This window comes from Pteropus medius, unplaced genomic scaffold (assembly GCF_902729225.1).
Source record: "Pteropus medius unplaced genomic scaffold, Ma_sr-lr_union100, whole genome shotgun sequence".
NCBI classification, from domain to species: domain Eukaryota; kingdom Metazoa; phylum Chordata; class Mammalia; order Chiroptera; family Pteropodidae; genus Pteropus; species Pteropus medius.
The window spans coordinates 4,391,586-4,463,674 of NW_024356248.1; the positions used below are offsets into that span (position 1 = coordinate 4,391,586).

The following is a 72,089-nucleotide window of genomic DNA, read 5'->3' on the forward strand; positions in this document are numbered from 1 at the left end:
ACATTTGTTGACGAAGTGAATTTCTGAAAATTGATTAAGGATTGTTAAGAAAGACTGAAAGTTGAGTTGTGGTGGTCAATTAAGATTTATGTGATCATAGACAGTAGAATTTAAAGGGAATATTGAGAATCGGAGATGCAATGGATTGTAATGGAAAGAAAACAGAAGAATCTGAAAAACCTAAATGCTACTCTTGGCCTGTGATTCTGTAGCTGAGGGATTTGGAAAGCCTTGTGACCACACTGAGTGGCATTTAAAAAAAAAATTATTTTTAATTAATTTTTTTTGGTGACATTAGTTAACAAAATTCAGTAAGTTCTGGGTGTACAATTTAACAGTAAGGCATATATATATTGCATTGCATGTTCCCCTCCCTTAGTTAGATTTCTTTCTGTCACCACATATTTGATCCCTTTTACTCCATCTACCTCCCTTCTCTCTGTTCCCCCCTACCATCTGGTAACCACTAGTCTATTGTCCATGTCCATGAATGAGTCTCTGTTTCTTTGTCCTGTTTGTTTGTCATTTTCTTTATGTGTCAAAGGAGCCAGTGACATAGAGGGACTCATAGAGTTGCTGTGAGGGTCAGATAAGATGGCATATGTAAAAATATTTTGCACATTTTTAGACACTTTACATATCTCTGGTGTAGAAATTGAGGGGAAAATTGTTAATTCTAATATGAGTTAAAGGATTTTGATATGAAATCTAGCCCAGTAGAGGACCCTTCCTCAATCAGCCAGCTCTTATTTATTGGGGGATTTTGAAGTCTTATCTGGTATATTCACCAGCTGATGTCAAGTTGAAGAGAATGCATCTTTGAAACCTTTCTCATGTTTTCCTGGGCTGGGCCATGGTGTCTCTGATGAGAGTAGTAGGTGGCAGTGGGTAAGGCTACACTATACTGATGTTCCTGATTGAAGAAGCCCTGCTGAGATAGCTCTCTTAACCTGAAGGAACCCTTTAACAAGCTAACTTTGGGGACCCCAGTACCATGCTATCTCTAGGTTCATGAGCTTAGGTAAATGAGCATGTGAATCAACCACAGAGCTGGGGTCTGTAGCCCCCAGAACTGGTAGATGCTGGAAATGTGGAATAATGCAGTTGAAATAGCTACTTGAGTTGTCTGAGCCAGCAGATGATCTCCTTTCACTAGCCACTTAGCTCTTGGGAAGCAGGAAGCCATAGTCCACCTGAATTCATGAAAGACAGTCAGGATCATTCCCAGTACTTATAAAGAGTTTCTGGAACTATCTGTGCGTGTGTTGGCAGGCGGAGCAGAGAGAGGTCCTTGAAAAAGAAGAAACTCACAAATTCCATTTTTGAAGCCTTAGTTTAATCTTTAAAGAGTAATTCTCAGGCTCTGGAGACTACATAGAGGCTGCCATAAAAGGCTTCATGAATAGAGGAGGTGATGGATGGTTCTGGGGTATATGATCTCGGACTTCTGTGACATAGGGATTGGGATGAGCTGCAGCTTAGTTCAGTAGATACTCAAGCTTTGGGGTTTAACATACCTAAATCCAAATATAGGCTAAATCTCTCACTACTAGTACAATCCTAGGTGTTTCTGAAGCTCAGTTTTCTCATTTGTAAAATGAGCATGTATATTAACTTTGGTTATTAAACACAAAGTATGTGCCAAGGTCTGTGGTAAGCTCTTTACTTACATATCAAACTTAATTGAAAGTATCAACCTCATGCAATGGTAGTAAGGAGTAAATAAAATCATGCACGTAAATTACCTATTCCAGGTACACAGTAACTATTCAATAAATGGTTTCTGTAAGTATCCCTATTTTTGTCTATTATTATGGAATTTTAAATTTCAGATTTGGTGTCATTGGAGGTTGTGGTTGAGTTTTTTATAACAACAATCTCTCGCCCTCTTATAATCTTCTTTATACCAAAGTCATTCCCCTGAGAATTTATTGGAACTCAGTTCTCTCTGAGTCTCTGGTCCTAATTCATTAACCAGCGCACACTTCTTTCTGAAGGGTGTGAGAGGCATCCTGGTCAGGGAAGAATGCAATTCTGATAATGCTGGAATGTCATGACAGGTCCAAATTGCCACCCAGAGACTCATCTACTAAGAAAAGAAGAGGGAATAAAGGACTGATCTGAGTGTCTTGAACAGTTAGGCAGCCTTCACCATAGATGATGTTATGGGTTGCATTGTGACTCCCTCAAAATTCAAGTGATGAGGTCTTAATCCCCAGTACCTTAGGAGGTGACCTTATTTGGAGATAAAATCTTTATAATGTGATTTAAATCAAATTGATGTCACTAAGATGGGCCATAATCCAATATAATTGATGTCCTTATAAAAGGAAGTTTGGAGATGGACACTTACATAGAGAGAATACCATGTGAACATGAAGATGGCCATCTGTAAGACAAGAAGTTCTGGAACAGCTCCTTATCTCATAACCCTCAGAAGAAACCAATCCTGCCAACACCTCAGTTTCAGATCTAGCCTCCAGAACTGTGAGACGATACATTTCTGTTGTTTAAACCACCGGATTTATGGCAGTTTGTCATAGCAGCCCTAGCAAATGAATACAGAGAGTAACATTTTGGCTCTTTGAAGGCCATGAGTAGTATCCTGCTAGGGGAGGTGTGGTTAGGGAGAGGTGATGGGTAGGAATGACCAACCATTGTTGGGACTGAAATAGACAACATCTGTGTGAAATTCACTTCCACTCTTTGGGTAAGTATGAGCTGGGATTCCAGAAAGTGAACTGACTCACATTAAAGTTAGTAAATAATGACAATAATAAGTGTTTTCAAGGACTAAGAACCAAAAATAGGTAGATTGTGTGAAATGGTCAGCCTGAATCATTGGATACTTTTTAAAGAAACAAAGACATTTAACATCCACAATAACTAGAATAGATTAAATAACATGCTTCCTACTAGAAATTCCTAAGGCTCTTGTTTTTATGATTGAATGTAATATTGATTATTTACATACAAATGTGGTATTCTGTTGAGAGCTGAAGATATTCTTTAAATAATGTTTTCTAGTAAGTACTTCAATAGTCTCTCTAGTTACTTTCATAAAAGCATTCAGACAATTCTTTTTAAAAAACAGATCTTTTTAAAAATTGTACTATAGGGAAGCTGTTAAAAATGTATTTATTATATTAGATATATAGATAGATTGAAAGATTCACCATCAATTTTGTAACTTAATTGCTCTGATAAATGTACATGTGTATTTTAAGATAATCCCAACATCAGAGATATTAAAACATGAAAGAAATGTCCATTTTAGAATTGACACAGTACAATAAACAGTCCATGGATTAAATAGTGTCCTGTCATCCAATATATTTGGGAAATCCTCAAACTCTTTCTTAGAGATTCATAGTGCACGCTGTTAGGTGATATACCTGTGGAAAGGCTATTGGTAAAGAAATCTGATGTTGATTAATTTAGGATTTTTTTGGCTTTGGAATCCTTTTCATGTTGAAAAGTCTGTGAGAATAAGTTCTCTGAACTCTATTTTGGAAATGCTAAGCTAAGGCAAATTTTGTTGACACTTCTCTGCATTGACACAACTGTCAGATGTTGCAATGTCGAAGTGAGAGAAACTTTTCCTATTTTGCCAGCCCACGACTGGCCAAAATACCACTAGACTTGATGTTAGAGGGTAGACCAGCTGGAAGCCTTCAGCATGGCAGCTTGCTGCTGGCCATGGCTTCCAGCATTTCAACTAGCCTGCAGTCTCCTCTGTCTCTAGTCCCTACAGCTTCAGACCTTGGCAGAGGGCATCTGGGTACTGTTGGGTGATGGGATAATATGAGTGCTTTATACATACAGAATTTGGGGAGAGTTTCCTGTTACTGACTACCGCTGGAGGTTCTGCTCAGTGATGAACCTTCATGGGAACTTGCTTAATATTTTCTTTTCTCTCTTTTTTTGCTCCCCAGTCTACCTCAAATGCCTTTATAGACTCTTGCCTACTTTACCAGTGCATAAGGAGTTCTCTTTTCTATCCTAACTTTTCTTGCAAGTTGATGTCGATTCTCTCAGATTAATATTGCACTTAGTTGGTTTTCAAATACTCTTGGAATGATGTTGCTGTAGCATATTGATTGCTGATTATTCATATTTTTCATAAAGAGCAATCATTAGCAAGAGAAGCTTGTTCATCAGGCAGAAAGGCTCTATTGCCTCTCCAGATAAATTCATTCCTGTGAAACTTTGATGACCTTTCATGTAATTTAGGGATTTAGGAAGCTCGACATGTTTTTGAGGCTATTGGAAAAATTGCTCTAGGCAAATAGCATCCTGTAAAAAAAACTTTGTTCGAATGCTTCTTTGTGCCTAATATTAGGAAATGAGATCCAGTTCATAAACACTTCTTTGCTTTTACGATTAGTGTATTTATCATTTCCTTGCTTCTTGAGCTGTAGATCAAAGGTTCAACATGGGAATCACAATTCTGTAAAACATGGAGGTCACTTTCGGATTCTCCTGGGCTTGTTAGAATCAGGCTGAAAGTACACATAGAGAGGGCCCAACAGCAGAAATGGTGACCGTTGTTATGTGGGAAACATGGCAGAGAAGCATTTTCTCCAACTTGAGGACATTCTCAGGATAGCAGCCAGAATATAAGCGTAAAAGAATATGACGACCAAACCTGATAACCTATGCAATATGTAAACTTATGAAGGCAATAATTGTCATGCCGATAGAAATATGGGAGCATGAAATTTCAAACACTGGGGATTCATCACAGAAAAAGTGATTGATGGCATTGAACTACTTGAAGAAGGATAATAAAAATGTAGGGCACATATTTAAAGTAGCTTTGTTAAAAATCCCATGAACCCTGAGCCAGCTATTCACAGGATACGGACTCTTGCGGATATGACTAAAGAATGTATCTAAGAATGACTCATTTTTCTCTATGTAAATTATATCTCAATAAGAAGTATGGAGGAAAAAGTAGAAAATTAGAAAAAAATATTTCAGTGGTTCTACCACTTAGTTATGTGGTTTGAACAGTTAAGTGACTTGTTTAACTGCTCCGAGTTAAATAATGTGAAAAGAGAAATTATAGCTTTTTCATGATCTGAAAATGGGGATTATTTTGTCAAAGTTCAATGAGATAATGTGTTTTCTATATACTGGACATAGAAAAGCCTGTATTAATGTTTACTAATAATAATTCTGATTCTCTCTCTAGGCTTACAATAAGCTTTCTTACACGAAAGAAGAGTATCCTTGAAATTTGTCCATGGGATATGGTGCTGTTATGCTTCAAGGATTCTTCCATCAAAAGATTTTGCAGGGGGCTTATTCCCAATGTTTAATTTTCTCCAGCTTCCCCTTTACAATTCTTAGGGCAAAGGCCCTGTTTTTCTAACAATTTCTCTGCTTCCTTGTATGCTCACTTTCTACCAGAAGATGTGAAAATTCATTAGGATCAAGGAGATACATCTCTTACCTTTTATGCTTTTATAAATCACTGAATTTGGTGCTAGTATGGACTTAAGCCACCTCAATTTCTGATAACCTATGATGAAGTTTTGTAGAATAATAGAAAGCTTACATTTACTTATCAAATGGGTCTTTCAAATTAAAATCACTTTTACAGATTGACATCTGAAAAAAACAACAGCTTTGTGTTATAATGAGCTGAAATTTCTTGAATGAAATATTAAAAAATTGTATTTAGAGACCCCATAATATGCTTTAAATTTTCCTGGGAATGAGGTAGGAAATAGACAAATGAAGAAATGCAGTTCACAATGTGTTTTTAAAATTGTTTTGACCTCTAGTCGCCTACCAGAAAAAAGAAAATTAAAAAAATGCTGTCATTGTAGATTCCTACAGTTTTAGGTACAAATATTACTTATTTTTACTGAAGGAAAAAAAAAGTTTGCACAGAGAAAGAAAATTCACCTTGTGACAGGTAAAAAAAAAATCAAAAGGAGTAATGAGAAAATTCTAAGGGAAAACAGTTGCAATCACATTAGCAGCAGTTTTGATAGTTCTAGGAGCTAGTGAAGTCCAAAGCTGGGGTTATTCGGAAATCTTTATTATTTTTATGATGATTTAAATCCTCACGTGCTGTTATAGAAAATGCTAAGCTTCTGAATGTGATCACGCTTCATAGCCTCTTACCTGTCTAGCTCTGACCAGCAGCTTTTGGGTGATTGTGGGCAGCTTAAGAATTTTCTTGTAGATTAGAAAACAGTATGTTCATTTGGTAAATCACTAGAGGTCTTATCTTCATTAACATAAATTGTCTTAGAACTGATCCTTTATCATTAAGATAAAGTCAGAATATGATTTCGGTAATATAGGGCAGAATGCAAACTAAGTTATTATTGGCATCCCTGATTCTTTCAAATTCCTTAATATGTAGGTACCCACAGCCAAGGGACCTTACAAGACAACTTCGCTTCAAGTCAAACTTTATGCAAGACGCTTCCTTGAGGAGAGTTTGTAATATACGTGTATAAGATTTGGTCTCTTCCTTCAAGCAATGTTGAATCTCGTGGAGAGCAGTGCAAAATGATATGTAAGAAACACTGGATTTGCTTTAGGCATGATGGGATAATGACACATTGTAAATCATCTTAATTTATCTTTAACAATTCTAAAATTAAATCACCTGGACAACTTAAATAAAAGGCGAAAAGTGATTTAATATTATATGGGTACTTTCAGCACTTTGCAAAGTCAAAAGATTTCATCGTGTGTGTGTGTGTATGTGTGTGGAGGGGGAAGGATGGATAGAATATCATTTGATCTATTATGAAAGTATTATTTCTTAAAACACTGTAAGATGGTGGTCCACTGTTTTTTTAATTTCATTATTTCTGACAAGAATTTATCTTTACTTTTGTTCTGCTATTCATAGTGTACCTTTTTTTCCTTCGGATGCATTTAAGATTTTCCCTTTATTTCTGGTTTTGAGCAATTTGATGTGTCTTGGTGTAGTTTTTGCGTGTTTCTTTTACTTGGGCTTTCTTGGGATTCTTGAATCTGTGGCTTTATAGTTTCATCAAATTGACAAAACTTTCAGTGTTATTTTTCAAAGAAAATTTTATATAACCTTGTTTCTCGTGGTTTCCCTCTCCCCATAGGAACTTCAATTCACTTTTTGAAGCTGTTTCACAGCTCACTGTTACGGTTTTCACTTAGATTTTTGATTCGCCTTTTTTCTTGGGGTGGACAGTTTTTATTGTTATGGCTCCGAGATCACTAATCACTTCTTTTGGAATGTTTAATCTGTAGTTAATCCCATCCAGTGCAATTTTTCTTTTCTTTTCTTTTTTTTACCCTTATACACTGTAGTCTTCACTGTGTCTTTCATGTCTCTACTTATCTTTTTTGAACATATAAAGCATAATCATAATAATTGTTTTAATGTTCTTGATTGCTAATTCTGACATCTTTGGCCGTTCTTGGTCGTTTTGACCACTGATTTTTTTCTCTCTTGATCATGTCTCCCTGCTTTTTGCATGTGTGATAATTTTTGATTGGATGCAGACATTGTGAATGTTTCCAGGTTTGGTACCAGATACTTTTGTATTCTTATAAATATCCTTGAGCTTTGTTCTGGAGCACAGTTAAATATCTTGGAAACCGATCCTTTGGAGTCTTGCTTTGTAGATTTGTTAGTTGTGACTGGAGCAGAACTCAGTCTAGGGCTAATTATTTTCCACTATAAAGGTAAGTCTTTCCTGTGTACTCTTGTCCAATGCATCATGAATCTTGAGGTTTTCTAGTCTGGCTGGTGAGAACAGGCACTATAGATAACAATGCTCAATGCTCCTCGTGTGAGCATTGAGCATTGTTATCTATAATCCTTTCAGTATTTCCTTCCCTAGTTTCCTCATGTATGTGTGCAAATCGGTACTCAGCTAAATAATTGAGGGGGATCTTCTGCGAACCTTGGGGTTCTCTCTCTGTAGAACTCCCTTTCTTCAGGATTCTGTCCTGCAAACTCTAGTTGCTTTGATCTCTTCAAATTTTCCGCTTCATTTCCTTTATGAATTCCTCTAAACTCTTCCTGAGTAGTCTCCCTCTCTCTGCATTGTGGTCTGAAAACTTTCTTAAGACAGAAAGTTGGGGAAATTTTAGAGCTCATTTGTTTCTTGCCTCTCAGGAATCATTGTTCTTTATTGCCTGATATACAATGTCTTGCAAACTAGTATTTTAGATATTTTGTCCAATTCTTCTTGTTTAAGGCAGAAAGGTGAATGCAATCTTGGTTACTCCATCTTAACCAGAAGTGGAAGCTCTAGAAGAGATTTTTAATTGGATAAATAATGCAAGTGTTTTGAAGTTGTCTGAATTATGTTGTATCCAAGTCACTGTGAAGCTTTATTTTATACTATTGGCAATGAAAAATAGATAGGCTTTGAAGTTAGGAAGATCTAGATTTGAATCAAAACTACCATTTAATAGGTATGTGATCTTGGGCAAGAAATATAACTCCCCTCCTCAATTTAATCTTTGATAAAAGGAGATAGACTATTAAATGTCAAACTATAATTAAAAAATAAAAAGAAATTAAAAAATAAGATGAAATATTAACTGTAAACACAGAGATTCTATGTAATATTTTCTTGCAGCAAAATATTGGCTATGGACTGGGGAATATTAAAATAAATCAGAATTAATCTATAGTTTGTACTTCCACAAACACCTAAAAATAATGAGATAAAACTATATTATTCTTAGGGAAAATGTTAATAACATACTATTAAGTGGGTAAAACATTTTGCAGAAGAACATGAAGTGAGAATGGATTATTAATTAAAAAACTGTGTGTGTATGTGAAGAAATCGCCATTGAGAATGATATATGACAAATTTAAGTAAATTGAGGAGTAGGACCAAGGGACATAGAAACTCTCCATTTTTAACTTTAAAAACAGCTGCATTTAAAAAATAATGGACACATATTAATTTCTTTTGCAATAAAAAAGTGAATAACAAAGCAAGCAAGTTTCCTGAGAGATAATAGATGCACTTGGCACATTTCACATCGTCCATGCCCAATAGCCAAGAAACACCAAGAGTACATATGTAGTCAGACAAAATTAGGTTTCTTTCATGTGTTACATGAGCGAAAGCACCCCACAGGGACAGGGTATTGGATAAGAGGGACTGGGGAAGGCATCTTCTAGGATTTAGGCTTGTTCTGGGTGATTTTAAGAAGGATTTAGGAAGTGGAGGTGAGTTCTGTTTTAAGTGTTATCAGGAATGCAGTGATTGGATATTTTGGTAATTTATACTTAAGAAGGGAGAAAAATAAAGTAGGTAAAGAAGGAGTATTTACTAATTTTAGTTGGAAGATAGAAGTGTTTAGCTATTTTTCTGGTTGCCAGGAGTCCTTACTTCTGTCTTTTTTCAGACATAATCACAGAGTGGCCTTGTCTCTGTTTTGCTACATCTAATTTTGGAGAGGCCTTGTCTAATTATTGCTAATATTCTGTAAAGGTTATGTTCAATTGGGAACATTATGGCTAATACATCAGCTATCATCTCCACGGCCATTTTATAACTTCTTCATACCATCAATAATTTCCTCTTTCCATTTATATTTTTATTTTGCTGAAGATAAAATGACTCTACTGAACCTTGGAGTTAATTATGCTAGTATATTGATTCTGACCTTGCAGATTTTACTGTGGTCCTCATATGCCAGAAACATGCTCAGCCGAATAGAAAAAAAATGCAATTCGATTTATATATGGAGATTTGTCTTTAGATTTTTTTCCTGGGCTAGTGGAGGCTGATCGCCCACCCAATGATTTTTCTATAGAGAGATTTTGTAGCTGAAGCTATGGGATTAGTGCCTGTTCCTTTAAGAATCTGTGGCCCTCGTTACTGTTGTTAGCAGCAAAGAAAACAACCTTTATTAGCCAGTTTTCTGCCGAAATACAGAGGAGCTTCTCAGAGGGGAAAATTTTCATGTTGCAAATCTTGAGAGATTTCTTACTCACTGTGTGTGTGTGTGTGTGTGTGTGTGTGTGTGTGTGTGTGTGTGTGTGTGTTGAGGAGATTCTTGTAATGTCTATCACACCAATGTTGAAATAATCTATGTGAATACTCATTACTATTAACATTTATTGAGGGCTTATTAGTGCTAGGTACTATGATTTCTATTCATTATCTTATTTATTGCTAACAAATAAATTAAAAAACCTCATGACATGTGTATTATGACAAACAAGGTTTAAAAGCTTAGTTAACTTATGAAGAGACATTGCTGGTGAGTGGCAGAGTTGGGACATAAACCATATTCTAAAAGATTCTAAATCCTGTGCTCTTAAATACTGCTTTCTAGAGGCACATGCAATTAAAGCAACATTCTGCATATATAGATACTTATAAATATTAGACTCCTTCTAATATTACTGAATCAACATCTCCAGAGCTGGGCTATAGTTATTTGCACTTCATAAAAATTTTCCCTGGTTATTTGATGCTGCTGTCCACATTTTGTATTTAAAGACCAATAGTGTGAGCTATATACATAACTCCCAGCTGGGAAGCTGTCCACATTATAGTTTTTTGTCATCATTCATTTATTCAATATTTATAGAATACCTGCTGTGTCTAAAGCTTTACACCAGACAGGAAAAAAGCTCATAGGAAAAAAATGTATCCCAACTGCCTTATAGGTTATAGTGAGGGTCATTTATGTAAATAAATAATTTAGACAAGAGGTGATAAATAATAAATAATATTATTGATGCAAATGAAGCACTACGGGTCTTCAGTGGAAGAAGAACTTATTTCCAGGGGTAAAAAGTTGATAGGAAGCAAATATTGAGCTAGGAAAGCTTCAGGGAAACACTGACACTTGAAGTAGCAGTAAGATTTGGGCATATGAAGGATGTTGTTCACATGGTGTATGTACTCATTAACTGTGTATAGCTTTCTGGCTTTGGGGAAGTAATCAGCCATGTTATGAGAGGGATTATGGGGAGGGCCATGTGGCAAAAAACTCTGGGTAGCCTCTAATTGCTGGGATCGTCCTCTGGCTGACAGCCAGCAGGAGGGCAGGAACCCCAGCCCTACAATTGCAAAGAGACAAATTCTGCCAATAACATGAAAGATCTGGGAAGCAGGTCCATCCCCACCAGGCCTCCAAGGAGTTCTCATTCCTGGATGACAGCTTGATTGGAGCAGGGTACAGTAAACTGGTGTGCCGATTCCTGACCCATAAAACTACAAGATAATAATTAGATCTTTTCTTAAAACCGCTAAATTTGTGAAAATTTGTTATGCAGCAATAGATTTTAGAATAATGACAATATGGATTTATTTCCCTATTGAAGAATATTCTTTTTTTTTTTTTTTGGTTTTGTCTTCCTAAGTGAGGCTACAATGAACATCTTTAAATATATGTCTTCACATGGACTGGAATTTTTATTTTCATAGATCAATTTGCGAGGCTGAAATTCTGGATTGAAGATTATTGTTTTAAAAAGACATGGTGAGATTTCTTCTAAAGTGAAGTAACACTTCAATTTTCCATTAATAACATGTGAGAGCATCGCTCTCCTTACCTTGCAACAATTAATAAGCGTTATCATTTTTTCCCCAATTTTTGCCAGTCATATTGGTATAAAGTTGTTATCTCATTGTTACTTTAATGTGTAGCTTGGTGTTGATAAAAAATGAGCAACTCTCTTTGATTATGTTGTTTGACTTTTTGGTTTTGATTTCTTAAAAATTAGCAGTGTCATTGTGGTTGCTTACAAGCATAGAGAATTGAGGGTCAAACTAGAAACACTTCTTTCCAATCCCTTTTAGGGCTTTTATCACATCCTGGTTTCTCAGGCTATAGATGAAGGGGTTTAACATGGGGATCACGATGCCATAAAACATCGAAGCCATTTTTTCTTGCTCTTGAGTCTTGTTGGTCCTATGGTAAAGATACATGTAAGCGAGAGTCCCATAGAAAATTATGACCGCTGTCAGGTGGGAGGCACATGTGGAGAAGGCTTTTCTCCTCCCTGAAGCAGAAGATATCTTCAGGATGGCAGCCAGAATATATGTGTAGGAAAAGATGACAACCAACACAGTGAATGTCAAGTTAAACCCCACAAAGACTATTAAGGTCATGATGTTTAAATCAATGTTGGAACATGAGAGGGCAAGAATTGGGGGTACGTCACAGAAAAAGTGGTTGATTTTATTGGAGTTGCAGAAGTTCAGTGAGAAAGTCAGACTTGTATGTGTAGAACCATTTAGAAAACCCATGATGTATGAACCAACTAAGAGTTGAATGCAAACTCTCTGGGACATCAGTGTTGGATAGCGGAGTGGTTTACAGATAGCCACATATCGGTCCACTGCCATCATAGCAAGGATATAGCAGTCAGTTGTTGCAAAAGTAGCATAAACTAGTAATTGCACCATACATCCTATGAATGAGATGGATTTTTCTGTCCCTACAAAGTCTTGCAGCATCTTGGGTGTGATAGCAGAGGTAAAGCAGAAATCAACAAATGCCAAGTGTTGGAGGAGAAAATACATAGGGGTGTGAAGGCTGGAATCAATCTTGATAAGCAGGATCATCCCAATATTACCCACTAGCGTGACGATATAGATAACTAGAAATACTACGAAGAGGGTGTGCCAATACTTGTTTTGACCACCAAATCCCAGGAGAATGAATTCAGTCACTTGAGTGCCATTGTTTTGTTTCATGGCTAGCAAAGACTAAACATCAGCTGAAAAGGTACAAAGAAAGAAGATCAGAGAAAGCTAAGATTGTTGCGATCTTTTAATTAATTCTAGAAGTGGAAGTGGTATAATATTTGATTTTATGGGGTCGGAGAATATTTTCTATGACATGATTGACTTATATTTTAATGGCTGAATCTCGACACCTAACTTAGATAATTTCATCTACAGTTGGGAGACATTGCCATGGACCAGTAGCTTTATTCTCAAGGAGCAAGTCGACTGGCATTTAATAAATATACCTATTAGGGAATAAAAACATACTTTTATTTGATTATGCTTTCTTTTATGCTCTCAATATTTTAATTAGAAACCCCAATGTGGTTAAATACTAATCATTACATCTAAAATCTTGACATACTTATAGAGCTCTGTATGATCTTATTCCAACTTATCTCTGTATTCTCATTTGATCCATTACCCCTTCTTAGTAACTCTTCTCTACAATCAAGCATTCATGGACATGTGGAGTTCTTTATGGAAGTGTTTATCCAAGTATTTGTAGTTAAGGATCACTTTCTTTTTAAAATTTCTTATCTATTGTGGGCTAGTATTTTGTAAAAAGCAATAAAAATGTCTCAGCATTGTCAAAATTCTGTAATAGTTTTAAATGCTCAACTCAACTGCATTTTCTATAGTTATCTTATCATAGAGTAGAAACAGGGCCCAGGGACTGGCCCATGGACCACACACTGAGTAGCATGCTCTATGTACTTTCCTAGTGAGGGATAGCAGGTTACACTTGTCTCCACTGCAAATAACTCAGTTTGAAAATTTTTTTAGGGTACTTTGCTAAAGTACAGATTTTTGAGTCTGAGGGTATGCACACATTTCACTTGATCAAATTTTTCCAGATCACTTTCCAGTGTAAACATTTACTAATTGTACATGTGGGAGTGGGGGTGGGAAAATCCCATATCCTTAATTCCTTATGAACATTGGTATTTTCTTATATATACATTTTTTTTGGAAAGTAAAACAGTTGTAAAGTGATATCTTATTTTTACATGTTTTCCCCACTTAATTACTAGTGAACTTCATCATTGTCCAATATTTTTCTTAGACTCTTGGGATTCTGTTTTTCTATAATTTACTTGTTCATATGCTTTTGTCAGTGTTTCTATTAAGTCGCTTTTCAGATGTTCTTTGTCCTAGATTTGAATCTCTATCCCAGATTTGAATCTCTTGTTAGCTGTTGACTTTAGAAAGATTTTGTCACATTCTATCACCTGTTAACTTTGTTTATGATATGCTTCTAGAACTGAAATCCTTAAATCTGAAAATGTTTTTGCCTTATTATTTATTCTTTTAAAAAAATATTTTGAATAAAGTTCATTTCTTTCCCTCGTTTGCTACCCCAGGAGAACAAAAAGCAATAATAAAACATTTTTTCCTTTTTATACTGGACTGCTGGCTCATGGTATTTGCCGCCCTATGATACTTTATATCATACATTTAACTTAAAAACTGCTACTTGTATTTCTAAATATTTATTTTTTTAAATAAAACAGATTAATAGCATAGTCAGTGTGTGTGTCTCTGGGTGTGTGCAAAATACTTAAATGTTTTTAAACCACTAAGTGATTTGACTTGTTATTTTAAAATTTACTCACACAAATACTTTGCCCAATTATGTCATAAGAAAGTTATACCAAACCAAACATTTATGGAACAACTAATTCTAATATTATACGATCTTTTTTAATGACTGGCAAAACAGATCATTCCCTAACTCATTTTCATGAGGCTAATGTAATCTTGCCAACCAAGTAAGTAAAATTGGAGAAAAGAAAATTGGAACCAATCTCACTTGTGACTATAGAGGCAAACAGCTAAAAAAACACACATTCACAATCAAATCCATCTATGTATGAAACAAATGGTGGCTGGGATCTCAAAGGAGTTTCTAGAGAATAGCTATTCTCTTTCTTTCCCAGGATCTGAACTCGCTGAGGAATAAAAGTTGGTGTCTCCTTTATGGAGACCATGATATCACCATTAGACGCTTGGGGGAAAAACTTTATTAGTTAAGTTACTCGCTGTCTATAACTAGACAAGCTTATTCACCCAGTCTTGGTGGCAGTGACCGGGAGAGGCCTCTTGCACATTCTGGGGGAGCTGCCTCTGGGATGCAGGGGAACGTGGGCTTCAGCAGGCTGGCTGCTGCCGAGAGGGTAAGGACAGAGTAAAGCATGTGGTTGTTCCTAGATTTAGCAATCAGCTATGTTACTCCACTTCCCAGCAAGTGAGTGGATAAAGTGGGGAGAGGGAGACCACGATTACACAAACTGAGGTCCCTTTGCGAGGAAAGAACTTCAGGAGAAAGAGAAAAATGTGCTTTTCATTTGCAACCAAGACCAAGTTGTATAAACATTATATTTTCCCCCAATATTGATTTATAATTCAATGTCATTCCAATCAAATGTTTGAGAGAATTTTATGTGCACCTTCACAAACTTATAAGATGTATATGGAAGAAAAAAGAGCTAAAAATAGCTAATGGATTTTAAAGGAAAACAAAGCAATAACCTGATTTACCAGATACACACAGAGATAATACTAAAGACAGTATTATGAGTGGTACTAGTGTGAGAGCAGACAAATAGATCAATGGAACTGAGAAAAAAAATTATAAACAGGCCACAAGTCTATGGAGGCTTAATGCATGAAAACAGAAAATATACATCAATGAATAAAGTCCATTAAATTGTGGTGTTATGAATGTTTAAACATATGAAAAAATAATATCGTATTCCTACTTTATAGTTTATAAAAATCAATTCCAAAGGGATTAAATATTTAAATGGTAAAAGTTGAGATGAAAACAGGAGATTATTTATCACATAGATATGCAGAAAAATTTAAATAGGACATGAATGTACCAAACGCAAAACACTGAAAATTAAACTATATCTAAATTAAAAATACCAATGTTATAAAAAAGAAAAGACTGGATATTGACTGGAAATTTACTCAGGTAAATTTGTTTGCAACATATAAATGTCAAAGAGTTAGTATTCAGTATATATAAATAATTTCTGTAAATTACCCCAAGGGAAATTCACAAAAGATATGATCAAGATTATTATAGAAGAGAAAACCTAAATAATCAATACAGATATGGAAATATACACAACTCACTAGTAATCAGGCAATTGCATATTAATACTGTATTGAAATACAATTTCATACAGTCTAAAATGCAATTTTGGTGAGACTATAGCATCATACATTTCTGGTGGGAAGGGAAATTAATACAGACATGTTGGAGGCAAATTAGTAAAATTAAATACATTTCTCTCTATCATCCAGAATTTCCATTATAGGTATATATTCTAGAAAAATTTTGACCACATAAACAAAGACACACACACGTTTAAGTATATGTATGAATATGTATACGTATAAATATACACACACAAGGATGTTCACAGAAGCATTGTGCGTCATAGAAAAGAATATAAACAAATCACTGAAAATTCAGTCAACTGGTGCTACAACATCTATGGATAAATCTCTCAAACAGGATGCTGAGTAATAAAAAGCAAGTTGCAAAAGTTAAATGGTGGCTACACAAATGGTTGTTCCATGATCTTAAATGTATTTTTATACACCTTAAATATCGTGCAAGAACAAATTCCTTATAAAGAAAAAACCACATCTCCAACACGTCAGTAGAGGGCTCTTTTACTGTGATATCAGTAATGCCATGCAGAGCTGTAGCTCCACAGATGAGATGCTCAGCTTTAGATAAGCATGTGCCTTTAGTGGTGGGGGATACAGCAGATTAAACCTTTGGTTGACGTGGACAATCTGCTTCTCTCAAATATCTTGAGAAATAAACAGAAATATCTTGAGATAATTCTGTAGTGATGGAACAAGAAACCATTCTCTTCGATTTCAACATTTAGCGAGGGCTAAGGGCCAACACGTTTGTTGTAAGTTGCCTCTTCAGATAAACTTGCAAATTAAAATAGATTGAATTCAGCCCTTGTAAGGAGACTTCTATCCAGTGGGTAAAAGCACTTGCCAGAGGAAGCTCCAACGGATCATGGGTCCACTTAAATTAGAATCTTGATAGCGTAATGACATTTTCCATATCAATTTATAATTTTGAATTAAAATGTCTGCCATTTTTCGAGCCTTGGAACACAACACACACATACACATACACACACACACGTCAAGTACCTGAGTACTTTGAACATGCTTAACCTATACTGAACCCTGGTGTTTCTGAAGCTTCATTTATATTAAGCACTGTGCAGTAGAAAGGAAATAGGCTGACCTGGGTTTAAATGCTGTTCCCATCAGTTCATAGGAACAAAGGCCTCAGTTTCATCCACTATAAAATGGGATCACAGAATTACGTAGAAGGTAATGATGGCCATTGTCACGCTGTTTGTAAAAGCAAAAGATTTTAAATAGAGTTAAATAAATCAGAGTAGATTCTCATTATGGATCAATACACAGTCCAAAAAGAATGAGACAAATGTGTCTTATGGAAAGATACTCATGTCATATTGTCAAATGAGCAAGATAAGTTGCAGATAGATACGTAAAGTATGGAAACTTTTAAAAAGAACTTTTTTTTATTCCCATATTTTCTTTATTTATGAAAAAGCTCAGGAAGGATTTGCTTCAAAGATTTAATGGTTATCCTTGGGCACGGGAGTGGAGAAAGAAAGTCTTTAAACTTATAAACTTTTTCACCTTTCTTTTTTTTTTTTTTAAATTTTATAAATAGCTTAATTGTTTTCAAAAGGAAGAGGAAGAGAAAGAAAGAAAATCTGCTTTGTGATGATATGACAAATGTGGTGATTTATGCAAACTTCCCAGTACAGGGCTTGGCATCGAAGGGGCACTCAAGTAACATGTATAATAACAATGTGTTTTATTTGCATAATAACCCATGCAAGTAATAAACTAAAGGCATGTGATACCCATTCATTCATATCTTTCTCAGGCAACACTTAGCCCAATTCAGTTACCTCACTATTTCCATGACAGCACCAGGGATGAAGTGATTATTCTGGTCTTGGGGTAAACTTGCTAGAACTTTGGCTCTGACCTTATCGCTCCCCCATTTCCAGCACACCCTGGGATGATACATGGCTGAGTTTGAAAAATGAGAATTACTCTGTTTTACTTACACCAGAGTTGCCTCCAGGTTCTCTTTCTGTACCTCGTGCAGGCTGATTCCTACCACAGTCTCTTTGTGTGGTTCCTTCTAATTGGGGAGTTTATAACTAGAGCCTAAGGGATTACTACTTGCTCCCTTGAGAATCTGATGTTCCAAGGGCCGAGTTGGAATTGGAATAAACAATTTTCGGTAGTTATTTTCTGCTGAAGAACTTAAGCTTTCTAGAGAGGATACATTTAATTTATGTTACTGTGATTAGGGACTCTGTGTGTGTGTGTGTGTGTGTGTGTGTGTGTGTGTGTGTGTGTGTGTGTGTGTGTGTGTGTGTTGCCTTCTTAAAAAACAATTAAAAAAAACATTTTTCTTTTCCTTGTTTTTTTCTTTTTTTTCTTTTCTTTTTTCTTTTTTTTTAGGCAAGGTACTCCTTGGTTGACCTCACAGATTGCAAGGACCTTGTCAATTTAAAATCCCTTGTTTTTTATTTATTTATTTTTATTTTTTATGCCTACAGCACCTGGTCTTCCTAGGTGGTCTCCCATCCAAGTACTAACCAGGCCTGAATCTGCTTAGCTTCTGAGCTCAGATAGGATCGGGCTTGTTCAGGGTGGCATGGCTGTAGACAAAATTTTCCTGGTTTTGAATCAGGCTGAGCATCTTTTTGTAGGTCTAATAATCTGTGTTCATGTCTAGAAAACTGACCTTGTTAACGTAATCAGCAAAAAATATGGCTCTCTGGAAAAAGAAATCCAAAGCTCATCTGAGTTTAAGGGCATATGGTCCCCAGTGTAATAAAAAAGAGGTACTCATATTTGAATATATTTTATATCATCCCTTTAACCACTATTTATTTAAAGAAAAAATTCTGTGAGACATTCTACGTAGTTCATCAAAGTCTCCTGTGAGGTTGAGTTCCAGTTCCCAGGGTATAAGTGAGCTAAGTTTTAATCCTTCCTTTGCTTTTGTCTCTACATTTCACTCTTCATGTGCCTGCTCTCTGCTGTTGGGGATAATCTCCTTTAAAACGTTTAGCAAACTGAACAGTTCCACAGGACTGATGTCACTTCTGACACCAGTCAAAAGTTCAAGGATCCCCAGAGCCACTCTCCTTTGTCTCCAGCTACGCCCTGGACATCTATTTCCACAATCATCCTCAGGTTTCATATCTCATTAGAATGACTCAATGTTGTAGACTGAATGTTTGTGTCCCCCCAAAATTCATTAGTTGAAATCCTAAGCCCCAATGTGATAGTATTAGGAGGAGGGGCCCTTAGGAGTAATTAGGTCATGAGGGTGCATCCCTCGTGAATGGGGTTAGTGCCCTCATAGAGGAGACCCCACAGGGCTCTCTAGCACTTTTTCTACCATGTGAGTACACAATGAGAGGTCAGCAGTCTGCATCTTTGAAGAGAACTCTCACCAGACTCAGCCATGTTGTCATCCTAATCTTAGACTCTTAATCTCCAGAACAATGAGCAATAAATTTCTGTTGTATAGAAACCACTCAATCTATGGTAATTTTTAACAGAGCAGGAACTAACGCATCAGGAAAGCACTATAGGTACTATTACAATTCTATCGCAGCAAAAATATACAAATTAGAACCAGCTGAAGAAAGAGATACATAGGGCAAATTTTGTGAGGGTTTCCAACTGGAAGCTTCCATCATCTTCAAGGATGCATTCTCCTCCCTGGGTCGATGTGCGATAACATGCATGGAGTATTGTCAACCTGAGAAGGTCACCTGAGCCTCCGGTATCCACAGTTTCTCTTGGAGCGTTATGACATATTGCTCATGTGGCTGATTTTTAGTTCCCAGGCCCTCCTGAAGGTTTAGGTCATACCGTTAGTCTCTAGTTCCTCTGGAGTTTAAAACTGATATGGCATTATCTCAAAGCCCCCTTCACAAATCACATTGTTAGACCATTCAGTTGCAGAAGCTTCCTGGCAAACAGAGACACTCTCACTAGGAAGGCCTTCCAGGGGCTTAAAGATCACCTCCCAATAGCTAAAGGCAAAGGTCTGGCCTTTGCCTTCAGCTATTGGGAAGTGATCTTTAGGTAAGGAATTCTTCACTACGCATACCCACATACATTTTATTTACCCAAATACACATCTCAGGAATGCAAATGAAGATACATGCCACCCTAGCTACAATGGAAGCTAAGTAAATACCTATTTATCTGGCTGCATCACCTTCCACATAACTTTGGGGTCTTTTTAGTGGATAGAAAAACAAGTATATTTTATGTAAGGGATGGTGAATAGATTCTTTGTCTTACAGCTTCTATAAATATTCCCTTCTCCATGTTAGTCTTGTCTGAATCTTTTATGCATGATGCCATATTTTTGTCCATCTTGGTCTAGACTCATATTTTCTATAAAGTTAGCCATTTTTGCTAATCCTTAACTTCAAAATTTGGTTGATTAATCTTCTGTCACAATGTCTTAGAGACAGCCGATGGGCCTGAAAAGCCCTTATAAAACATGAACTGCTGTACTGAACAGTCAGCTGTACTGGGCTATAGCTGGTAGTCTTATTTATTGTAGTGATCATAGTCAAGTTTTCTGTGTGCATTCTCTGTTCATTCATTCAGAAAGCATTTAATGGGCACGTAATATATTCCTGACAATTAATAGACTTGGGATACAATAATGAGCAAATACAAATTATCATTGTATTTACAAAGATTAAATTTGAACATTTCTCAGATATATATCTATGGCAGTTTGAATCATATCTTGATTAGGCTATTAGCTTAAAACAATTTACTCTGGGTAAGAACATAATGTGATCAATGATAAAAATGGCCACAAATTCCATTACAGTCACACCATTACAATGTGATGTTCCAGATCCTTCCATCAAGTGGTAGAGTCAATTATTCCATCTCTTTGAATCCGGGTTGGCCACCTGCCTTTTTATATGGAGGACCATGATCAGCAAATGTGATGGAGCACTCACCACCTTGGTACTTCAGGCACTCAGAAATTATGCCCAAGCAAGAAAGACTTATTCCTTATTGATTGTAGAGCTTCTTTTACTTCCTCATTTCCTAGGTAGTAGATAAAGAGATTTATCCCAAGGCTTATAATGCCACAAAATATAGATGCTGCTTTTTTCTGCTTTTAAGACTTGGTAGATCCAGGCTGTAAGTACATGTAAGAGAAGGCCCCAAAGGAAATGTGAGAGCTGTCAGGTGGAAGACATCTGTGAGAGTAGGCCTTTTTCTTATCTGATGGCAGAGGACAAGCTCAGGATGATGGGACATATGTGTGTACGAGAAAATGATAATAACGCAGTTGAAAATCAAGTTAACTAGGGCATAGATTAATGAATATTTTCACTAAACATATTTTTAATTTGAATTTTTATTGAGCTGATTATAGATTCATGAGAAGTTATAAGAAAAAATACACAGAGATCCCAGATTCCTCCTGTGATAGGCGGAGTAGTAGTTTCCCCAAAATGTCCATATCCTAGCCCCTGGAATCTGTGACTATGTTAGGTTACATAGCAAAGAGGAATTAAGGTTCCTAATCAGCTGACCTTGAGATGGAGAGACCACCTGTATTTTCCAAGAGTCCTGAACATAGGAAGAGGGAGGCAGAAAAGTGAGAGTCAGGGGAAGATTTGAAGATGCTGTGATACTGGCTTTGAAGATAGAGAAAACAGGCTATAATACAAGGAAGACAGGTGGCTTCCACACACTGAAGAAATCAAGGAAATGGATTCTCCACTAGAATCCTCAGATAATCAAGGAAATAGATTCTCTCCACACTCCAGAATCCTCCAAAGGGAACACAGCCCTGCTGACACCTTGACCTAGAGACCATGTTGGACCGCACTTCCAGAACTATAAGGTAACAAATTTGTGTTGTTTCAAGCCACTAAATTTGTGGTAATTTGTTACAGTAACCATAGAAAAGTAATACATCCCCAATGGTAATATTTTGCAAAACTACAATAATATCACAACCAGGATATTGACGTTGATGCAATCCATTGACTTTATTCAGATTTCCCCAGTTTTACTTATACTCATTTGTGTGTGTTTGTATTGTTATATAAAATTTTATCACCCATATGGGTTCACCAGCACAGTCAAGATACTGAACAGTTCCCAGACACCTTATATTGTCCCTTGTATTGTTCTTTTACAAACCCCCCTCACCCCCAAAGCATACTTTCCCTCCTCCTCCTCTCACCTCTATCTCATTCCATCCCTAACCCCAGGTAACCGTTAATCTGTCTTCCATTTCTAAAATATTGTCATTGCAAACATCACATAAATGGAACCATATAATATACAACTTTTGGGATTGATGTTTTTCACTCAACATAATTCCTTGGAAATTTATTCAAGTCGTTTGTTGTCTGTATCAATAGTTCACTCATTGTTACTCTCTGTGAAGTTTTGCAGCATCTTGGGAGTGATAGCAAAGGTATAACAGACATTGACAAAAGCCAAATATTGTAGAAAGAAGTATGTGTGTGTTTGAAGTCTGAGATCTGTCTTGATGAGTAGAATCATTCCAATATCACCCACCATAGATGTCACATAGGTGACTAAAATTACAATGAAGAGGACACACTGAAACTCATGTTGGGCACCAAATCCCAGGAGAAAGAATTCAGTTTCTTCCATGGTAATTTCTTGGGTCATGACTACCAAAAATTTAGAAAGGACCAAGAGCAGGACCATGAACGGAAACCTTTGTGACTTCTTGAAAGAAAAGAAACTCTTGCATTTTATGTCAACTTTTTAAATTGGATTTTCATGGCAAATACTCACAACTGGGTTTATTGCTTTCCAAATAGTTGATTGCTTTCCAAATAGTTATTAATTTGTTTGTTTGTTTGTTTGTTTATTATGCCTACAGCACCTGGTCTTCCTAGGTGGTCTCCTGTCCAAGTACTAACCAGGCCCGACCCTGCTTAGCTTCCGAGATCAGATGGGATCGGGCTTGTTCAAAGTAGCATTGCTGTAGACAGTTCATCTATTTTCTGGATAAGAAACCAACCACATCAAAAATGATATGTATGCCATGGATTCATTTTCAAAATGAAGAAGATGTCATAAAAAAAGATTGATCCTGACCTCTAATATGTGTGATTCTAAGAAACAGATTAAAACACATGTTCACTATATTAAACAGGTATCCATATTTGCTCAAAGCAATGTTCAAATATAATTTTGAACCCTTTTAACAACTTATAGTTTTTCTCAGTCATTTATCAGTTTAATCCTGATTTAAACTCCTGAAAATTTGTCTATGTAGAGATAAAGCAAAATGTTTAATCTATGTTAAGTGTACACCAGTGTTTCTTGTACCATTTTAATTTTTATAAAAGTTTTATATTTAAAAATAAGAAGTTAATGAAAAACATGGATATGAAACCATTTTCATGCAAAGACAAAGGGAGAGAATTTACCATCAAGAGTTGTGCTCTAAAGATGCTTCTAAAGTCTGATGTTCAGAAACAAAGAATGTGATCTCTGAAGAAAGTCTCAGAAACTAGAAGAAACGGTGAGCTTAGAAACTGGTAAACATGTGGGGAAACTGGAATCAATAGAGACAGTATACAATATTAACAATATTGTCCATAGAGAAGCAACAAACTGAAAATATCAGCTAATGTTAATATTGTTATGGCGCGAACGATTCTGAGACCCACGGAGCCAATTGAGATTAATTATGAGCCTTTATTAGCCGGCCGGCGACTGACTCTCTACCACTGCAGGGCTAGAGGAGATCAGCCCCGAGCTTTCAGAGCAGGCAGCTGATAAAGCTCAAGACCATATCCTGGTGGTCTCCTGAACAAGCCAGCAGATTACAGAAGTGGAAGTTGGCTTTTAGCATATCTTTGCCCGGAACAACACCCTTAATTAACAAGTAAATGGATTACAGAAGCAGACATTGGCCATCTACACATTTTATACAATACACTTCCTAAACCACACACAAGCAAGTAGGACAACTTCTGATATCTAAAGATATTTCTTCCCTGTAGCTGACTTAGCTAGTTTGCTCACTTGAAAATTTTCCACCCTTAACAAATATATCAGATTGGAGAATTTTATAGATTTAAGGTGCTCTAAAATTCTTGTACTTTAGGCTTTTACTTAGATATATGTATTTACTAATTACAAAGATAAAAATAAAAAGTTTTTTTAAGCTGAGGGGAATAAATGGAATTTTAACATCAATCATTCACAATAAATATAATAAATGAGATGAAAAGAATAATAGAAAATGTCAAGATAAATAGAAATCACTTGAGACAGCATAAATAAATCCAATTAAATTAGTAAGGAAAGTAAATATAAAAAGACTAAACTCATCATAAAAATTTAAAGATTGTTAAGTCGGATTTTAAAATTGTAAAGAAGCCATGTACTATAATAGACAAAAAATTGAAAAAGAACTAAAGAACTAATGATTAAATAAATAATGATATAGAAAAGAAGAGAATATTATGCATTAATGAAAATAAATCACAAGAGCTAGATTTTTAAATCTAAATCTTAAACTCATAATGTAGAGGAGAAAGCTCACAGTGCGTATAATATTGGGTCTTCAGTGGTATTGGTGACATTTTATATCCATAGCTATTTGTTGGTTACACATGTTCATTGTATATTTTGTATGCCTTCTTGTAATTATTAAATATTTTTTGTATGTATTTTACCCCCCTTAAATTTCTGTTAAGTGTAGATTACAGACATACCATCTCTCAACAAGTCAAATGCTCCCAGTTTTTTAAAAATCAAAGCCACACTTCCTTTATAAGACATTAGAGAAACAAGGATATTACCATTTTAAGTGTTAAAAGAGGTCAATTTGGTTTAAAGAAAAATCAAGCAACTCAGTTGCTAAAAACAATGTTCAGAGGTTTAGGGCCTGAAATGGTGTATTAGTTACACCTACAGTCCTCAAGTTCAATTGTTATGGTGATTCTCTGTGACAAAAGTCAGAGTTAATAGCGTCCAAAAAGAAAATAGGAGTCAAACACTGTTTGACTTTAGGGGATGATCTCATCCTGTTAGAGGATCTAGAAACCTTCCCTGAAATAAGTGGATTTAGTATTGGTTCTAGAAATATGTTTGGGCTCCTGTAAGGTGGAGATCTGGATCTGTATAGCCAGGCAAGGCAACTCTGAGCAGAGGAAGTACTTAGAATAAAAGCGTGGTGATGCCCCACAAGCTAAGGACAAGAGGCAATAAGGACTCACATTATATACAATTAAGAGGTGTTGCTCTAATTAGCAGCACTTTTATAGTAAATCACAACAGACTTTTCCTGTATCTCATTCAGAGATATTTTGTTACCCTAACTTTATTGAGTTGTAATTGAGATACGACATGGTGTAAGTTTAAGGTGTGCAATGTGATGATTTGATACACGTATATATATTGTGAAATGTTTACCATAATAAGGTTAGTTATCACATCCTTCACCTAACACAGTTACCATGTTGTTGTTATGGTGAGAACATTTAAACTCTACTCAATAGCGATTTTTCAAGTACACAATACAGTACTATTAACTATAGTCGCCCTGCTGCACATCAGAGTCCCAGAACTTATTCATCTTATAACTGGAAGTTTAAATCCTTTGACCAAGACCTCATTTCCCCTACTCTCTAGCCCCTGGCCGCTACTATTCCACTCAAAGATATTCTTAAGTTATCTAAATTTTGAGTCTAGACCTGACGTCTCCTTTCCCCAGTGTTGGCTGGTAACTAAGAGGGATTATTTCACTTGCAAAACTGACAATAACAGAGGCATTGTTTTAGGTACTGACTGTCCCAAGTGCTCCCAACTCAACCGTCAGCAGATCCTCCTTTTTCCACTTTTGGTTTTCTGGAGGAGGATTTTCTGGAGTCTGCAAAGAACCAAAGATGAAAAGTCCTGTGTATTTCTCTGACTTTCACGCTTGGATTGTCCTTCCAGACACTACAATGGGTGTCTGCTTAGAAAAATACACCAAGGGTTACTTTTTAAAAAGTTTTATTTATGTTAGAATACCCCTTTCTACACTTGTAGCAAGGTGACATTTTCGCTTTTACTACAAATGGGGAATTGATTTTTGAGGGCTGTAAAATTAGTGCCTATTCCCATGAGAATCTCAGATGCTGGAGGCTGGGTTGAGTGTATATAGTATTGAGTGTCCCAATTGAGACTATTAAAAAAAATTTTTTTTCAGGTTTCTATCCTCTAGGGACTTTTTGTCTTATTTACTTCCATGAGCTTGGGGACCATCTTTTTCCACTTGGGGCCGATCTTGAATTTTTTAAACCTAGTTTTGCATCCTGGATCTTCTAATTACTTCAGTTCCTCATCTGTAAAATAGGGCTAATGCCCATGCTGCCTCAGTGGTATTTATGTATAGAAGAGCAAACACACATGTATGAACTCATCCTCCGACTCTTGGTTTAGGGAAATAGGCATCTGCTCCTTTCTCACCTTTGTGACTTAGATCTTTCTTTCTTCCCATAACCAATGGGCATATATCTATCCTTTGTCCTTAGGTGCTAAATACTAATGTGAATCACTTGTTTGCTTTGGATGGTGAGCCCCTTGACAGCCAGGTAGATGTCATATCCAGCACAGTGTCTGTAATTAGTATGTATCCAAATCTTCATGGAATAAATAAATGAATGTACATGAATGAAAGAGGCATGATCTCCGATAGAGAAATCTACCTCTTCTATTTTATAGTGATGACTACTCAGAGCACAAAACCAACACCCAATAATAGTAATGTTTATTGAGGGCTTACCATTTCAAGGCATTGTGTCGAAAGGTTTTACATGTATTGTCTTGTTTACTGGGCACACAACCCTATGGCCTGTTATTACCTGCATTTATAGATAAAGGAGCTAAGGCTCAGAGATGCGCAATGTGAGCCAGGATCACACGGATAGTATGGGATGCACATGGAATTAAAATAAGTCAGTTGGAATCCAGAATTTAAGATCTCAGTTGCCAGGCTGAGCCAGATTCAGAGTATAAAAAGAACCAAAATGAAGAACTCTTCTGTTTTCTTGAGGAAACATATAAATTCAGCGATTCTATGTTAAATGTTCTATGTTAATGCAATAGATATTATTAGCACCTACTATGTGCTAGGCACTGGTCTAGGCACTGGGGACACATAGAAAAGAAGAACATATGGATATGACTGATGGAATTTGCATCCTTGTGTGTGTGGTGAACAGACTATGAACTAAGAAACCGACTAATAAACAAGACAATTTCTGATGAGGATAAGAATTGTAAGGAAAATAACATACTGTGGAGGGATGTACCTGAAAGGAGACACTACCTTAGTCAGGAGAAGCCTCCTCATAGAGATGGTTCAGTGGGAAAAGCAAACCCAACTGAAGGAAATGATGGTTCAAAAACTTAGAAGTGGGAACAGGAATGAGCTGGGCTTGAGTTTTCCCGAGGACAAGAAAACAGCCTGGAGGGACTGATGTGGAACACGTCACACACTGGGTTAGAGACCCAGGCGGGGCTTTATCATATAGCACCTTTGGGGTCTTGGTGGGGAGTTTGGATTTTATTGTAAGAGTGATAGGAGTCATTGTAAGGTTAGTGAGGGAGGTGACATTAGATCATTGCATTGGAGAGATCATTCTTGCTGCTGATTGGGATGTAGATTATAAGAGAAAGAATGAATATCTGGATGCCATAGATGAAGCTCTGTGGTTTTTTGATTGAAAGATAATAGTAGTTTGAACTAGAGCAGTTAGTATCAGGGAAATGGAGACAATGATACTTAACTGCACTATTTCGAGAAGGTAGCATTTACAGTGTTGCAAGAAGCGACACCCAACAGAGAAATTTGGACACTCAGACAACTTTGTTAGAGGAAGGAGAATTTATTAGTGGGCAGAGTGTGTGGGCTTAACAGCACCAAAGCATGAGCTCCCCTTGGTTAGATTTCTTACAGTTTTTATACCTCTGCAGTGTCCATGCAAGGGGCACGGGATTCCTTTGTCTGAGGTTCTAGGTGCACCTTATGACTCAGGATGGGGAGGGGGAGTTTCTGGTGGCGCTGCAAGGGGGAAGGAATTCCCAGACCACTAGTCCTTTTTATTTACAGATTATTTGTCTTGTAGGTGTGATAAGAGTTTCCAGAAGGCCATTCAGAGATCTATAGGATGTAGTTAATCTATAACCGGCTGAGTCGGTTGCCGCGTCCTCTTTCTACCCTACTGCGTGACAAGGTCCGGAGATGGGGACAGAGGCTTCAAGGAATGCATCGTCAAGAACGAGGACGTGGCATGTGTTTAGGGATAATTGGTTTCTTAGAAATGATCCTATTAAGAGGGGGAATTTGGGTAGCACAAATTCTAGTAAGTGTAAACGCTATACAAATGGATTTCCTCAAAATTGGCTCTGAGGAAAACATAGTAAATTCCCCGCGTATGGAATCAGCTCTAGTCACCCTGACGTGTCCAGAATGCGTAAACCCTTTATTTGAACAATTATTAAGGGAAATTCCTTTTGACGCGCCTCTTAAAGATATTATGAATAAATTATAACAAGCTGAATTACTAGAACCAGTTTATACTCCTGTTCCCACGCAGTTAGTAGAAAAATTAGTAAAGGATAAGAAATTTACTCATAAGCCTGTGCCTACTATAGAAGGGCCTCCTTTTGTGGCCTAGTGGATAAATAGAAAACTCTGGTATCCACCTAGGGGGGCTAATAGTATGAAAAGATTACCTGATCTTCCTTTGCCTTATTCAGAAGCTTATAATAAAGATAGTATACATGTAGTGAATAAAGATAGAATTCATGTGCCTTATAGTAGTTTAAGTTTCATAGAAAGGCTGGCTAGGTCGGGATCTCCTTGGTGCTTAAAAACAAAGGAACAGAAACTTAGCTTATGAAAGCAGCTTTGTAAAACTGATTTTTATAAATATTTTCCTCATTACTGCACCAAGGAAACTTTTGAACAGCTATGAGAAAGGTTCAGCTTGAACTTTAGATATAGCATAAATCAAATAGCATTTAAAAGATTTCTTCAGGCAGAAAGAAGAACAATGTCTGCCCACAAGCCAATGCTTGCTGTTATGAATACATCTATCTATCACCTTTACTTAAATCAATCTGTATCTTACGTAATAGATATAATAATTAAAAGTTTAGATTGTTCCATCAGGTAGTTCTGTTCTAATGATTGAGAGAAAAATGTACTAGTTAATCATGAACATTAATAATAATATACTCTATAAGATTTTCTGCTCCGCCTAACCACAGAAATTTAACTCCCTGCTACCTTAACAACAAAGTATAATCAAATGCCAAATAAAAAGTATAAAAGTTGTACTCAAATCACAATAAAACGGAACAGTGTCACACCGCCTCTGAGCTGTGTAGTCGACTGTCTCCCGCGCCGACGCCTTGCCCACCTTCGGGGCCCCCTGGATCCTGTCGTGGCTGGACCGCGGCAGTCGGTCATTTCTGTAAGCCCTTCCCTTTGCATTTTTTAGATACCTTCTCTCTTAACAGGAATTGCTATTGGTTTGAATCCAGGAAGTAAAAGAAAGAGAGAAATGAAGTTTGATTCTTAGATTCTTGTTCTGATCATTTGTGCAAATGGTGGCGTCATTTAACTGTGATGGAGAAGACAGAAGTAGGTAAAATAAAGTTCAGATAAATGAGATAAGACATTACCAATCCTGCCCCCTCCCCCCCAAAACAACCCTCAGTGTAATTGAAACATAAAAGGGATTTTAAAAGGCTTTGTTAGGGACTTGGTAAAAATGAAGATGGTGAAAAGCTGCTAAGAGGAATGCAAGGAGACAAGGACCGGATTCCTTCAGTCCCTTCATAGAACTTCTCCTTAGTTGAGTTGCAGAGTAGATATCCCTCAGAGCTCCCTCAGCAGTGTGGGGCAGGTGGTGATCCAGGTGGCTTGCTGCAAAGGCAAACAGAAACCAAACAACTAGAGCCCCCACCTCACAGCTGCTTAAATTACCTGAGAGGAGGCCAGCTGGAGTCCATGAGCTTGAGGTCACCTGAGTTTTTGGTAGCCTCCAACAGACATGAGCAGATACCCGGTGATGAATCCAACAGCTCTAAGAGAATAAGAGTAGCTGGCATTCAAATCTCTTCCTTTCTAATGGTTTATAGTCTGTTATGGAGGTAGCATAAGCAAGGTACATTGATTCTTTTCACCTGAAACACCTACCTGTTTATTACCACTCCATCATGCTAAACAAAGAAAGCTCTGATTCATTTTTGTCATCCTCTTCCTGTCTGCTGATTCTATGCTTTGACCCTCAATTCTTAAAATATCTTTTGACAGGTGCCTTTCCCAAGCTAATGTCCCCATGATCATTTGAGTAGTTCTATGAACAGTGAAAGGTGAGATTTATAGCGATACCATCTTATTGGATTTTTCTGTTGTCCAAATGACTGATGCCTCATGATTTCCACTTGGCCAAGGGATTTCGTTACAAAGGGTGTTAGAGGCTCAATCATTCAATCTGTGGCAAAGTGCTTGTGGGGTAAAAAGTGAGCAGAGGAAATGCAGAATGGGGTTCCTAAGCTGCAAAGCCTCAGCCTGGACGGGCTCACTCCACCTTCATGACTGTAGGCGCACGCTGACCACAGAAAGGCTGCGGCTGCTCTGGACCTGATGGCTGTTGTTGTTGTTGTTGTTGTTTTTTATCTCTATCTCGAGGGACTGTGCCGATGGGCGGAGAGCAGAGGGCTTCTCAAAATTGCAGGCCCACCAGGCCCTCCCTTGAGAGAGGGGCTCACTGGGTGTGTGGACACACGCAGCCCTCAGTGGAAAGGGGCCTTGGAATGGGACAGCCGGGACAGCCGGCCCTGCCCAGAGGCCCGTCACCAACCTGTGCTGAATGTGGATTCCGAGGGCGGAAAGGCGGCGGCAGCAAAGGGCGGTGGAGACGCGGGGGAGTGTGGCAGACTCCCTCCCCTCCTTTTTGCTCGGCTCCAGTAGCCGGTGCTGGGCCACATGGGTGGGCTGGCTGGGTGCAGTTCTCCAGCAGGAGCTCTTCCAGGTCCATGGACTCCAGGTGGAAAGATGCCATGCTATGGGAAGGTCTTGTCCCAGCTTCTTCAGGACCAGTGGGAAAGAGTCTGGCAGGCCCCTGTCCCCAGGGGAACAAACGATGCTTGAGCATCTCTAGGAGTTGGACCACATGAGATCAAGAAAATCAACAACTGCTTTCCACTCCTGCTTGCAACTCTGATATCAGGCAGAAGAAATCATCTATAGATCAACCAGTTGGAGGAATCTGGGCTCTTGTTAGATCTATCTAAGAAGTCAATGAAGCTTTTCTATCTGACAAGTCAATGAAGCTTTCCTTTCTTTTAATTTCCTATCTAACTTCCGTATTGATATTATTACCATTTCAATACTCAGTCCTCCCAGACAACTCATTCTTGTTTTCTTAGCTTTGATATGCACGGCTAACCCTTAGGACCAGTGAGTAATGTAATGTATTGTTCTTCATTGCCCCATTTTGTACCACTTGGTCCGAGCTCCCTCTGCTTCAGCCCTAGTAACTTCTTTCAAGTCATCACACTCCCTTCTGACCCAGGGTTTTTGCCCTAGAACCCAGGTCTGAAATTAAGAAACCAAACCAAACCAACCAACCCAAACAAAAAACCCAAAAGAGTTTAGAAGAAATGCTTCCCGGTAGAATTTCAGACAACAGATAAACCCATACTGCTGACCTGCTTGGAGCTGGGAATGGAGTTTGTGCTGTCGTGCTTTTCTTCTCTGCAGCTAAGATCAGCTGAAACCTGCCCCCTATGAATCAATAAGCAAAAGCACAGACACTAAGCATCAGTATGCCACTGAGAGCATCCACTCATCCTTCCATCACTGGAACGCTCTTGTCTTAAGACATGCTTAATTCCGTACAAAGCTTGAAAAATGCCTTGACACAGCCCAGGGTATACCTTATAGAATACAAATCCTTTCTTTCAGTAGGGTCATCCAATAATGAGGTTTGGTAGTTCTGCTTTGGTGAGTAGGAATTAGGCAAACAAATGTTATAGTCAAGGACAGGCTATTCTTTAACAGAGCACGAGTCACCTAAAATATAGAAACTTTACTTGCTTGATCAGTTGCTATTGGAACTGAATGTAGGAAACGCTTTTAAGAAATTTTATAACTTGGAAACAAATATATAAGTACACACCAATTACACATATGCAGCACAATAATGAAAATATGAAATGAATATTGAAATATTTAAAGCGATTTTAATGTTAATTATACTCAATTTTTAAAGGAAGAGAAGTTCGAACATTCAAAAAAGGAATAAGCAAAAAAATCTGTGCTTCAACAGGAACTTCTAAATACATGATTCTCTTCTAAGAGCAATTGCACTGTTTTTCAAAAAGTTCTCCATCCATGGTCTCTACATGGTCCACTTTTTTCTATGTCCACTTCATCAGTAAAACTGTTACGTGGCTCCTGTTAATACCCCAGTGACTGAGAAGAATTGACTAAGGACTATCAGTGAGGCTAAGTCCAAGATCCTATTGAAAAAAGAAAAACATTGGGCTCCCATTTCCTTTCTGTCATCCTGGCCAAAGCCATCTTATGTTTTTTTTGTTTCTTATCTGCACAGGAAATCTTCAGAAAAGGGGTTATTATGGCACTGACAGGCAAGCAAGGAAAGCTTTTGCAGCTTCACCAGATCTTTTCGGAGATTCAATTACATGCAAGTCAAGGCTGATATTCTGCATCGTTTTGTAGTAAGCTTCCTTCCAGAGGGCTGAGGATTTTCTTCAAAGACCTTTGGGAAAAGTCAACAAAATCATCAGGAGGTGAGACTCTAACGTAAAAGGAGCTACTCCATGGAATATTTGGTCTTGGTTCAGGGCATGTTGTCCTTTTAAGCTATACTTGAAAAATGTCTTTGCTGTCCAGTGGAGGGAGTCAAATGTACTGAATTGTTTTATAGCAGGTGAGTTCACGTTTTTTTTTTTTTTTTTTTTTTTTTTTAATGGAGGGGATTGAGTTTTATGGAGGGGGATTTACTCTCTTCTGTAACCCCAATGGTCACCTTGCCTTTTCTCTAGTGATAAAAAAAAAGCTTCTCTGAGTTTTTATAAGATAAAGCATACGATTGTATCCAACCCTTCCAATATCTACCTACCCATCTTATTTTATAATGTGAAAGATATTTTTCTAGGCCCTGGGGATACAGCAATGAAAGGACAGAGGTGAGACCTGTCCACGTGGAGTTCCTGGTATATCTTGGAGGACGCGTATTAAAGAATGTATTACCCAATATGTTATTTAGTCATGATTGTGGTAAAGGTCATGAACAAAGAGAACCAGGTGCTGCAATAGCATGTGATGGATTTAGTCATGGAGATCAGGGAAGACGAAGAAGAAGAAAAGGCATTGGAGATGGTCCTTGGAGTGTGAATGAAAATTGACAAGGCGATATGAGGGGAAGTGATGGTTTGGAAAAATATTCTAGGCAGAAGAAAAAGTGGCATAGGAAATGAAATGGTCAAATAGCAAATGAAGGAAGGCCAAGTATCTGGAGGGCAGAAAAGGAGGAAGGGAGTGGTAGAGAATCTGAAGCTGGAGTAGTATTTAGGGATGAGACTAGAATGGGCTCGGCCTTGTTGGTTCATTCAACACAATTGTGTGTGTGTGTGTGTGTGTGTGTGTCTGTGTGTGTGTGTGTGTGTGTGTGTGTGTGTGTTCCCAATCCTAAAAGGGAAAGAAAGTTATTAAGCCCAGGTCACTGGCTGTTGGTTTGACCAGCGCAATGTGTTCTAGGGAACTGTGAATGCTTCCAGATGAGTATGAATTTTCAGTTCCCTCAGGCCTCACCACTGTTGGTCAGTCACCTCTGAGGTCAGTAGACAGGGAATCAGTCATCCCTGACTGAGTCAGATAATTATGTCCTGCTGGACCCTGAAGGCATCTACGTTTGCAACGCTGGTCCAGATGATTCTAGAGTCTCTCCTACCATTTAAGTCCTATCACATGTAAAAGGTCAAAAAAGGCAAATGATACGCAGCCCTGTTTTTAAGAAGCTTGCAATTTAGTAGGGCAGCAAAGCATTTTCACTAAGAAGTGCCTAGAAAGCAGTAGGTAAATGGTAAGAATTGCTATCATTGATATTGTTGATGTTGTCTCCTGCAGAGTGTCATGTCCATGCTGGGCATACAGGTGCCTCTTAGTAAACAGTTGTTGGGTGAATGATTCACAAGCCAGTGGATAGTCTGGGAACTGGCAGTGAAAGAAAATGAGAGCTGTGAGTCGAGGGACTCTGTTATTACCTGAAAGTATCTCCAAACACCTGCAACAGGGCTTTTTCACATACTGCAATCCATGCTTGGCACACAGTGACCTCACCAGAGTTGCTACTTTGTGATAATCATGGCTTGGCATAATGGGGAACAGACTAAAAAACAGAAGATATAAAACTTAGACCTATAGAGAAATGCAAAGGAGTTTTCTTTCTCCATTACTAAATAAAATTATATCAGCAATGCAGACCCAACTATGACCTTGTACTTCTATTCCGGGAAGTTAGAAACTCTTGCCAAGTACTCTTATCTCTTAACTCTGTGAGCCCTGTGGGTGGCAAATGTTTGAGAAATGCTAAGAGAATAAGTATTTGCTCCATCAAAAGTGTTTATATGTGGCCAGCTCAAATGAATGTATGAAGTTTTCTACCATTCTGAATTACCTAGAGAGCTGAAGACATCCACCCTCACTCTCTGTCTCTCTCTCTCTTTCTCTATTGATCTGCCTCCTGCATCATGAATAGATGAGTATTCAATAAGTTCTAGGCTTGGTATATGAGGCAAAATCCTAGAACAAAAATAAGAAGTGAGGACAGATGGGTTTTTATCCAAAATTTTCACTAATCAGTCAGATGACTTTCTGGGTTTTTACCTTCTTTTTGAGAAAATATAAATAATACTTCTGTCTTGTTTTGCTGATTTTAAAGGACTAACATGAGACAAAGCATAAGAAAATCCCATGAATATGTATTAGATCTCTTTCCTTCTCTATCTCAAATTGGCTTAACCTAAGAGAATGTGGAAAGTGTTTCCAGCGGACATTCTGGAGAGACTGACACCCAAAGTGTTGGCATTTCCTCTTTTTTGAAGGCATGCTTGCCTGTGACCCATTGGTAAAGTATATCCAGATACCATTTGGAAATGGAAGCAGGGTCGGGATTTCGTTGTCGATTGTTTTGTAACTTCAGCTCTAAATATGTAGACACAGATAGGTATTTAAATTAAATTACAATTAAATTTCAACATAAGTTGGTTACCTAAGTGATACTTTTTTTTTTTTTTTTGCCAATAAACCAAAAGCAAAGAAAACCATCGACAAGCCCTAAATCCACTGAAATCTGGAAACTGAATCACTGGCATTTTTCGAAGATTTCATTTCATTTACTCACAATTGTTACATCCTCATTTTTCTTTCTTCCCTTCCTACCATTGATGTTAATAGAAAGATAGCAGCCTTTTGAGAATTCCGGTTCATATTTTTCCTCTGAGATCCCAAACCTAGGGCTCTGCTCTGGACTCTACAGGAGGCTATTATAAGCGAGAGCCTTTGCTCCTATCATGGATTGTTTCTATCACTCACTGGTGTTTGATTTGGAAGTTCAGATGCCCAGTGAACCAGTCTTCGAAAAGGGACTGTTCAGTGTTGCAGGTGGTCAAGACCTGCAAAGAAAAAGCTTACATCAGATATAAATAAGCTCAAGCATCAAACAGGGAAAATATTTATTTATTCTTCTATGAAGGCAATCATTCAAGAAGTGCTTGAGTATCTGTTTTGTGTAAGAAACTACGAGGAATAAAAAAGATACACAATCCCAGGTCTCAAGGAGCTTACAATTTAAGAAGGCAGTAAGACCTTTTGCTAAGAAGTATGTATATGAGCAAATAGATATGAAAAAGTGTGTAGGATTGGAGCGGAGGCTCAGTCACCATTAGCCCTTGGGTACAGGAGACTATGGTGTCACGAATGAGGATTTTGGCAAATGGAAAGTTTGGCAGATTTAGTAGAGATTGTAGGGGTCAGAATACCATTTCCACCAAGTGGACCTGGAAAACTCGTGAATGGGGAAAAAGGCGTTTGAGAGTTCTAACAAAGAGTTCTGTGCACAGAAGTGCGTTCAATGTTAAGTACTTTACTTAACTGGATGTATGTACTTTATGCATTTAAAAAGCGTTATCCTGAGAAGGAGTTTGGAGGCTTCTCCAGACAGACTACCAAGATTAAGAACTCTTATGAATGCTATTTTACTCAATACCTTTTGAAGGTTTAATTCTAGTTGGGGTTGTTGCCATTTTGAATGTTATTTTTGTGGTTATTCTATGTCATTGTTTCTAAAAGTGGATTTCAGAGAAACTTAGGGTCCTCTAGGACTTTTCTTTTTCAGGGGATCTGCAAAGTCAAAACTAAGACATTTATTTGCCTTTTTTATTCTTATTCTCTCACACCTGTACCAAGGATTTTTTCTGGAGGCTACAAACATGGAATGACATCATCACTCTGATGTTAAAATGTATTGACTTTATTTTTATTTAGTTAATAATAAGTTAATGATTAATTAGGAAATATTTTTGAATGTCTGAAATATAATTTCAAATAACATAGATATGAATGAATATAACCTATATAAACACAAGTTCTTTGAGGTTCTCAGTAACTTTTAAGAGTGTAAAATGGTTCTGTGGCCAAAAAGTTGGGAACCACTACTCTGTGCCCTATAAGAAGTCCACTGAATTTGGAAATGAGTTTGGAGAAGAAAGTGGTATTATGACTGAGTTCTCCAGTTAGTCATGGCATGGCTAGTGGAAGGCTTAAGAGGCAGGGGTGTTCTGCATTAGCCACAAATGTGGATCATTAACAGCATGCTTGAAGAGCATGCCATGTTTCCTCACTGGGCCTCTCTACACAATGACATGAGGTGAGTTCCAGGGTCCTTCTAGATGTGAAATTCATCCTGTAATTCGAGGAGTCTCAGATTCACTTGAAAGGCTGTGTCATGTGGGAGAACGGGTCAGTGATTGTTTTCTATAAAGTGCCAGATAGTAAATATTTTGATTTTCGGTCACGAGTACTCAATTCTGCTGTCGTAGCTTAAACGCATTCATAGGTGGTATGAAAATGTATAAACATGGCAGTGTTCTAATAAAACTTTACTTACAAAAAGAGGCAGTAGGCAGGATTTGGCCCTTGAACTGTAGTTTACCGACCTTTGATTTAGAACAAATGTTCTGAAATCAAACTACCCAGGTTAAAACTACTGGTACCACTTATTAGCAGTGTAATTTTATGCAGGTTATTCTTCTTCATGCCTCAATTTTATCCTTTGTCAAGAGGGAATAATTATAGCACTTATCTTATGTAGTTACATGCAAAGCAGTTGACAGTGCCCAATCTCTGGCAAGCTTTGGGTAAATATGAATTCTTATTATTGGTGGTAACCAGACTCTAAATCAGTATGCTTTAAAAGATCGTCTCCCAGGTGCTTCGTTATTACCTGAGTAGAGAACCAGTCTCGGTTCTCCTCTTCGCTCATTTTCATTGGTATGTGGCTCATCTGTGTAATATAGATAATCCAAGGACTTTCAAGACACCTTTTGGAGAATCAAAGGAAGAAGTGAAGACTCCTTGGGGTTTTATGGTTCCCATCACTGGGCTTGCATAAATGTTGGCAGAGCTGGCTGAGTATGGAAGGAAGTGCAGGTGACTCAAAGGTTCCAATGAAATAGTGGTCATTATTTTTCTCTTTGAATGCCCTTTATATCTAGAAATGACACCTTAGGCATTTGGTTACATTACCTGACTTGAGGCCTCATATGTGGGAGCAGTGCCCCAAAGTTTGCTGCAGTATTGGTGCAAGGAACAAAAAATGCCTAGTTAATTAGGGCACATGCAAAGTGATTGACAGCCTGGGCTTTGTCATCAGATAGAGCTACATTCAAGTTCTGATTTGACACTTCCAGTGGCCCTTACTTGCTCTGTAGCCTTGGGCAGGTGATTTAATCTCTCTGAGCTTCAACTTCCTTAGCAGGAATAGAAAATGATACCGTCTGCATTACAGGATTGTGGGAGGGTTACATCAAATAAGATAACACATGTAAAGCCTTTAGCAAAGTGCCTGATGCATATTAGATATCATCTATTATCTTTATTATTACGTGGGATTTAGAATAATAATGTGAAATACTAAGGGTAGAATAAATTGAGAAGTTGAAGGGGGTTATTCAGTGGAAAGTTATTTTGGTTTTGGGAAAATTTTTAGTCATAAAATAACTTAAAAATAATTCCTTTCCTTCCATTATCTTTGGCAAGGATTATGATGGCAACTGGATTACAGTTTTAAAAGTTTCGGGGATCAGAGAGAATAGTGCAATTGAGAATTAAGAAAATAGAAGGTTGAACAATCTTTTTTCCCTAAAGAGCTCTTCTTATTCAACTATTTCAACTCCCCTCGCCCATTTTCCCAGGTACAGGGAATGGGGCATGGTGTCATAATCTCATGCTAATCACACAAAGATTAAATAAGGAATTTACTTGACAAAATACATGAGCAGCAAGGTTCCAAAGACTCCATAGAAAGGACCAAATGTGACAATGTAGCAGATGTAAAAACTGCTGACCCAGGCAATGTCTTGCAGAAAGAAATGCTTGAAAATTAGAAATGGCTTCACGTCCCCTTCATGGGCTTGGGCCATTTCATGTACTGGCCAAATCTCATGTTCCATTAATTATACGCTCTATCTGGAAGGGACCGAGCATTTTCATTTTTCATTTTCTACCTGTTTTAGCTTCAGAGAATGAGTCAAGTTACTCGCCACCCAATACTTTCGGAAGCACATTGCTACTATGTAGTCTAGGTTGAAATGTACAGGCATGAAGAAGAAAACCTCGCTGAAAAAGAACAAGAATAAAAAGATGGTGAATAAATGAGCAGCATGTGACCTCAGTGCAAGTCTACAGGAGTTTCTCCTTAACATGCCACCCCTGCAGTGTTCCCCCTGAGAAGGCGAACAAGGCAAAGGTCCACACCACATTCTGGACTCCACGGTGTTTTCTGAGTCTTTGAGGCTGAACCAGGAATTCGGTTCACGCTCCCCTGAGGAGACTAGGGAAGCTTTGAAGATCTGAGTCATTCTGAATGGGAATGACTATCCTCTATCTATTATATATCTATCTATCTATCTACCATCATCATCTATCCATCTTCTTCATCATCATCATCTATCTATCTCTACCTATTTATCATCTATCTGTCTGTCTCTGTTTACCAAAATATCTCCTACAGCTGTATGTAAGCCATGGGAACAGCTCATTTTCCTACACATAGAAGTACTACAGGTGCCTTTTATTCTTGGGCCTCTACTGTTTCTGGCATCATACTGTAAATGTGTCACCATTCTTTCCCTATCTCTCTTTCCTTTCACTGGGAATTTGATTCATTTTCTAGGGGTATTCTTAGTTAATATAATATGTGCTCAGTGCATGAAGACTGCAAATACCCTGGGAAGAGGCATGGAAATAATGGTTATATCTCTAGTAACTAGCAGACATTTAATAAATGTTTAATTGAATGGATAAATGAATGAATAACACATCTCGCTCTATATTTTTGCTGTATGTTCACTCAGTTACACCATGGAATGCTTTTCCCATTCTTTTGATATCTTCCCACCTACATGAATTTATTCTCTTATTTGGAAGGATAGTAGTCCTTCCTTCTTGCATTGTCAGAAATAAAAAGAAATATCACGATGATGAATAATAGCAGCTCTTTGCAGTTACTCTCAAACTTACAAATATTAAAGTGATGGGAAATGGGAGTAGATGAAAAATGCTTGGGAGCTGGCACATCTAGGTGAAAGGCTGATTTTGAGCATCGCTCCAAAGGAAGACTCGAAGTCTTTCAGATGCATGGTACTTGGCACATAGAAGATTTCATTTATGCTTATTGAAGGAATGAATGTTTGAAGATGACAATAGAAAGATTGGCAGTAAAATGGAAAGATAGGAAAATTTCAGGACTCATCAGAACTATTTTTTTTATCTTAAAAACAATTTTAAAGTTTAAATAATTTTAAGTGATATTTTGTACAGTAGCTTTAAAACTATATTATATAGAGCCCCAAGATTCTAGGGATATATCCCAAGAGCAGCTGTAAAACTCGGAGAGGTGACCTTTATCTTTTGTGAAGCTCTAAAGAAGGCACTTCTGGAGAAGATCAAGCTGCTTTATGAACTTCAGTGGATAAATCTCCTTTTCTTAGGGGAGACAATTAGAGAAACCAAATGCCACAATTTTAATGATGAACACGGAGTTTACAAACATCAGAGAGGTCTAGACTTTTGTGGAGCCATGATCAAAAGCAAATGATTCATGATCACAGCCAAGGATTTTGTTTTTCAAAATCTAGGCAAGAGATTTTGTTTCCTAAGTCAACTGGTAAAAAGGGCGAGTCTCCCAAAGCTGGGAAAACTTATTTTCTAGAAATTGTACAATTTTTGGTTTATGTACCATAAAACTCAGGCCGCAACTGACAAAATTGCACTCTTATTTTTATAAAATTCCTAAATTCTTCTAGAAGGAGATAGCAGCCTCTTCCTAAGTGTCTGACTCTCAGGATCCATCATTTTCCCTTGAGGAGATACCTTTCTGTAGATATCCTTATACCTCCTGTGTTGAAAGAAAACTTCCTTCTAAGAAACTTGGTGATTGTCCTTTACATAATGACTTTAATAGGAGGTTTTAAAAAATTCAACCAGTGAGAAATTGTGGAGTTGAACTTTCCTCTCCTTTTTACTGTTGTTTAAGAAGTCCAAATTAGAGGTGGGATCTATAAGTGTCTTACAAGGCATTTGGGCTATGGTTTGTGTATAAATGCACCAAAGTGAACTAAAAAAAACTGAGCTAAAATTAATTGAAATAACTAGATATTTAGATGCTGTGATTAGTTGAATGTACAGACCTGTCTCTTCTGGGGGAACGTCTCCATGTCCTTATTAACCTTTGAAGAGACATTGCCACCCTCAGTCTTCCAGTTTCACTATCTAACATTGGTTTGTGTTGCCTCAGATCTATGGGCAGTAAGTAGGCAGGGATCTGTTTGTCACCAGGATTGCTTAAGCAGAGAGGTATGGGTTATCACATTGATTATACTAAGAGGTTGGACTGAATAACTTCTAAGGACATAGAGTCCTGCACTTCACATCTCCTTCTAATTGTACAGCCCCTGATTTCAATTATTTCAAATCTATATCCTGGACTTAAAAAGAGAGATGTTCTCAGAACATGCGTGAAGCTGGAACCTCCAGCTTGATCTTTCCAAGACAAGGCTATGGGACTTTCTAAGAAGCACTTCCAGGAACATTTTTGGTGCTTTAAATTTCTAAACATACCTTGACAGGTTGCAAATCTCCAAGCACAAAAAGAGGGCCCCAGTCAATAGTGGAGTCTTTCCCATAAACGTTTAATTTGACATGATGCTGGAAGTGGCAGTAATTCCACCAATCTGCCCTGAGGAGAAGAGAGAGTTCATTAGCTGTGAAGAGATTCCCCTCCCGAAATATCTTTCACTATCAGAGTTTTCTTCATGCATCTCCAAAGTCAAAATGAGACATCTGAGCTTCTCAAACTTGCTCCCACTGCTGGGTCACAGAATGATTCACTAGAGGCTCCCAAAGCCTACAAACAAATGATTATCTGATTCAGGAACATAAATTCAGGCTCAAACAACTTCTGATAATGAAGAATCATAAAAATTTGTTGAAATGAAAGGTTTTTCCATCCTTCTGTTTTTTGATTTTCATTTTTAAAAAAGTGTGAAGGCAGAGAGTGTTTGTATTTTGTCTAAAAAAGAAACCTCATCTCCAAAACTTTAATTGGTTCTAAGGAAAAAAATGACCTCAGGGATCCTACTTCAGTGAATATTTCAAAGAATCATGGATCCGAAGTAATCTCCTAGGGGGCTTGGCTCAGATCATTGCATGTCCAGGTTTCAATGCTCTTGTATAAAAATAAATGAGAATAAAAATATGATGAGAAGCTTGAATCAACCCTGATTTGGGTAGTTTGTGATTTTATCTCTTCAAATTAAAGTCTGAAGATCTTAAAAGAGCAAAGGATTTAGAGGTACATCAACCTAGTTTCATATACTAGATGTATAAATTAGATGTATAAATACTGCTGTGTGTTGGACAATGAAGATCTAAAACAGGTATAGACCTGTTATAGAGAGATGTCAAATACACAATAAAAACCAAATGCTGCCTATTCTTCTGGAAATGATTAACACAATAGGAGAAAGTAGGAGAAATTGAATATTCAATGTGCCACCATTTTACATATAACATCTCATGTCTTCCCAGCTGCCATCATTGCCACCTGCATTTTCCAGCAGTCTAGGTTTTGCAATCCTCAACTGTTGAACAGAATCATCTGAACTTCCTTGCCCACTCTTCTTCTTTAACTTCATTTTTATCTATTCTGCTGCATATTTTCCTTTATTTATTTACAGTCCCACCCTTCCAGGACTTATTAGGCTTGCTAGATTCCTCTAGCTTTCCAGCAGAATCTTTGAATAAGTATGAATCTCTGAATTTAGCCTTCTATGAGCAAAGCAGACACCTCCTAAGAATATTCCCATTCATGATTCTACAAGGCACATCTTCATTTTTAAATGCATGATCCTTCTTCTGTGAGATGATTCCTTAACAGGGTGCCAGAGATTGAGCCAACTCATTTATTGTACAGAGAAGAGGTCACCAACGCCAAGAACAGTAACTGGTCTGAAATCATCAGGAAGTCAGTGATAGATGCTGGACTTAAACCTATGCCTTCTGACACCGAGTTTTGTGCTCAAACACTAAATATCTACATACATATATCTGGATAAATAAAAGGTAGTCATTCATTGTTTAAAAGAGTGTTAGTCTCTGGAGGTAATGATCTACCAGAAATTTTCTTTATTACATCTATGTGGAGATACAAATGTATATACATGTGTATATACAACTAAAGAATATTTATGGTAGATCATCAGACAATGAAAGATTATCTTATAGCTCTTAGCGATTAGCGAATTTTCTTTTATCCTTAGAGAATATTTTTAAGAAAAGCAATTACACTTTGCATTATCATCCTTTTTAAACCTGGGCCTCCTGCCCTAAATGATGTGGATATATCTGGAGGTTTGTCAATTACCAGTGCCTTTAACTATTAATAATCTTCCAATAACTCTATGACATTGGTACTATTGTTGTTGCTATTTTACACACAGAGAGAAGCTGAGTTGCAGAGAGGTTTGGTAACTGCCCTAAACCCATATAACCTGTGGCACAGCTGGGTTGTAGTCCAAGATGTCCACTCTCACAGCCCACCGTTCCAAACTCAGAGCTATGCTTCCTGATACAGCCTTGGAGGATGCATGTGGACCTAAGGGGTGAGCTTAAGTGTTTGTCCCAGGTCTGCACATAATCAGTTCTGTACCCTCAGATGCCCTCTGTCCCTCTGTGAGTTTATATCCTCATTTCTTAAAGGGGAAATATAATACTTATTCTATTTGCCTCCCAGTGATAGATGGATCAGCCCTTTGTACAAATAATTTCAAAAAGAAATTATACAAATATAGGCTGTTTAAAAAAATTACAAACAAAAGAAAATGCTCAATATTAGAGAAAATCCCTTTAAGCTTTGTGTAAAACCATCCTAGTGAAATTTTAGTCTCATAGAGACCCTGTCTTTTGGAAGACAGTATTTAGAATATGTCACATCTTTCATTTAGCAGCTATTTGTGGAATTCCTACTACATGTTTGATCCTGTGCTGATGAGTCCTGAGGATACAAGGATAAGCAAAATAAACATATTCTCTGCTGTCATGGAACTTAATTTAGCAGGAATATAGACATTAAACAAATAATTACAAGCAATCACTGAAAAAAATTATGTTTAAGTTGCCTGACATGAAGTAGATGTCTATATAGACATGGAATTACTGTTTGGCACAGGGTCAAAAATTTCATTCCTTTGTTTCACAGAGGTTTCAGAGTTCTAAGTGGGAGGATGACCTTGTTTTGAAATATGTGGAGTCCATGCTACTGCAGGCCCACACAGGCATGATGGCAGGCCTCTCACAGAAAATGAGAAGTTGAGTCCCAGGACCTCACTCATGTTTTTGTTTCTCTTCTGGCTGAGCTCTCCTGAGGCAAGCTCTCTGATGAGCAGTGGCTTAAAGTCCAATCGAACCATGTCAAGGTTTGGGTGCATAGCTCTGAAGACATCCTGTAAAAATCAGAGAGAACTGTTAGAGGCTTATAAGGGACATGTTTATCCAAACATCAGTCCCCTCTCTTACCTCATCCTCTGCTCATCTTGGGAACCAGCACAGGTTCTGTTATAGAGAATTTGCTTTTAACTCCAGGCTGATACTTCAAGTTGATCGAGCAAATTACAAAAGCTTGGATCCACCTACTGAATGCACTGCTTCGCTAAGCAAGTCCAATGTAACCAGGTTATCCCCAAGCATTGGAAGAGGCTGCTTTCTATGTTACTGAGCAGCAGAAGAGATAAATCTGTAAAGTACAGCATCAGGCTTGGTGTGGAAGTTGCTCACACTACCTGCAGCATGCGGCAACCAATACTGGCTATGCAAACCATGTCTCCCATCAAAGTCTGCCTCTTGGGTCTTAGGACCTGGGAAATGAGACGCTTAGATTATGTTATTCCTCCCACCTCAAAAAAAAAAAAAAAAAAAGAGGTTAAAGTTGATGATGGTTGCTTAAGACAAATGCGTAAGAGTGTGGGAGCATAGCCATTGAGTTCTGGCTTTTCTGAAGTAGCACACTCTGGGCTAAGTTTAGAGCTGAAAGAGTCTCATCACTCTTCTAAAAAAACCCCTAAGGCAGTCCCTGCAGGGGCTAGTGACAGCCAGGCACAGAATTAAATAAGTCAACTGTATTTTTCCATTTCAGGTCCCATGCTAAGTAGCAACTCCAAGTAGCTATGAGAGCAGTGGTAGCTCCTATATCCTGCTTATATTTAGAAGTAAGAAATAGTCTCTTCCTACTCAGGGATTTAAACAGTTTTTAGGGAGGGAGGATTCTTCAAGAGGAAGACACTGGACTTTCTTTTTTGGGAAGGAAGCGATTAAAAATGAAGAACTATAACCAAGGTTGTAATTTGAATACATGGAAACCATGCATATTACTCTGGAGTGTTGGTATTGCATAGTATGGATTAAGAAAGTGGACCCTGAAGCTGCCTTCCTATATCTAAATTCTGGCTTTGCTACTTACTAGCTGTGTAATTGTGGATGTCTCTTGACCTGTTCTCTTTTCTTTTCTCTAACATGGGAGTGATGAGAGTAGCTGCTCAGTTCAAAAAGTTATTATAAAGAAGTGCATCGATTAGAATCTAATTGGCATATAGTAAGTTATCAATACATGTTAGCTATCTTTCTTACATACTTACTACCTACTTTTTCTTCAAGACAGCAACTCAGAGATTTGATTCCTACACTCCAATGCTTAATGTGGTTGAACTCTGAATTATTTTAGCGAATATAATAAATTATTCATCTTCAAGTCATAAAGCAGAGTGACGTCAGAAGCACAGCGGCCTGAGAGATCTCCCTGCATCTCTCTTGAAATAACAAGCCGAACATCTATAACTCAACAAATAACACCTAACCTGCACACAGGCATGTCTGAGAGATCCTGAGTGTTAAAGCACCCAAAGGTGGGCAAATCAGTGTGAGAATGGGAGGCAGATTAGGACTGTGAAACAAAGGAGCTACATTATATTGTGGAGCTTCCTGCGGGGGCTGGGGGTGGGGTGGGGAATGGACATTTCAAGGCCAGGTTTGGCCCTGGAGCAGTGCTGCCTGAGTGATCAGCATATTCCATGCAGTGAAGCCCAGGGATCAGGACAGAGAGCAGGGCAGAGAAGGAGTGTGGAGGGGCAATTGCCATTGCCAAATGAGAGGCGAGTCTCAGAGCCTGGCTGTATCTCCTTCCCAACCCAGAGTGCACTCTTCCTTCCTGGCCCCATATCCTCTCAGAGCTACCTTGGTTATAGTTTTTATTTTTAATCACTCCCTTCCCAAAATAGGAATTCCAGTGTCTTCCTCTTGGAGAATCACCCCCTTTCAAAAACTGTTCAGGGGAATTTGTGCAGCCAGTATGGAAACATAACGACAGCTGGTACCAGACACAGGAGTGATGATATCAGAGCCAGACAGCCGAAACCCGGGGGACGGCATTAAGGGAAGGGAAACAGCCACACATACTGCAGACCTCTCCCAATCAACCCTACCCTCACCCAGTCAGGCTGAGCCAGAAGAAAGCAGCAGAAATTTGCACATGACTGTTGAGATAGTATTGGGGCTTCAGGACCTCTTCAGAGACTCAGACCTTCATTGCTCAGCACACCGGTTCACAGGGGTGGTACCCTGAGACCGAGGGACCTGATTGCAGAGGTACATAGGCACATACCAGAAATGATAGGGCATTTTTAGCCTCAAATCAGAGATCCAAGAGGCTTAGATGCCACCTACTAGAATCAAAAGAATCTCACCTCTGTCCTGCCTCCCCCCCTGCACCGCCACTTATAAACTTCCTAAAGAGAGAGATCACTAGATAATAATACTTAAAAGGAAAAAAAAAAAAAAAAGCAGCGTACACTCCCATTAATGCCAAGGCAGAAAAATGGTCCATGAAACAGCATGAACAACCAAGGTGACAAGGCATCTCAGAAAGAAAAACATTTCCAGAAAATAAGCTCAAAGACTATAAATATGCATTTTATGACAGAGAATTCAGATTGCACTTCTGAAGAAACTCAATGAGATGCAAGAAAATTCTGACTGACAAGTCCAAGAAATTGGAAACAAAACAAACAAACAAAATGAATACTTTACCAAGGAGACTGAAACCACAGAAAAGAACTAAATAGAAATTCTGGAGATGAAGATATTAAAAAAGATGAAGAATGAAATAACAAGCTTAGAAGATAGATCTGACCAGATGGAGGAAAGAATTAGTGAGATCAAAGACAGAAATCTCACAGAAGGAAGAAGAGAGAGACTTGGGAATGAAAAATAAGCAGAGAACTCTACAAGAACTATCTGACTCCATCAGAAAAAGCAACATAAGAGTAATGGGTATACCAGTAGGAGAAGAGAGGAAGAAGGAAACAGAGAGAATACTCAGACAAATAGTCAATGAGAATTTCTCAAACTCATGGAAATGCCTGGATCTTTGAATCCAAAAGCAAACAGGACACACAATTATCTCAGTGCAAAAAGCCTTCTCTAAGACATTTTATATTAAAATTGTCAAATTTAATGATGATGAAAGAATTCTCAAGGCAGCCAGGGAAAAGACAGTAACTTATAAAGGAAAACTCATTAGACTATCATTGGATTTCTCAGCACAAACCTTATAAGAAAGGAAGGAGTGGAACCAAATATTCAAACTATTGAAAGAGAAACTACCAACTAATAATAATATATCCACCCAAGCTCTCCTTTAGATATGAAGGAGAAATAAAATCCCTTCCAGACATAGAAAAGCTGAGGGAATTCTCCACCACTGCATTACAGGAAATACTGAAGGGGGTCGTTCCACTAGAAACAAAATGACAAATAAAAATACACAACTATGAGTAAGATGACTCACAGACAGACAGAAGCAGGAATGTGCAACCCTTACTGAGAACAGGGTCTTAAAAGCTTAAATGTCGCATAATGGTTAAAGGCTAAACACACACACACACATACACACACACACACACACACACACTCTCTCTCTCTCTCTAAAAGGAGAAAAAGATAATAGCTACTGCAACTTCAAAATGAATGTTCAGCATATACGGCAATAATCTGAGACAATAAAAGCAAAAAAAGGAAGAGAGTAAAGATCCAAATCTGCAAAAAGGATGGAGACAAGGCGAACATGGAAGAAAATGGACTACTGGATGTATATAACTATCATTTGCAAAACTTGATGGTAATCATATACGAAAAATCCAGACCTGAGACATATGACATCAAACAAGAAGGAACAGGGAGAAAAATCCATGAAACACCACCTAATTAAAATAACAGACGAAAACACAAAGACAAAGAAACAATGGAAACTTCGAGCTACCAGAAAACAGAAGATAAAATAGCTATAGGAAAACCTCATATTTCAATAATCACCCTTAATGTAAATAGACTGAGCTCATCAAAAAAAAAAAAAAAAAAAAAGGCGCAGAATAGACTGGATCCAAAAACAAAACCCAAACATATGCTGCTTTCAAGAGACACATCTCAGCTGTAAGTACAAATATTGACTCAAAATGAAAGGGTGGAAAACAAAAATCCAAGCAAATGCCATCCAGAGAAAAGCAGGTGTAGTTTTATTTATATCTGATGCACTAGACTTTGAGATAAAAAGCGTAAAGAGAGACAATGATGGACACTTCATAATGATAAAAGGAACTCTTATACATCAAGAACACCTAACGTTTATTAATATTTATGCTCCCAATCAAGAAGCACCAAAATATATAAAGCAACTACTAATAGAACAAAAGGGAGAAACTGACAAAAACACATTTAGAGTAAGGGACATAAATACCCTATTGTCAGCTATAGATAGATCATCCAAGCAGAAAATCAATAAGGAAAATATCATCCTAAAATGGCACACTAGAACAATTGGACATAATTGACATTTACAGAGCCCTTCATTCCAAAACAACAGCTTATACATTATTCTCTAGTGCACATGGAACATTCACAAGGATAGATCATATGTTGAGACACAAAACTAGCCACATCATTTTTAAGTGTTTAAGAAGATTGAAGTCATACCAAGCATATTCTCTGACTATAATGCTTTGAAACTGGAGATCAACTGTAAAAAGAAAGCAGGAAGAACCCCAAATATGTGGAGATTAAACAACATGCTTTTGAAGAATGACTGGGTCAGAGAAGAAATCAAACCAGAGATCAAGAGATACATAGAAGCAAATGAGAATAAAAGTACAACATATAAAATCTTTAGGAAAACAGCAAAAGCAGTAATAACAGGAAAATTCCTATCCTTACAGGCCTATCTCAAGAAACAAGAATGAGCCCAAATAAACAACCTAACATTACATCTTAAAACACTACAAAAAGAACAAATGAAGTCCAAAGTCAGCAGAAGGAAGAAAATAATCAAAATTAGAGCAGAATTAAATGCAATTGAGAAGGAAAAGAGGATAGAAAAAATTAATGCAACAAAGAGCTGGTTCTTTGAAAAGGTTAATAAAATTGACAAACCCCTGGCTAGATTCACTAAAGAAAAAAGAGAAAAGACGCAAATAAACAAAATCAGGGATGAAAGAGGAGAAATAATGACAGACACTGCAGAAACACAAAGGATCAGACAAGAATACTGTGAAAAATTATATAACACCAAATTTAATAACAGAAGAAATGGACAAGTACTAAGAAAGATACAACTTTCCTAGACTGAATCAAGAAGAACTGCAAAATCTAAATAGACTGATCAGCAGTATGGAAATTGAAACAATCATCAAAAAGCTACCAAAAAGTAAAAGTCCAGGACCAGATGGCTTCACCAGTGAATTCTACCAAACATTCAAAAGAGATTTAATACTTATTTTTCTCAAGCTCTTTCAAAAAATTGAAGAAGAGGCAATACTTCCTAACAAATTTTATGAAGCCAACATTACCTTGATACCAAAAGCTAAAATTCAACACACACACGTCAATACTAGCCACACTACCACACACAAACTATAGACCAATATTTCTTATGAACACAGATGCAAAAATCTTACATAAAATCCTAGTAAATGGAATACAACAACATATTAAAAAGATTATACACTATGATCAAGCAGGCTTCATCCCAGGGGCACAGGGATGGTCAACATATGCAAGTTGATTAATGTGATTTAACATATAAACAAAATAAAGAATAAAAATCATATGATCCAATAGATATAGAAAAAGCGTTAGACAAAATACAGCATCCATTTATGATTAAAAAACTTAATAAAATGTGTACAGAAGAGAAGTACCTTAACATAATATAAGTCATATATGACAAACCCTCAGCTAACATCATACTTAATGGTGAAAAACTTAAAACCTTCCCTTCTAAGATCAGGAACAAGACAAAGCTGTCTACTATCATTTCTATTGTTCAATATAGTATTGGAAGTCCTAGTTAGAGCAATCAGGCAAGGGAAAGAAATAAAAGGCATCCAAATAGGGAATGAAGAAGTCAAATTTTCACTTTTTGCAGATGACATGATTCTCTGTATAGAAAACCCTAAAGACTCTACTAAAAAACTGTTAGAAATAATAAATAAATACAATAAAGTTTCCAGATACAAAAATCAATGTTCAAAAATCCATGACATTCTTGTACTTGAAAAATGAATTTTCATTAAAAAATGAAAAAAATAATTCCAATTGAAACAAAAAGAATAAAATACCTAGGAATAAACCTAATGAAACAAGTGAAGGAGCTATGCACTGAAAACTATAAGAGACTGTTAAAGAAATTGAAGACGACATGAAGAAATGAAAAGATATTCATGTTCAGGGATTGGAAAAATCAACAGTTAAAATGACCTATTACCTAAAGCATTATACAGATTTAATGCAATCCCTATCAAATCATAAAACAATTTTAGATCTATCCGAGAACTGCCTATGAGCCTGCGTATAAGAAGATGCTTATACAAACAAATTTAGTGGTTACCAGAGGGAAAGGGAGGAGAGGGGGAGGTAGATAAAGGTCAAAAGATGGTGAGGGAAGGAGATTCGACTTTGTGTGGTGAACACACAATACAATATACAATACTTGAAACCTATATAATCTTATTAACCAATGTAACCTCAATAAATTTAATAAAAAGAGAAGATGCTTATGTAATGAATAAAGTTAGTTGAAAGGATGCAATATCAACTCTTTAGACTTACTTCACCTAGATTCGATGATGTAAAAAAGGCTTTGTATCTGCTAGACCCAGTCCAGGCTCTACTGTCCATTCTGCTTCTGCAAACCTCCTCTGACCCCGTTGGAAAATTCTGAACTATATGATTTCAAAGATGTTTTTTAGCTGTCACATTCCATGATTCTAAAACATAGTTCCCCTAACCAGGAAGAGTCATTCAGTTAACAAGGAGGTGATTAAAGTATGTCAGGATGATCCATGCTAAAAAATAACATTCTGCTTGTTGTTTTGAAGCAGATTAAGATAAAAAACGTTATGGTGGATCAAGATCAGAGTGTAAAGGAAAGGTAAACTTTTGCAATTTAATTTCACTCTGAGCAGTCATCAGGAGTCCTGGAACAGTGTGCTGACAATAACATTCTTCTGAGTTCATTGTTTCTTCTGATCCCCAGCCAGGTTCACAGATTGATACTGTGATAATAGATACTGAAGACTCACAGAGTCTTCCAGAATAGCATTGCCCTGCTCTCTGGAACTCTTTTCATTGTACTGATGGGCAGTTCAACAAAGAAGTTTAGGTAGTCTTAGAATATTTGATTTAAAAGAATTTCCTGTTGGAGACTGAATACTGAATAAGTTGTGAAATCCCCATCTTGATAGACCTGCAAAAACAGGTTCTGTTATCACCATTCTTAGATAAGTATGCTTCTGCTGAAGGGGATAAAATAAAGGGGAGAATAGATACAGGCAACACTGATCAAGTGTATCCTATGTATAAGGTGCCCTATGGGCCAATTCGTAATCATCCCCTTAGTTCTGTGAGGTTCCACTGCTGCTGCTGTAAAGGTAAAAACACCAACTCTTGGGAAGAAGCAATGTCTTGCCCCAAAGGCCACAGTGACTAGTGAAGCCAGGATTGGAACTCAGGGCTCTGGATTTTAAAGCCATGTCGCTGAGAAGATCCATTCTAGCCAATTGTCTTTTTGAAAGGCCTCTTAAGAGAAGAGCAACACCAGACTGTTTGGGGGTGCTGCTAAATCAGTGTGTATTTGTTGAACAGATAGTAACGGTGTCTCTCCACTTTAGATTTAATCACATGAATCACTTTGCCTCTGGCTTCAACCTAACCTCTCTAGGCTCACATTTCACCACACACTTCTTTCAGAATGTTGTCCCCTGGATCTCTCCCCATTCAATAAGCAGCATCCCCTCTGTGGTTCTGAAGCTTTGTACAAACTGTCCCCTTTGCATTTAATGCTTTCCTACATTTTCTCTACACAGAAGTCCCTCTTCGCCCTTCAAGATCCAGATGAAACATTGCCTCCCCTAACACACTCAGGAAAATTATTCATGATCTCCTTTGGGCTCCCATGACACTTTGTTCCCAGAATTTTTCAAATTATGTTGTAAGGAATCTGTGTATTCATCCCTTCTCCAGTGGTTTTTGAATTTCTTGAAGACTGGGACAATGTACTGTTGATGAAATTAAGAATACCGTTTATCGCTATGCCTGGAACATGGCACGTGATCTGAATAAGGAAAAGGGTGAACAAATAGATGCATATAGGGTTTTTCTAACAGGGAGAAAGTTGGGATCATCAAAGTGTTAAGCTCAGAGGATACAGGTCTTAAGAGATACCCTCAGCATCTCTCATGTTCTGACCTTTTTGCTGCCTGAGCATCTCTCATTTTCGCCTGTTAGCCTTTTGATTTCCTTCTCAACCGTCATCTCTACTCTTTAACCTGTTTGTAAGTTTGTTTCATAGCTTATCTCAAACCTGGTTATTTCCAAAACAATACTAACACGGGAAAGATGTGATTGTTAATTTGCTTTCACAAATAGCTTTGAAAATCCTACTACTCTTTTGCTGTAATTTAATGGAGGATGAAGAGAGGCGCTTTACTGTAAAAGCTGGATGGTCCCTCGTGGAGGAGAATGCAAACTCAGAAGGCCTGAAACAAAATCCTGCCTTTACAACTTAAATACCGTGTCCAGGTTGTGCCCTGCACGCAGGCGCCCAGCCAGAGGGACGTGTATGGATTGAACTCCAGCAGGCACTTTGTTTGCCAAATCTTGGTGCTGTAGCCACCCAAAGCATGTGCCTTCCTCATTCACGCTAAAGCACAGTGTAGGGCAGCAGAGGAGTAGGCTGTTTTATATTGGGGAAATTACTTAATTGGGAACTGAGGGTACACGGTAAAGGGCATCATGCTCTCCAGGGAAGGAGGGCAAAACATAAAGACAGAGAATCTGAGGCTAAATGTTCACTCTGTCTGTGTCTTTATGAGCCTGAGTACCCTCCGGATCTCTCACGTTCTGACCTTCTGTTCTGGTCTCTGTGTGCCAGCCCTGGAGCCATGGCTGCACCTGCCTAGAGCAGGAAACTTGTTCTTCTTTACATACTGTTCTGCCCTCCTTCCCTGGAGAGCAGAACCCTCTTTTACCATGTACTCTTTTTTACCAATCAGATGGCCCAGGCTCCCTGTACTCTGTCTGAGTAGCCATGGAGTATTGTGGTTCTCAGAATTCTCCTGGCACCCTTCCAGGCTTCTTGAGCCATTTTCCTTTGGAGAATGTTTTTTCTAAACATTTTTGGACTTACTTCCTTAAAGTCTAAGGGACATGACTAAGCATACTTAGGATTTTCATTCTCAAGATATAAATTTTCAGATAGCATGCTTATCGTATCCCCTAGGCTTCTGATGGTTTCTATTTCATTAACCTATTTCTCCTTGTTGGCTAGAATTACATGCAAAGTCATGTTTTTTCCCTAACTTCTGGAAAGTAAAAATGATCAGAAAATTACAGATTTATTACCTGAGCTGTCTCAAGTTGAGTGAATCTGTCCATGATTTTCAAGGAGGCTGAGACTCATGTCTTTGCTGACACATCCTCTGAGCTAATTCTGACTTGTGTTAGCAAAGCATCATCCATATTTTTTCTGAGTTGTGAGAATGAGGGGATGGCTAGATAGAGATCTATGGGTTTGTATGTTTTTTTTTTTTCATTTTATTTTTGTTAACCTTTCTCCTGTTATTCTTGCATGCATGCTTTCCACCTTGATTCTTTTACTCGCCGCTCTCTGGATTCCTACATAGCATCCATCTGTCCTCCAGACGCACAGGATACTCCCGTCCCTTGCCATACATGCTCATCCCCACAAAAGTACGAACTCTTTAGAAAATAGTATCAGATCTGACAGAAGTGGTGGGGATGTAGCAGGGTATGTTCAGAAAGGCAATCGTCTGACTGCAGGGTCAAGACGGGAAGATGGTAGAAAAAGAACCTGGTTAGAGAAGGGAGATGAGAAATTGGGCAGAAATAAGAATTGGGGGAACATTTTTTGATAATATCAAAAGACAAAATCTTGCTTACTTTTCAAGTTTGCCAGGCGCTTGCATATTTTATTGTTAGTACCATTTACTGAGTGGTTCTTAGTGACACAATGTTTTCAATCCTATATTTTGAAATTGTTTGGGGGAATTTATATACTAAATTGTGAATACAAGAAGCACAAAAAAGGGGGAAAAAAGCCTGGATTTTAATTTCTGTTTGGTTATATATTAATTTCGGGTCTTGGGTTAGTTATTTAGCCCTTATTCTCGTTCATTATATGCATAATGTGAGAATAAAATTACTAATTGAAATAAAACTAACTTCCTATAGACTATTGCAACAGAGATGCATTTCTTAATGCATTTAAGGGTTAGAGAGACCTCCCTATCACATGGTAAAAGGAAATTTTACTTTTAAAGACTCATCTATAAAGGGCTTTATGGTAAAAAACCTACCTGATTTCAAAATTTGGCACTCTTACTTGCTGGCTGTGTTTATTATTTGCCTCTTTGAATATTAATTTTCTCATCTGTAATGTGGGGGTAATATCCACCGGTCCTCATGGTGAGGTTTAAATGAGGAGATGTATTTGAATGTGTCTAGGTTATTCTAGGTTTCCAATAAATGTTAAATATATTTTTTCCTCCTAGCCATGTTGGTGGAGGAGGGTGATGAGAAGCAATGGAGAAAAGTGGAAAGACTGGAAGCTAAGAAAGATAAGGGCTTTGAATCTGAGATCTGCCAGGCAATTAATCTGATTTTAATTTCTTCTTCCAGAAAAGTAGGTAGTATTACCTGTATCACACTGAATGAGCTACAGGACACAAAAGAGCTCTGCAAAGTCTAAAAGCCTATCTAATTGTAGGCTTTCAGCACTTTGATGCCTAACAGATGAATCACTGACTTTCTTGTAGACACTCCAATTATAAGAGTCTGAGAAATTTATACTTGGGTGCATTTTCTCCCCCAGATTTTCCTTACCTATTTGTAACATTCTTCTTACAAAACAGGGACTCCACTTCAAAACAAAACACCCAGAACAAAACAAACCCCAGAATACACAAACATAATATCCAGTATCCACACCTGAGCTCATCCCAAACCCAGTCCAGATAACAGCTAGACCCTGGGGCTTAAATTGCTTCCAAATCCTTGCTGGATAGGAATCTAAAAATTTAGTTTGGGAGATGAGTGATTGTGGAGTTTGAACACGTACTTGATGTGCTTTTGGAAAGAGAGCCAAGGTCCTAGCCACCCAGCAGCTGGAACAGAGAGAGGGCAGTCCCCTAGGGTACATTCCTTACCCTGGGGTCCTCCCTGGCATAGTGACTGAGGACCTGGTGTCCACCTGTATTCCTCCTGGCCCAGTCAGTAACATCATAGACCTTGCAGCTAATCACCAGCCACTGGTCGTCCTCCTAATCATGTCTCTGGATCTCCTGCCAGCTGTACGTTTTGAAGCTTTTTCTGGGCACATCACATTTCTCATTTGCCTCCTGCTTTACGGAGACCTCAGCTTTCCCATTTGCTCCTGATTTCCCATTTGCCTGATGCTTCTCCTCTAGATATGGCTGACTCTTTCCTATACGTCTCCCATTGCCCGCGTGCTTTTCTTCAAACTTCATCGTATTTGAACCCCTGGGATTTCTGGGTTGACTCCTGAAACTTCTAATCCTCACCTCTGGTTGGACCACAAACTAACCCTTTCCTCCCCCTTTTATTCCTTCGTAGTGAAATGCTGGCATAGAACACTTCTTTTTAGCCTAGTTATCTTTTCCCAAACCTGATAGCACAGTCTCACTTCTGTCTGTCCTGAATCTTTTCTGCCCCGATGAGCCTGGACTACTTTTTTTTTTCTAAGAGGTTAGACCAGCTTTCCCTCTTTACTCCTCCTCTCCCTTCTAGCTGGTCTCTTAACGGCATCCTTCGTCATTAAATGTCCCTTAGTAAAATGGGGCCAATCACAGTGCAGCAGGATGTTGCACTGGCCCCTGGGGAGGAGGGGCTAGGCTCTGGCCACCTAACTCTCCTGCTCTGTATCAAAGTGGGTTTGATTTGCTAGTTCTCTGACCTCCTGTGAATGGAGACAGTTAGATTTGTTAATTCCACATGTGAGTAGAAGCTTTCAAAATCACCAGGATGGTGTGACTGCTTGGTGGACTTGGCAAATGTTTGTTTTCTCATCTGTTATTTCCTCCTAGGACTTTAAAGCTCTCTTAAAAAAATTTGTTGGCTAATAAAATTATATAGGTTTCAAGTATACAGTTCAATAATACGTCATTTGTATATTGCTTTCTGTGTTCACCACCCAAAGCCAAATCTCCTTCCGTATAGTGATGGAAGGAATGTTTACACTTTTTTTTAAAGACCTTTTTTTTTTTGAAAAATGGTTTAGATTTACTAAAGCGGTAAATTAGTAGTAAACCAGTTTCCTTTTCTTTCCCCTCTGAAAGCTAGAACACATGATGATTTACAAAACCCTAGTCATATACTTTATCTGATTTAATCCTCACTTTAACCTTTCGAGGGAAGTTTTTTTAGTGTCCTCTTTTTCAGGTATGAAAACACTGGCTGAAGACCTCTGGTAAGGTGAACCACAATCACCTTGTCAGTGAGAAGTAAACACAGATTTTCTGGTTTCAAGTCTCCAACAATTTGTACTTTGTTCTCTGAACCTGGGGTCTAAAAATACATAATAATAACTTGCTCAGTGGTTTAAAACTGAAGTAGAAGAAGAGATTCGGGGTGTGTGCGGATGTGTGTGTGTGTTGGGGCAGGGGAGGATCTTAATGTTAAGAAAAGAGACAGCATGACATAATAGGAAAATCCCATTCTCATACTTGGAAAGCATCCTAAATAAATCATTGGTTATTCAGGCCAAGCTGTATGTACTCAAGATTCCAGTCCCATATAATTTATAATTGTTACAAATCAGAAATGGCCTAAATGTCCAACAATAAAGAAGGGTGATTTATTACGTATATATTGAATATTATACAGATATTAAAAAAGATGTTTTTGTAGGATTTTTAATGGACTGATGTTTGCAATAAAGCAAGAGAAAAAATTAGTTGATAATATTCTATTTACTTACTAGTATATGATTGGAAGGAAAATGCTAAAATATTGGTGTTAGTTCTCTTTGGTTTATAGTGTTATCAAAGATTTTCTTCTTTATTCTTTATGGTCTTTCTCAAATTTTCTAGAAATAAATACATGTTACTTTTATGATGTAGATTTTTTTTTTTTTTAAATAAGGAGCCAAAGAAAGAAAGAAAAAGCATGGATTTTGGAGCTAGATGGATCTGGGATAATATCTGAGCTCTACCATTTATTAGCTATAGAACATCATGCAAATTACTTAAGTTCTTTGGGCTTTTACTTTTTCCATCTCTAAAATGAAACCATGAACACAATTTTCAGGATTACATTAAATGAATGTAAGCGCTATGGTATTTACAGAAATCTTCAGTATTTTCTATAATTTCTGCATGGAAGTTTCATAAATCCAACATATACACTTTTAGTATTTGTAGATTATATACATAAATTCAGGATAGCTCCAGAATTTCAGTCTAAGTGAGGTTTGAGGACAACAGACTGGTTGGAAGTTTGTGGGAGGCAGGTAAGAGGCTTGTCCAGGAGAGCGGGCTAGCACTTCATGTAAGCTTGAGATAATGTTATTTTGCCATACCACATAATGCAGAAACACTGGTGGGAAGCCTCTCTCAAACTCTCTCTCTCCCTCTCTTTCTGTGTGTGTGTGTGTGTGTGTGTGTGTGTTTGGGGGAACATAGATAAAACCTTTTACATCCTTCCATTGACACTGGCATTGGAAAAACTTTGTGTATAGCAGGGGTTCTGTAACTGTTAGTTTTCTGTCTGTGCCTGCTTGGCTATCATTTATAAAGATAGCTACCTATTCCTTTAAAATGTTCGTACTTGTTTTGTTTTGGTGGCCAGGAGGCTGCTTACAATCCCAGAAATAACATAAACTCTGGAGCCAGAACTATCTAAGCTGAGTATTCTTGCACTAGATTCTTATTATCTCCGTGCTTCAATTTTCTTATGTTATAAAATTGGGTGAACAAAAACTATCCTCATAAATTTGTAGAAGAGATTCTATTATATATGGGAAGAAGCTAGTCTGGTACCTAATACCTAGAGAAATGCAATAGATGTAGCAGCTATTATTATTGTTTTTGCATATGTTTTATTTTTACTTTGGAATGTAGTCACCTGTGTCTGTCATTCTCTCAGCTCCCTGGGCTTCACTTCATTTTATTTGTTTTAAAAGAGATGTTGTCATTAAAATGACCATCACTAGCAAGGCTCAAGAGGAGAGACCAGAGGTGTTTTACTATGGAAGGTGAGGCTCTTTTGATTCTACCTTTTGTCCATCCCCAGAACAAAGGGCTGGCACCTGGGACTTTCTAAGCTAGGAGTTCTGCTCTATCTTCTTTCAGGAGGAAATGACTTCCCATGGATTTCATTTTTGTTTTACTCAGTTTTATGGAAGGAAGAGAGAGACAGGGTTGCGGGGAGAGAGAAAATGGTAGAAGAAGGAGATAAAGGTGAATGAATTTGTAGCCTACCTAGCTGGTACAGAAGGGTTAGGAACTAGGAGCTTACCTAAATATTTCTGAGCTTGTTTGTTTGATCGATTCCTAATGATGCTTGGCTGAGATAGTTTCCTTCAGGGCCAGAAGGTAAAGATAAGAAAAGCCACTAGAAACCAGTTGGAGACCAGTTGAAATTGACCAGAGGACATTTTGATGGCTTCTTTGTGAACTTTCCTCATTATACCCTCATTATAACATTAAAATCTCTGCTCAAGACAGGGCTCACCTGCCATTTTCTGTACATGTGATGTATGAATAGCCATGTCTGCTTAGTGCATATGCTCACCCCAAACAGATCTCAACATGCTATGATGTAAGCAACTAACCCTATAATACCACGTGGTCTTTTGTTTCTGAGGAGACACTGCCTGGGAAATGATCCTCGGTGGGCTCCTTGCTCGCTGGCTAGCAATAAAGTTGCTGGTAACAAAGTTAACTTGGGACGTTCTTTTTGGCTGACACCTAGAAAGTGGTCAGAGCTTGGCTCAGGTTGGTAACTTTGGGCTTTGTTTTACTTCTTCTAGTTCCATTAGGTGTAAAGCTAAATTGTTTATTTGAGATTGTTCTTGTTTCTTGAGGATGGCCTATATCACTATGAACTTCCTTCTTAGAATTGCTTTTACTATATCCCATAAATTTTAATGTTATTTCCATTTTCATTTATCTCAAGAAATTTTTTGATTTTCCTTTTCATTTCTTCATTGACCCATTATTGAAGAGGTTAAGTAACTTACTTGATATCATATCCATATCATTACTTGTCAGATCAAGTTGCTTCCAGGTTGATTAAAAGTACTGATTTTTATTTATCTTAAAGATGCCGTGAATCATCACATGGTGATCAGAAGCTCCAAGTGGCAATTACTTAAGTCTTTAAGAAATAAAAATGGTCTAAAAATTTGTCTTTCAAAAAAATCACATTTACTGACATAATGTTTGATAGAGGAGTCTCTATGAGATACAAAGATAAATAGTTTTACATTCTTTAATAACTGCTACCCTCTGTTATCTTTGGAACCTCCATTTTCATGGGAGCAGTGAGCTTCATTAATATGATTGCGGTCAGATGTTGTGCAGTCATTTTAGTTATCGAGCCATCTCATGTGGGATATTTCTATTTTAAAACATCAGTCTCATAAATGGATTTCACATGCTTTACTGATGGGAGTGTAAACTGGTACAGATTCATTGAAAACAGTTTGGTAGTTTCTTATAAAAGTAAATACATACTTATCGTATAAATGATGCATCAACTGCACTCCTTGTTATTTGTCCGGGAGAAATTAAAACATGGTCACACAAAAACCTGAACACGAAAGTTTATAGCGGCTTTATTTACCGTAGGCCCAAACTGGAAACAACCTAAATGTCCTCCAACAAGTAAACCATGGCATATTTATACAATGGAATACAATGAATGCAATCCATCAGTAAGAAGGAATAAATTATTGATATGTACACCAGTGTGGATGATTCTTAAGGGCATTATGTTAAGTGAAAAAAAACCTCAAAGAGTTTTATATTGTATAATTTCATTTACATAATATTATTGAGGTGACAAAGTTAAAATGACGAAGAGCAGATTAGTGGTTATCAGAGATTAGTGTGGTGGGAAGGGTGTGACTCAAGCAAGAAATAAGACAATACAAACGAAAACTCACAGACAAGGACAAGTTTAGCGATTGCCACCAAAGAGAAAAGAGAAAGGAGGAGGTGGATAAGAGTAAAGGGAGTTAAATATGTGGTGATGGAAGGAGATTTGAATTTGGGTGGTGAACACACAATGCAATATATAGATGATGTCTTATTGAATTGTACACTTGAAATGTACATAATTTTATTAACCAGTGTCATTGCAATAAACTTAATTAAAAAAAATGTCAACCTCATACTCAGTTTAAAACTTTCCAATACTAAATTAAAACCTTGGGTAGGTTGGCCACATGGCTCAAAGTGCTTTCCTCTCTAATCCTTCTGTAGTTGGAGGAAGGAAGAGACAATTGAAATAAGATGCTTCTATTTGTAGCTGCCCTTAGTGAGTTAGCTACTTTTTTCTTTGTTGTAATAACTGTTCCCTTATTTCAGAGTTTCTCAGCGTTAGCATTACTGACCTTTTGGGCCAGATCAAGTATTAGTGTTCAGAGTGGGGATGGGGGGTGGAGTTGTCCTGAGCATTGTAGGATGTTTAGTAGCATTCCTGGTCTCTAACCTCTTGGTAGGTGTCAGTAACAAGCTGCCTTCACCTCCTCCAAGTCATGGCACCAAATTGTCTTTCTAGATATTGCTAATTGTTCATTGGAGGAAAAAAAAAACCACACACACCAAGTAGACAATTCCTGCCATCTATGATCATTTATACAATGGCAAGAATGGTGTGGATGGATGAGACTCCCACAGGCCTCATTGAGGAAAGAAGACTCAATTCCAAATGATTCTTGGGAGCTCAGCTACAACTTTTAGCTGACTCATAGCTAATGACAAAATACTGTCCCTGTATTGTGGAGGTCTGCAGTAAGCATGTAACCACCAATTGGGTCTCCTTGCCTGACTCTTTCTGGGGCTTACAGGTTTTCTCTTCACTACCAAAGCAGCTATAGGTGCTCACTTTTGCCAGGCCATGCCACTACCTAGGTTAAGAAAAAAAAATAAAATCTTTGTAAATATAGTGTCTATGGAGAAAAATAATGAATGGTACAGGCCCCTTCTCTCCAAAAAGCCTCTCTACCTGCTACAGCTCTTGACGATCTTTCCCCTTTCACTTCATCTAGTATCTGTAGTCTGCTACATTCACTTGGAGCAGATAGAACTGAGGTGACTTGGATTATTAATTACCTAGTGAACTATCTAGCTTATCGACTAGAATAAAGATGATAGACTGTTGAGCGACTGAAGGGCACAAACCTGAGAAAGCCTAGAGTTCAATTTTCTCATTTAATAGGTGAAACGCAAAGAGATTGGGACTTACCCAGTGCCATACATGGAATAAGTGATAGACTGAGGCTGTACCCGGGGTCAGCAACCTTTTTGTAAAAGTACTCCTCCAATATAAGGGTGTTTGATTGATTGTACAGCATGATAGTTGAGTATTAACTATGGAATTGGAAAGATCTAAGTTCCAATTTCAGTTCCACGATTAAATAGGCCATGTGACCTTAGGAAAAATTTGTCGCCTCTATCAACCTCATTTATAAAATGGAGATTATGACAGAATCTTATTCATGGATATATTGGTGAGGATGAGTTGAAATCATGTGTTTAAAATATTTAGCATAGGGCTTGCCCTATAGCCAACACTCCATCATCCTCATCCTCATCTTTGTCATTGCGGCAGTGTTTTCGAGTTTAGAAAATTCTTTCACAGACATTTAATCTTCCCAACTCATACGTGGCTTTTGGTGGTAGGTGTTAGTCACATTTTATAGATGAGAGAGTAGGTTCAGAGGGACATATGACTAGATATACACATCCTGTTCACATGAAAACACGAGGACAGGTCTTATGACACCAAGACTCGTGCTCCTCCTGCACAGTTGGTGATGTCCCAGTTAAGATTTTAGTCCTTGCTAACTGAGGGCTTTGCATGTATATAATCGATGCTAAATATTTGCTGGGACAATTATTCTACTGTTTATTGTGTATTCATTCACCTCTTTCCACCACGTTTGGTTAAAAATTCTTAGCGGGCAGGTCCTTATTTCAGACATTTTCAGAGACCACACACATATGGTTTGGAGTTGAATTCATACTTGTCTTCTATGAATACTCACTGGTGGAGATGATGTTGTAAGACACAGGGGAGATGTGACGAAAGCACTCATGGCTAAGTAGCCTGTGACTTCTTTGCAAAGGACAGAGAGAGGCCCAAATGAGAGCATAGGTCAGATGGGTGGAGTGGAGCGGGAGAAATCACTGGATCAGGTTCATTATTTGCCCTTTATAACTTTGATTCTGGAAAAAAACCCAAACCAAACCAAGACCAAAAAACATAGAGAAAAGAGGAGAATACAAAAAGGAGAGGGTGGAGCTCTCCTCAATCATTCAAAACGCCTGAAGGAAAATGTACTTTTACCATAATATTAGTAGAAATGGCATGTTTCTTTGCTTTTTGTTGGTGCAGCATAAATGATAAGAACGATTACTAGTTAACCAGATTTTGACATGAAGTTGAAATTGATATAACTTTTTCTTTTCTCCAAATGGAAAACTTTCCTTTGAGGCCTGAGCCACAGATATAAAAAAAAATCTTGTTAGAGGAACTGAAAACGAAGGCCTGTGTTTTAGAGTCTTTGAGTAAGAGTGGACGATGGCATGGAAAGAGAAAAAAAGGTAGTACATGCAACATTATATTGGTACCTTGATCGGGGTTTGGCTTTTATTTAAAGTATAACTGGTCACCACTGAGAGGTTTTAAGTAGCTGAAGAACATGATCCAATATGAGAGTTTCAAAGATTTTCATCTGGATTCTGTGTAAAAAGAGGCTGATGAAGAATGTGAGTGAAGAGACCAGATGGGAAGCTCTCAGAGTAGTCCAGGTAAGAGGTGATGGTGGATTGGGAAGAGGAATGCCATGAAAATAGATATTGCACAACTAAACTCATTCTTCAAGATTATTCTCTAATTCGTTGCTTTTCTAACCTTACTGAGGGGCAGAAACCATGACTTTAATATCTGCATTTGCAACTACCTGTATAGTGACTGGCAGATTTAGCAGAAAGAGCAGTATTTGTACAGAAGAAGCAAACCTGAAAAGTGGCCAAGCCAGGAGAAAATGTAAATAGAATGAGCAAAGAATGTGGTTCTGGGATGGATTTTATGGTCCAAAATGTTACTGTCCTCATTGTTAGTAATCGATTGAAGGGATAGAGAAAAGAGAAGAATAGAAAGAATTCTGTAATTCCTACAATAACCTAGGAGTGTGTGTGTGTGGGGGATGTTTTCATTCCTTGAGCCAAAGTCCTAAGAATATGTAGGAGATAGTTCTAAAGTTGGAATTTAACTGTCCATATGGTGCGGTGTTGTGTTTTTAAGACTGGCTCATGTTTTGGAACATTCTTCCGGAAGAATGTAGCTGGATTCTTGTTTACAGTCTCCATGGTGGGGACTGGGCTGAATGACTGATATAACCAGTAAGAGTCTTTAAACTTACCAAGTGGAACTGGCTTTGCATGGTCAGAGTATACAACTCTGCGAAAGCAGCATGTGGTTTTGTAGGGCATAAAGTTACAGTAGAACTTTCTCTGTTAATTCTGTAAGATCCACCATGACCTTGTCAGCAACCAAATGTTTGTGATCTTTGAACTTCCTACTTTGTACTCTGGGCCAAGTCCAAATTGCAATCTCTGTGGTATGATGACAAATAAAATGGGCTCTTCTTTTACAAGTAAAATAAACATATCTAGGAGTAACACATTTGTTTGAAATAATGATGGTGATGAGGATAATAGCAATAATAAAACATTCATTAAGCACTCAAGATATGCCAGTACTATTCTAAACACTTCACATGCATTAGGGAAGGTAATTCTTACAATACCCTATAAGATAAGTACAGAAAGTTTTAGCAACTTACCCAAGCTTATGCAGCTCATAAGTGGTAGGGCTGGGAAGTCACTTAAAAATGACTCGTCTTCTAGCCACAGTTAGTACTTCACCTCTTAACCATGAAACTTCCTTCTGCTATACAAACCTTAAATTTGTTTTTATAGTATGCTTTGTTTGGGAGCCTCTTCACTCAACCTAACCTAGAAAACATTTTTTTGTATCCCTAAAGACCCGTTTAAGGAAATCTGTGAAGATTTCTCTAATTCTCTTGTGTTTCCTTGGTACTTGGTACATGGCTTAATCACACTAAGTTATCATTGTGTGTCTATAAGTTTGCCTCCCTCACTAAACTCTGAGCTCCAAGAGAAATAACACTATGCTCCTTTATTTTTCTTGTCCTCAGGACCAGGACCAAGTTAATGCTTAATAAATGTTTTATGAGTGAATAATGAAAAAATGATTACATAACATAATTATCTGAATGGAGCCAAAATTTGAATAGTAAGCAGAACAAAAGTTTGGGTAGCCCTAATGAATGGCACAGCATTCAAGCACTGAAGTGCATGAATTGTCCTCAGAGAAATGTGGTTGAAATGTATTGAATTCTCTGTCCATCAGCTCTTTCTAATGGAATTACCCCAGTCTCTGATGATATTGTTCCATTGGAGCAAACATGCCCCTGTCTTGGGACCCCTCTTTTTCAAGCCAGAGGGGCTGGACCAGGAGAGCTACCCAGCCCAACTCGAGCCAGTGAGCTTCTTTTGGAATTAACTACTCTCTTGAATGGATGAGATATAAATATAAGAGCTGTTGAATTTGCTTACTTCCCACTATTTGGAATGGGAAGCCAAAAAGGCTTGTCTGTATTAAGGATGAAAATAAAGAGAGACCAGGGAAAAAAGTCAAGTTTATAAATTCAGGAAAATTTCCTAGATAGAGCACTTGTAGTACTTGAGTGCCTGAAATCTGTAGGCTCCATGAGAAACTGACTATTTATTTATATTCTGTTCACTATTATATTCCCAGGTCCAACATCATAGGAATTTAATAATTATTTGTTCGATAAATGAGTAAGTAGGGTCCTGAGCAGAGGAAATAGCTGGATGAAGGAAAGAGACAGCTGGTTCCAGTTACCTTGATGCAGGAAGTTCTTTTATTTCATGTAAGATTATAGTTGACTATCATAGCAGATCCCATTAAATTAACTTAGAATATTTTGCTATGAAAAATATGGCAAAAGTACATTTGGGTGGATAAAATAACCATCAGAGCTACCTGAAGAGCTTCTGTAAAGGTTGAATCTTGGCTATGAGCCTGTGGACATTCTGATTCAATTAGTCTGGAGTGGGGGTTCCAGAGTCTGCATTTTCTAAAGCTCCCCAGATGCTTCTGCTGAAAAGCCAAGTTCTTAGAGTTCCATGAATCCTTACACCCCAAGGTTCACTCAACTCCCAGTTCTGAGTTAGACTATTCATTGCATTAGATGGGTGTTTTAGGTAACATCGGTTTATCATTCATCCAGTAACATTTATTAAGTATAAAATGTACGTAAAGCACAGCACAGATTGCTTGCTTGCTCTGCTTTTAAAATTTTCTAACAGGGAAGCAATTTCTGCTTCCCTTCAATAAACAATCCTGACCCTAAAGTAAGTCAGGATTTGCATGGTACCATCCCATCTGAATGTAAGAAAAATCTATCCTGTATGTATGAAGTCACGATTCTGTAATATGAGAAGGTCAGGGAGTATGGAATTTTGAAAAAGCTATTTTTATTATGCTAAGCTGGAGTCATTTATTCTGACCCTTATTGCTTGTTTCTCAGAGAAGTGAAGCACAGATCTACTCTAGGGTAAACAGGAAGCTGAAACTCTGACCACAAAGGTATGTTGTATCATTGTGAATTATGAACTTTGTTCTGTACTTAGAGATCCTTAATGTCATGGAACTGGTGGCTGCCTTTTCAGAGGAGTCGTGGCTGAACTGTAATAGAGCAAACACTGATCCAGGCATCGGGGGCTACGGTACCCCTTGCTGATTAGCTGTATGCATTACAAAACCATTTCTCCTTTCTAGGTCTTCATATCCTTATCTTCCACTGAGGGATTGCATCAAAATAAAGTTATTCTCAAAACTGATGACTTGGGGATCTCCCAAAATACTGAATTAGAAGTGAAAATGTATCACTTTGGCTGATCATTTGGTATCAAGGTGTTCAAAACTACAAACACAAAACTTGAGTTTCAAAAGGCATGGCAGAACTTGATAAAAGGTTCATCATTCTAATATACCTATTATTTTTACAGTTGGAATGAAACCAAAACTTTTCATAGAGTAGTTGAGGATGGCAAGTTGAGGAACACTGTATTAGATAACATCTGAGGTTCTTTCCATCGCTAAGATGAAAAGAAGCCATGTCTGATTTCCCTGCTGTGATAAGACCTTCAGTCTCTTTTCTGACCAGAGACAAAGTATACTTCTGATTCTGCTCTATCACACATAGAAATTAAATCTACAGATAACACGAGGTTTAGTAATAACCATTCATTTCTTGAGAATATTTGTGCCAAACATCATATTATAATGGCATGCTTAGCAGATACACGAGAAAGGGAAAGTCTGTGATATCTACCCACCAGTGTAGTTTACCATCTGCGACTCTTTTGTGTTTTCTGTGCTTTTGCGCTAGACTGTGGGTAGAGTCATGAAGTGGACACCGTGCCTTTGCACGTGTGCACCATGCTGCCTTTGCAGGGGACACATGTTCATTCTTCAAAACTCGATTTGAGCAACACTCTTGCCTTTCGATGATTGACCTTGATAGAGCTAGGACTCTTTGTATCCTCATAGTCCCCCTGGGCACAGTGCGGTTATCGCTCTTGTTACATCTTGTCTGGTTGTCATCATTGTCTCTTTCATCCACTGGGCTGAATTGCTTGAGGTATAGAGATCATGCCTTTTTTATTCTTGTATTTCTCAAACCTGGTACTAACTGGTGCTCAGTACTTGATTCCAGATTGAATGAATGGATCAATGGTTAACTAAGACCCAGAGATGTTCACATTCTCCTCTGTCCTATATTCTCTGTGATGGAGCGGGCAGAAGGGTTGGGTATGTGTCTCAGGTAAAACAAACCCCCAGCTCCCTTTTTATCTTAGTAGTGTTAGGCCTTGTGACTTGTTTTAGTTTCATCCCTGATTGTTCTCTTCCACCTTAATTAGAAGTGTCCTTAGAGGTCTTTCACTCGAAGTACACTTATTTTTGTTTTATTTGGATATGCTGTTCTTACTCTTGTGTCATTCACGTCATCTTTAGATCCGATGAAAATTGCAAAGCTTGCATAACAAATTCTCGTGGGAGTGGGGAAAGATGCTTTCTGAAGGGTTAACGAACTCTTCAGGTGACAAGATAAAGACTGAAACTTTCGTTTTCTGAGCGGCATTTACTGCAAGTGGCAGTTTCATGCCCTTGAACGCTGATGTTCAGTAATACCCATTCAGCTGTGTGGTTGATTTTCTTGTAGTTGTTATTTTTACTTTTTACTGAGATTCCAAAATGTGAATTGCAATTTCTCAAGGAATCTTCATAGATAACTCTCAGCCTCATTTTTGCAGGTGTGATTCAGGGTAAACGGAATCTTGCTCACAGTCACACAGCTGGGAAGTGACTGGACTGGAATTGGGACATGGCTGCATCTGGCTTCACAGCTGAAGCTTTCCTATTTTGGCACAGTGTCATTCAGCTATGACTGATTTTATTGGATGCCTATTTATTGTCTATCTGCATCCTAATGACCCTTCATTATTTCTCTTCCGTTTGGGCAGAGCTTTTGACTACTTCACAAAGGAATCTCTGTTCAATCTCTGACCTATTTTCTATAAGCTGATTCTAAACAAGAAGAACTGATATTGAGGCTCTCTAGGTCCTGTCCTTTTATCGACTACAGTACTGCACTCTCTGTGTCCCAGGCATTGTATTGGGCCCTTTATGAGATCTAAAGATAAATAGGTTAGTGTTGCCCTTGGTGAGCTCAAAATCTATGTTGAGAATACAATAATTTTACAAATAATGATAAAACAAGGCAGCATCTTAAAACTGCCATGAATGTGGTATAAATAATCTAGTAGGGGGAGTCAAAGTTGGAAGAATTCTCATTTGCTTGACATAATCAAGGAAGGCTTCATGAAGGAGGTGATGTAGAATTAGACCATGAAAGATAAAGGAGCTTTTCTATGATCGTGGTTAGGGGGGAAAATGTGGACAGAGGTAATAAGATGAGCCAAGATCTACACTTGCAAATATATAGAGCACCTAGTAGGAATGAGAACACTCAAAATTTCTGGGTCAGAGCATGAATGAGAGCGTGAATTATTATTAAGATATTTTAATTGGGAGATAAAATGGGAATTATAATGTTAGCATTAGATTGTGAAAGGCTTTTAATGCAAAGTTTAGGTGGTTGTATCTTAACATTCTTGGAGAGTCTGGTATTTATACAATTTGATTTAGTAAGAGACTGTGTGAAGGAGAGTGTTTTTATAAGAGCTTTACTGAAAATGTGATGAATTGGGCAAGACTGTGGAGGGCAGGCTGGAATGAGGAAAGACTGGAGGCAGAGTGAACAAACAGAAGGTTTTTGCAATGGCTTAAGGTGAGAGGTAATGAGGACCTGAGGACAGATGGGTATGGTAGCAACAGAGGGGAGAGGTGGCTGACATCTCCCAGCCTTTTCCTTGCAAACACAGGCATCATCTCTCAACTCTTATTGAGATACCAGAAGTAATATTTCTAGTGGAAGGTTCAGTTAGTAGAATTGTAGCTGTAGAAGATTCACCTTTCCCAGCTTCTGACTTGGCAAATGGGGAATTTATTATGCTGAACAAGTTCTGGAGATTGCTATCTCTGTTTCCTAAGATGAGTAGAGAATATAAACTGATGAAAATCATCTTCCAACTACTCCGTGTTTTAAAATGCTACCAATTAGCTGAAAGAAAATTTACTGGCAATTAGGCATGAGTGAGCATGATATGGTGTACAGGAAGAGCCCTAGAATAGGAATCAGAAAGTTGGAGTTTTTGCAGTGGCTCTGTCATGATCTACATGGGGCTTTGGGCTAGCCATTTAGGCTTTCTGAGATTCCATGTCTTCCCAGATCAAATGACAGGGATGCGGTTCAGTGGGTTTTCAACTCTTCTCAGTAATTGAGCCCGTGGTTCAAATAAATCCATATGAGGAACCCAGGATATGAAACAGATATATGAAACGTGCAGTGGTGAGGCGGAGGCTGGAGAAAGGAGCTTGAATCTGCTTGCTTGGCCTCTGTCTAAACTGCTAATCTCTGGGGTTGCATGAGACATTGCCAGAAATCCAGTGGGCATTGAACATTATTAGATGATCTCATGCGTGCCTTTAAGCCCGTCATAGTGATACATAAGTTTCTAGGCAGAAGCTATACGCTGAGGTCCTTAATGCTTTTGTGCTCCCAAGTTATGAGCAAGGTAGAGCAGCTGGGAAGCTATATTCTGTACACGGAGCTTTTTATCAGTGCCCCAAATATCTCAAATTTGTTCTTGCTTCAAGCTTTCTCACTGGTATTTCACCCTTCCAAAGACACCCTTTCTTCATATTTTTGCCTGATTTACTTCTTTCTCACCATTTAAATCTCTAAATAAATAAGTTCCAAAGAGTCCTTCCTTTTGAGGCAAATTAGCCTGGAGACGCCTCATTTGGATCGGTCCCTTCCGAGGCCCTGGGAGGGATCCCAGCAATGTGCTCGCATGATCATATGTGCTTGAAAAAATTACAAATGTAAGGTATTTTTATCACAGTGGATTATGAGCGCTATCTCTTCTCTCACTTCTCCTTCTGTCTTATTTTTCTTCTGTCATGCTTTTTTTTTTGTGTATGTGTGTTGGGCAGAGTTTGGAACTTTGTGCTTCACTTTTCTCATCTATAAAATGAGAATCATGACAATGTCTACCTCCCAATGTTGTTGTGAGGGTTAAATGTGTTCATACATAGTGCTTAGACTAGTTCGTGCCTGGTATGCAGTAAATGTTATTTGTATCGTTATCACCATATCCGGAAAGTGAGGACATAGTAGACGTATCACTTGTTTCAATTTCTGGCCAGTCTGTTGCAGACCATAAGTAACTTCTAAAATAAGAACCAAGAGAAAGGGTCCAAAGTCCTTCTCCCACAGTTGATGTAACTAAGGCCAAGGGAAAGGAAGTGGCTCGCCTAAATCTCATGGCTCGGAGGGATCCACGGTAGGACTAAAATCCAGGTTTTCTGATAGAAAGTGAAGTGACCTTCAAGCACTCCTCGTATGACTCTGTTTTACACAAAAGAAAGCTGTCCAGAGCAGTTCAGTCCCTTATTTAGTGACTTCTTTGACATACCCTAGTCATTTGGGCTCTAGCTCTAGAACAAGCACGCGAATAACAGGATGTCCCCAAATAGCCCACCAAGAAACCTGCAGAAACCTGTGACACTCATGGCCACTAAACAAGTTTTGAATGGGTTGAATACATATTTTAGAGTTTGGGTAGACTTCTTTTGAGACTACTGTCTGACTTTAGAGAGCAAAGGCTGATCTAAATTTATGAAAGTTAGAGGCATACCTCGTTACCATACATAAGAATGAACCTGATATATTTGAATGATATAAGTGTAAAAAACAAAATCAAAACATTGCTTGAAGAATGTATGGATGAATTTTTTATAACCTCGAATTGGAAAGAGCCTTTGTAACTATAACACAAACGTCTCTATGCCGTAACAAAAGGATTGATGTTTAGTCACCTTAAAGAACAAAAACATAATAAAAAACAAAATTAAAACTTCTGCATGGAAACCCCCCCTGGAAAAAAAATAAAAAATGAACAATAAAACAGATACATAAAGAAAACCCGTAAGTAAAATCAAAAGACAAATGACAAATAGAGAAAAAAAAATTGCAACTCACAACCCAGAGAAAAAAGTAATTTCTTTAAACATACAGAGAGCTAACAGAAATCAGTGACACAGAGATTACATTTCTCACCTCTCGCATAGGCAAAAATCTAAAGATTCATAAGATACTCTTCTGATTAGCTTTCAGGAAAACATTCTGGGAGTAGGTATCTATTACTCCCGAGGACAGCAATATGGCAACTATTATTAATCACTCTAATTTCAACTACACAAAGTGCAATGTGTATGGGTTATTTATTGTTTGTACTAGCAAAGGCCTAGAAACAACTCAGGTTTCTATCAAAGGAAGAATGACCACACAAACTATTTTTCACCTCTGTGAGGGAGGAGTATGTGGCAAAACGAGAGGCTGTGGGGGTACCGTCATGGAAAAGTCTCCAGGATGTATTTTTAAGTAAAATAAATAGGAAAATGCAGTATAGTTCATGTTATACATTGCATTTGGATAAATATAAGTATTTGCTTTAATTTTCATAAATACTTGAATAATACCCAAGAAAGCAAAACTAAACTACTTTTAGTTAGTGCTAGGGGGTGGGGATAAGGGATGGAATGATGTGCACAGGGAGAAAAGGGAACTGAGAAGACTTTTTTATAATGCTGTGATGAAGTGTAGATAATATGCCTATCCAAAAAGTGAAAATAAAAGCATTTCCAGCAGCGGCAAATATGTATAAACTAACTGGGCAAGTTGTTTAAACTTCATGAGCCTCAACTTGCTCATCTATAAAATAGGG

At 37.9% G+C, this 72,089-nt stretch overlaps 2 protein-coding genes and 2 pseudogenes across 2 annotated transcripts; all 4 read right to left on the bottom strand.

The window, feature by feature from the left end:
• Positions 1-11,765: 11,765 nt before the first annotated feature.
• On the bottom strand, positions 11,766-12,695 carry LOC120600822 (putative olfactory receptor 5AK3). The gene has a single exon (XM_039860356.1). The coding sequence runs from the start codon at positions 12,693-12,695 to the stop codon at positions 11,766-11,768; it is 930 nt and encodes a 309-aa protein (XP_039716290.1).
• A 5,681-nt stretch (positions 12,696-18,376) lies between these two features.
• On the bottom strand, positions 18,377-18,495 carry LOC120600924 (uncharacterized; annotated as a pseudogene).
• A 4,251-nt stretch (positions 18,496-22,746) lies between these two features.
• Positions 22,747-22,865, bottom strand: LOC120600908 (uncharacterized; annotated as a pseudogene).
• A 7,615-nt stretch (positions 22,866-30,480) lies between these two features.
• LOC120600754 (putative fatty acid desaturase 2-like protein FADS2B) lies at positions 30,481-56,095 on the bottom strand. Its single transcript, XM_039860267.1, is given in 10 exon segments — positions 30,481-31,047; positions 31,602-31,677; positions 32,542-32,674; positions 34,182-34,306; positions 35,512-35,591; positions 37,421-37,517; positions 38,458-38,570; positions 41,317-41,429; positions 44,084-44,198; positions 55,521-56,095. Coding segments are annotated over 10 exon segments (1,740 nt in total). The 5' UTR covers positions 55,842-56,095.
• Positions 56,096-72,089: the final 15,994 nt, after the last annotated feature.

Bases quoted from the DNA above. Each gene is read 5' to 3' on its own strand.
- LOC120600822 (XM_039860356.1), bottom strand. From the start codon at position 12,695: ATGAAACAAAACAATGGCACTCAAGTGACTGAATTCATTCTCCTGGGA.